Source organism: Vicia villosa, linkage group LG6 (assembly GCF_029867415.1).
Source record: "Vicia villosa cultivar HV-30 ecotype Madison, WI linkage group LG6, Vvil1.0, whole genome shotgun sequence".
Classification (NCBI taxonomy): Eukaryota; Viridiplantae; Streptophyta; class Magnoliopsida; order Fabales; family Fabaceae; genus Vicia; species Vicia villosa.
The window spans coordinates 136850577-136922665 of record NC_081185.1 but is presented as its reverse complement, the minus strand read 5'-3'; the positions used below and the strand labels follow the sequence as shown (position 1 = coordinate 136922665).

General features: G+C 34.5%; 7 protein-coding genes across 8 annotated transcripts; 1 reads left to right on the top strand and 6 right to left on the bottom strand.

The window, feature by feature from the left end:
- Positions 1-1447: 1447 nt before the first annotated feature.
- LOC131610160 (cyclin-P3-1-like) lies at positions 1448-4239 on the top strand. Its single transcript, XM_058882037.1, has 3 exons — positions 1448-1695; positions 3263-3667; positions 3745-4239. Exons 2-3 carry the CDS (start codon positions 3270-3272, stop codon positions 4001-4003), a joined length of 657 nt encoding a protein of 218 aa, XP_058738020.1. The 5' UTR covers positions 1448-1695; positions 3263-3269; the 3' UTR covers positions 4004-4239.
- Positions 4240-4310: 71 nt separating this feature from the next.
- On the bottom strand, positions 4311-8672 carry LOC131610159 (DAR GTPase 3, chloroplastic-like). The gene is made up of 9 exons (XM_058882036.1): positions 8446-8672; positions 8166-8270; positions 7961-8077; positions 7122-7265; positions 6949-7035; positions 6217-6332; positions 5002-5183; positions 4835-4892; positions 4311-4742 (listed from the first exon to the last, which is right to left on the bottom strand). Exons 1-9 carry the CDS (start codon positions 8602-8604, stop codon positions 4619-4621), a joined length of 1092 nt encoding a protein of 363 aa, XP_058738019.1. The 5' UTR covers positions 8605-8672; the 3' UTR covers positions 4311-4618.
- Positions 8673-13488: 4816 nt separating this feature from the next.
- Positions 13489-18673, bottom strand: LOC131612489 (ARM REPEAT PROTEIN INTERACTING WITH ABF2-like). 2 transcript variants are annotated; one of them, XM_058884282.1, is made up of 19 exons: positions 18340-18673; positions 18083-18231; positions 17716-17891; positions 17168-17288; positions 17018-17092; positions 16824-16918; positions 16623-16698; positions 16423-16530; positions 16208-16336; positions 16033-16101; positions 15855-15914; positions 15587-15710; positions 15361-15500; positions 15077-15140; positions 14896-14972; positions 14556-14620; positions 14353-14470; positions 14137-14261; positions 13496-14049 (listed from the first exon to the last, which is right to left on the bottom strand). In XM_058884282.1, the coding sequence occupies exons 1-19, from the start codon at positions 18551-18553 to the stop codon at positions 13965-13967; spliced, it is 2070 nt and encodes a 689-aa protein (XP_058740265.1). In that variant the 5' UTR covers positions 18554-18673; the 3' UTR covers positions 13496-13964. The 2 variants fall into 2 exon arrangements, with proteins under 2 accessions (XP_058740264.1, XP_058740265.1); XM_058884281.1 differs by having other exon boundaries at positions 13489-14049; positions 17018-17288.
- Positions 18674-26143: 7470 nt separating this feature from the next.
- LOC131614776 (uncharacterized) lies at positions 26144-26878 on the bottom strand. Its single transcript, XM_058886331.1, has one exon. It carries the CDS (start codon positions 26876-26878, stop codon positions 26144-26146), a length of 735 nt encoding a protein of 244 aa, XP_058742314.1.
- A 7490-nt stretch (positions 26879-34368) lies between these two features.
- LOC131614775 (uncharacterized) lies at positions 34369-35421 on the bottom strand. The gene has a single exon (XM_058886329.1). It carries the CDS (start codon positions 35419-35421, stop codon positions 34369-34371), a length of 1053 nt encoding a protein of 350 aa, XP_058742312.1.
- Positions 35422-61418: 25997 nt separating this feature from the next.
- On the bottom strand, positions 61419-64893 carry LOC131614774 (ARM REPEAT PROTEIN INTERACTING WITH ABF2-like). Its single transcript, XM_058886328.1, has 12 exons — positions 64678-64893; positions 64426-64574; positions 64065-64240; positions 63499-63619; positions 63201-63324; positions 62974-63113; positions 62695-62758; positions 62512-62588; positions 62206-62270; positions 61999-62116; positions 61775-61899; positions 61419-61680 (listed from the first exon to the last, which is right to left on the bottom strand). Exons 1-12 carry the CDS (start codon positions 64868-64870, stop codon positions 61596-61598), a joined length of 1437 nt encoding a protein of 478 aa, XP_058742311.1. The 5' UTR covers positions 64871-64893; the 3' UTR covers positions 61419-61595.
- Positions 64894-70113: 5220 nt separating this feature from the next.
- Positions 70114-70716, bottom strand: LOC131614773 (uncharacterized). Its single transcript, XM_058886327.1, has 2 exons — positions 70251-70716; positions 70114-70154 (listed from the first exon to the last, which is right to left on the bottom strand). The coding sequence occupies exons 1-2, from the start codon at positions 70714-70716 to the stop codon at positions 70114-70116; spliced, it is 507 nt and encodes a 168-aa protein (XP_058742310.1).
- Positions 70717-72089: the final 1373 nt, after the last annotated feature.

Genomic DNA, 72089 nt, shown 5'->3' with positions numbered 1-72089 from the left:
AAGGTATGAATCATCTCAACCATTTATTATCACTGTCACCCTATGATCCCAATGAAATAGAAAATTAAATTAAAAATTCTACTCTAAAATAATGACATATGTATATTTTTACATTTTTTTTCAATTTCTTTCGTATTAAATAGCATTAGTCTTACGTATTTATATAAATATGACTTGCACTATAAGCCACCAACTAACTTCTTTCCTCTAACTCTTATGTAACTAACTTTAATGCCGGAATTTCAAAGCTCAAACTAATTATATTTTGTACTAGAAGTAACTACAATTGATCAAAATAATTAATATAAATTATACTTTTAGTTTGCTATCTAAATTATTTGTATAACTAGTAATTCTTACTTTTATCGGAAGAATGCCAAACAAGAACTAAAAATTCTTAATGAACTACTCCCTCCGTTTTTTATTATAAGTCGTTTTGGAAAAAAAATTGTATTTAAATATAAGTCGCTTTACAATTCCAATGAATAATTAATGCTATTTTTCTTATTATATCCTTAAATATTTATTATTCTCTCTCCTTTCAATTATATAAATTTATCTTCCACATGTCACTAATGAAGGATAATTTTGTAAAATCCTTCATAATTTCTTATTTTCATACAACAATTATTATTTTTCTTAAACTGTGTGAAAAGTCTAAAACGACTTATAATAAAAAACGGAGGGAGTATGAAACAATATGTTTTTCTTAAAAAAAAAAAAAAGAAAAAAACACTAACAAATGAATGATGAATTTGGGTAGGGTTCACAATATATCATTGTCACATTTAAATCCATGGTAGTTGCACGTCTTCTCCCACATTTAGTTGTTGTGTTTTGACTCATACCCCCACATTACTCATCCACTAAAAACATCAAAATTCCATCCAATAGTAAAAGATATACTTTTAATCTAAATATACTTATGAATTATTTATATATCCTAACCTAAGATCTTCTAATTGAGCATCATCCCCTCTTCACGGCGAAAAATATTCTTGTCCGCTTTACTCAAACACTTGATTGTCTTGTACATTCCGCATTCCACCAAAGTATAAAAATAAACAAATTCATTTTTTTTACTAAATAAATTTATGAAATTTAAAGAATTTTGAATATTAATTAGTTGTTGCGGTGGCTCAACCATGGCCAACCCATATAAAGCTGGTTTTGTCATTTTATGTAACACACCATAAGCATATTCTTCAAACCTAGCCACAAACTAGTAAACAAACACCACTTTTTCTTTTTCTTTTTTATTTATTTGCCTCATGTTATTTTCTTTTATTTATTATTATTATTATTATTACTCCAAATAACTATTATCCTATATTGATTGAAAATTGGTGGGACCCCAAAAGCATGTTGATTTAGTACCAACTTTTGTTATGAAAATGGAAGGTATTTTGAAAATGTATATATGTATGGTAGCGGTGGTGTTGTGTGGAATTAATTAATTAAAGAAAGAGAGAAAGTAATAAAGAGTGAAGCTTTATTTATCTTTATGTGTGAGTAACAATAGCAATGTCCACTGTGTAGAAATAACATCATCTGAAAAAAGAAAAAACATGGTGAAGACATAGATGTGAGTTTTCTGTGTTCATAACTGAACTTGTTTCAAGCTTCAACCTTATGTAACAAAAGCTGTATTCAACATTACTCTATTATTAGAGTTGTTATCACTTGATAATTATTGTGAGTTTCTTGTCTCTTTCATTGTTCTTTCTTTTTCTGTTTTTGTTTTGTTTTGTTTTGTGTTGTGGAAGGTGGGTTCAGGATAGTTTCATAGTATATGCAGGTGAAAAAGACTAAAAATTGTTTCTTTTTTATGGAAGTTATGTTAATGTTTGCTTTCTGAGTTCTGGGGTGGTGGGGTTGAAAGTTGATCTCTTTGGGATCTGGGTGTGGTTGATTTGTAGAGACAACTGCAATGGCAAAACTGGGTGTGTAATCTTTTTGTTGGAGAGATCATTGCAGTTCTTGTTTGGAGTTTGTATATGCTAGGGAGAGAGAAATTGTTTAACTAGGGTGAACTTGTTGATGTTGGTTTGTGGTTTGGGATAAGAGACTTGAGATCTAGGTGCTTTTGGATTTTGTGTTCTAGATGCTTTATTAAGGTTTTTTTAGATCTAACCAAGTATGAAGTTACCTGTATATGTTAGAGATATAGGATTAGGAATCCTATGTTTGTGTATACACCAAATCAAATGATTTTTTATTGAATATTAATTATGTTATAGTAGACGTGATAAGATTAGAAATGACAATATTACAGTATTGGAGTAACACCTATATTAGAAAAGACGGTGGAAAATAGGGTTAGATGATTTGGACATGTAGAGTGAATATCTCTAGATTATGTTGTAAGGAGAGTAGATCAAATGGAGAGGAGTCAATAAACTAGAGGTAGAGGACGACCTAGAAAAACTATAAGAGAAACTATTAAGAAAGATCTCAAGATTAACAAGTTGGAGAGAAACACGATCTTGGATAGAACATTATACCGAGATTTAATCCATGTAGCAGACCTCACTTAGGGCCCGTTTGTTCTGGCATTTTTTAAAAATGATTTTTATAGTGTTATCAAATTTTGTGAAAAAAATTTTTACAAAGAAACTTTTTATAAAAGCTTCAAATGAAAAATTTGTTTGAATAGTTATTCTTAAAATGTGATTTTAAGTATTTCATCTATTTATGGGGAAAAAATTTGGATATCAAAATTTTAAAAAATCACTTAATTTTGAAGCTATTTCAAATAGATTTTCATAAAAATCATTTTTGAAATACAACTTTTTAAAAAAATTATGATTTTGACTAAGTTTTGGTCTTCAATTATGTATGTTTATGTTATAGGATGTCAAATTAAGTGTTTCATTTTAGAAAAAACGAATATAAAAAAACTTATAATATTTTGAAAAACGGTTTTAGAAAATCTATTTTCAAAAATACAAAGAAAAAATCCATTTTTTTAAAGCTGAAACAAACTGGCCCTTAGTGAGATAAGGCTTGGATATTGTTATTGTATTATGTTATAGATACAAGGAATCCACTTCTATGTCAGAAAACCTGTTAGAAACTATAAGAAGTAACTTTCATTGAGAATTTCAATTGACTTAAGGATATGTGTTTGTTCCAATTCCTTGTTATTCAACAGTTTATTCAATAGTTTAAGCCTTATCATGTTGATTGTTGATTGTTGAATTGATCCTGCAATATCTTTGAAAATGTGCATTTCAATTATTGACTGTCCATATCTTTGCAGCCTGTATATGGGGACTCTGGCACTCGAACCCGATGATGTAAGCTCGGATATATACCTTTCGTTGGGCCTAAAAGATATTGATAAAGGTGTCGGAGTTCCACGGGTTTTGTCACTTCTCTCTTCAGTTCTTGAAAGATCAGTTCAGAGAAATGAAATGCTGTTGGAAACAAAACATGTAGAAGATGTTGTTACAGTATTTCACGGTTTAAGAGCGCCTGCTCTGAGTGTTCGTAAGTACATTGATCGTATCTTTAAGTACTCGAGTTGCAGCCCGTCGTGTTTCGTTGTCGCGCATGTTTATGTGGATAGATTTATTCAGCACACAGAGATCAAATTGACCTCACTTAATGTGCACCGGCTTCTCATAACAAGTATTATGCTAGCAGCAAAGTTTATCGATGATGCGTAAGTGCCATTTTGACTAGCTTTAGTTGTCATTATCTGTTCAAGATGTTAACATAGCTCTCTATTTGGTGTTGCAGATTCTTTAACAATGCTTACTATGCTAAAGTTGGAGGAGTAAGTACATCAGAATTAAACAGATTGGAATTGAGCTTTTTGTTTGGTATAGATTTTAGACTTCAGGTTAGTGTAGACACATTTGGAAGATATTGTTTGCAATTGGAGAAGGAAGGTTCAGAAACACTTCAAATTGAAAGGCCAATGCAGGCTTGTAGAATTAAAGAAAGTTGGTCAAACAAAGATGAGCCTCCATGTGCCTCCACAATTGCAAGATGGTAGTGTGCAAGCAAGCACAATGTATTATTGTTGTACCACAATTCAATGAACTCAAAGAAAAAAAGATTGATGAATATACACTATTAGTAGTTAAACCATTTTTTTAAGAACACTGTTGTTTGTTCTGTTTCTATTTTTCTTTAGCTTTTTTTCTGTTTTGTTTGTATTGTACACTTGTTTGTAATTGCAAGCATGTAACCGAATAGTGGTTGTAATGAATTTTATGTCCTTACAATAAACCATTAAAGATACACAATAATTCTATTAGTATGATGCAAACCATATCATATGCCACAACAGCATTTGTATACAGATACAATACAACAACAACTAAGTCTTATTCCACTAAATGAGGTCGGTTGTTACAGACACGCAGTAGACCAAATAATAGTTACATGGTAATAACAAGCATCTATAGCTTCAAAGCCTTTGTTTAGAGTGCCTCAAGTCTTCCAAGAAAATCCATGACTTTTACTTTACATGATACCATTCACAATCCTAGTATATCATCACCATGTGAGAATGACTCGATGAGTTCTTGGGTCTGCTCCTGGAAATCTCCAGCATAATTTTCAATTCTAGCTTCAGAGTGTTGCTTCTAAAAGCAAACATTTGGCATCACCTAGGAGGCCTCTCCAGTGCAGTCCAACCAAACCTACCTTTTCTAAAATCTGACAGGATACGGTATGCAGCTTGATGAACATCTCCATTGAACAAATGAAGCGCAAGCTTCTCTACGAATCTACAATAAAGTAAATACATGATATCGAATTGAAAAGAAGTTACTTATAAATTATAAAAGAATTTTCTTTAGAAAAGAAATCAATGGCATACATTTTACCACATTCACTGTCTACGTGAAACTTGTACCGTTTACAAAGTACATCTCGACCTGCATTGAATAATGTCAGAATTTTAAATTAGAACTTTGAGATCAGGAAACCATTATTTTTATAAACTGAAATAGGATTCAAATGGCTACATGTCATGACGACACGTACCTACAGTTGGAAGCTTTGTAAGCATCTGTACAAGAATTGCAGCAACATCATCCACATCATAGGATTTCTCTCCAATGTCATCACATATAGCAAGTTTTATAGCAGCTGACTGGTCACTGATTCGCATTGGAAGTATCCCAGGAGAATCCAGCAATTCAAGATCTTTCCCAAATCGAATCCACCTTTTATATTAAGACAAGAATACAATAAATCATGTATTCAGTACGGTATGAGAGATTCACCATTGCTTCTTGCTTGAGCTCCAACTTCTAGTCAGACCAATTTAACCGTGATAAACTTTGCATGAAACTGATTTTGACCTATTAAAACTTAAACAGAATATGCCACCATTTAACTTCTTCCCGCTGTTGGGAAAATTAAAACCCCAGGAAGCTAAATTTTCAACATTTGGGATATAAATCCTTTTGATGAAAATTCAAGTGTTGCGACAGCTCTGTAGCACCGACACTTATTATTGAAGGTATGTCAAGTTTCTAACACGTGTCGGGGTCCAAGACCGACACAACACTTACAAATGTGATTGCATTTAATTTTCTCTTTTTTAACAAAATGCAAAATAATGTTCAAACTTGAACTAAATACTTACAAGTTAATAAGAAAAAGAAGTAACAACAACATCAATCAAATATTTCCAAGTCAAGAAGCAATAGAATACATCTCAGAGACATTGGCGCAAAAAGAAAAACAAAACTCTTCCTAATAACTAGAGTAAATTAAACCTAAATGCATAAAAGAAAGCAAAAACAATCCCCTTCTCCAAAATTTGGACTATACTAAAAACCAAACATTTCTTGGAATGTTAACTAGTCCCACTCATTGATTAATTGTGATTTAAGTTGGCAACAAAATCTTTTTGATATTATTACCAGTTAAAACAAAATAAACCAGCATTGACTTTTCCCTCTGTTGAGACTTGAGAGCAAGACCAACCTCAAAAGCTATATTTTTCAGCTTTGGGATGTAAATCAGGAGACATATTACGTCCATTAGGATTATTCCCTTCAATTTTTTTTATGTTTTAGTTGTGCGCTGGGTGGGAGCATTCTTGAAAACATTATGGGCATGTTTAGCATAAGAAACAGGGAAGATACAACTTAACAGTACTGATGATAGTGCCTGGTAACAAGTTGAACAAACCACAAACAAGAAATGTTAAGTTGGAAATTATTTAGGCAGATAAAATGAATAAATTACCTCAATGTTCTTGTAACTCCTGGCCTTGGAGCTGCTGAGCACACTCTTCGCTTTAACAAACGGTTGATCAGAGATGATTTTCCAACATTAGGGTATCCAACAATTCCAGCTCGAACCTATTCAACAGTAACATGCATTCTTTTATATAATAATAATGTTAAGAAGCATTAGTGTATTCCATGTGAACTGCAATGATTTTCTATCAATTAAAGGAAAAGTTCTTCGTCGTGAAGGTTCTGAAGTTCATGACTGCAAAGTTTACTTCCATAGTACATAATAATTCACATTGGTGATTAATAAAATAAATTTAATATATTTATGAAACAAAAGACATGATTCCAATATTAGCCAGGAGAACTCAATTATATGCAATATTTGTAGTCCGTACAACTAATTGACGAGCTGATCAGGCATTTTTTTTTTTTGTAAAATAAGAAATGCAAGATGGACACTAGAGCAAGATTGAAAAGAAAAAAATCAGCAAAATATCATTTTTGTTGCATCATGTAAGATGACATGATGAAACTTAGTAAAAGAAACGAGAAACTTGGTCGAAATTGAGTTGCAAATACTAGTATATCCTAATTCCTAACAGGAATACGTTATTTCTTTCTCCAATAAACGATATGTTTCCTTATTCTTTTAGATAGAAAAGTAATCCTCTTATCAGAAAATCAACATGCGAAATGGGGAAAAATCCAAAATGGTTTGCAATTGCTACAAGCAACTCACCGGACGAGGAAGTAATCCTTTGGCCCTCCGTTTAACATTTACATCAGCTGCCAATTCCTTTGCTAACCGGCCTAGCTTCAAAGTACCCTGTACATAGATCATAGGATTAGATATGTTGAACGCGAACCTTCAGAACATGGAGAGTGGGAGGAGAAAAGATCTTGTTAGGCTACCATTCCAAGTTGCCCATTGGAGAAGACAACCTTTGTTCCAAGCTTAGTAAAATATTCTGCCCAAGCATTTCGATCTGCAGTTGATATCATGTCTTCTCTATTTAAAACCAGAATTCTCTTTCTATTACCAAGCCATAGATCCATCTGCAAAAGCAAGAGTAACAACTAGATGAAAAATTTAGATGTATCGCCATGTACAAAAGGCCTAACTACAGTACTTGAATACAAATACTGTGAAAAATGACGTAATACCGATGGAGTGCTTGCAAAATTTCACCATTTCACTTTATTTTCATTTTTCACAATATGCCCATGCACTATTTTCACTTTATTTTCATAATTTCACCATAAATTTGTAATAATAGCTTATAGTCTATAGACAGCTTATGTGGGATTTCTCCTCGTCCCCTCTTCAATTGTAGAAACAAGTTATATATAAGCGCTTGTATGATAACCAGTTGTTAAATAGGTGCCGAACTAAGTTGATTGCCAAATAACCCCTTAGTCTATTCAACCACCGATTAAGGAAAATAGAGGTTTTTCCAAATTTCGATATGCTACGGTACTATAATGTCATTATTTGACAACACTTTATACTAAACTGCATATCACGAAACAATAGTGATTTGTTCAAATTCCACTACATAGTGCCACTATTCGACAATATTATACCCCTTTGATGATAAAACGAACCGATAAGGCAATGAAGCAAAAGGCAACGATAGAGAATAACATACCAAAAAGTTTCAATCAAAAACAAATTGTTTTAAGACAACAAGTGGAGCAGAGAATCAAGGTATAATATACACAGGGCATGAATATTATTGGCGTTAACTTGCCTGTGGATGAGTTGTAGACAACGGAATACGGCCGTCGCGAACCTCTATGACAACATCCATCAACTTAAGTTGTTCCTTCAGTTCCTTTTCTGCTTTTGCAATATGACCAGGAAACCACTGTCCAATTACCAGGAATAATCAGCACCCTAACTTTTGAAATGAAGCAACAACCAACACATACATACACAAAGCACATAACAAATACCTGCACAGGACGCAAAGCCTTTGTCCAGTGATAAAGATCAGTGTCAATACCAGTCCAAAGATCAGTCTCTCCTAAGTTACCATCAAATGTGTTGTTGCCAATTATCTGCAACATTCTCAATCACAAAGAAAGTATTAACAATAATCAATTTTAATTAATGAATTAAATTACGGGTTTGGGTGTATTCAAGTTCTTAAGTTGAATTTCTAAATCACCAACTACACAACAGCGAAGGGATGCAAAAACATGTCGGAAACGATGAAGGGGAAAGTTGAGTTACCTGAATGGTGGGAGATTGAGATGAGAGTGTTGGTGTGGCAGCGAGAGATGAAGTGGAGAATCTTCCACGGTTGGGAGGAGATTTTCCGGAAAATTGTGGAGAAGGAGAGTTGGGAGTCCATAAGCATGATGATAGTTGAAATTGAACACTCATCACCATGCTTATTTCTCTTCTGATTTTCTGCTTATTGTTTGTGGTTTGTTTTTGGATAATAATAATAATAATAAATTCAAAGGAACACGCTCAAAAATCAAAATATACTACAATTTTCATATATATATATATATATATATATATATATATATATATATATATATATATATATATATATATATATATATATATATATATATATATATATATATATATATTAATAAAATTTAACATCAATTGGAAATTATTTGATATGTTAAAAAGAATAATCAAAATTAACGGTTTTGTTGAAGTTTTGTAAGACGTTAATTTTTATGCATCTAGTTGACATATCAAATAATTTCCGATCGATGTTAAATTTTATAGACATTATCTATATTATAATAGCTTTCAATCAAACGGTGGATTTTGTGTGTGTGTCTATATATATATATATATATATATATATATATATATATATATATATATATATATATATATATATATATATATATATATATATATATATATATATATATATATATATATATATATATATATATATATATATATATATGGGATAGGATCAAATGACACCAAGGTGTCAAAGTTTAATTTAACACCAAATCTCAACCATTAAAATAATTGATCAAACGGTGATGGTAAATGTAATAAAATAATAATAAAAAATATTTAGCATATTTTTCTCCTAAAAAATAGGCTATTTAGTATCACCGTTTGATCAATTATTTTAACGGTTGAGATTTGGTGTCAAATTAAACTTTGACACATTGGTGTCATTTGATCCTATATCATAAAAGTGAATCGCTGTGTGTCTTCTTTATAAATTTTTGGATAATAATATATGGAGAATGCTTAGATACAATTCTTTAGGTGTGGTTTGTACTATTTCCTCTTAAGCATATACAATTTTCTCCTATTTTCACTTCTTAAATGATGTTAAAGTACACTTGTCAAATTTCTATTGGCAAATAGCATAAATCACAACTATGTAAGTAAGTTTTCTCCATATTGTCATACACATAATACCATCATGTGATGGTTTGTAGGGGCGGAGAATCCAGCTCATTCTGTATAAGATATGTCGCCAGGTCATGGACGTGAAGGACTCGCCCAACGAGCCAAAATCAGACCCAAAAGATGATCCAGACCCCCCCCCCCCTCGATATCACCTTTTCCCTATAAATAAATACTCCAACAGGATCCTCCCCTTATAAAAATTATCTTATAGTGATAAAGGTGCAATTCGCATATTGGGAAATCAAACGAGTTTTAATATACCTGAGAAGTTTGGTTGATGTCCTGTATTAGAACGCTTTTGAGAGGCTAAATTAGATCTAGATGACCTTTAGTCATTAAGAGGCTCCTTAATTGGTTTATCTGGCGAACAGGTCCAAGTGAAGGGTTATATCATTCTCAAAATGGTTTTTGAATTAAAGGAGAATGCCAAAACGATAAAGGTCATGTACCTCATTGTAGAAGCCTCGTCATCCTACAAAATCATCATTGGGAAGTCTGATTTTAACCTTCTAAAGGTTATCATGTCAACGCTTTGCTTGAGCATGAAGTGTCCATTGAAGGATGGGTGTATTGGCTTGATTAAGGGAGATCAAGATACTGCCCAAAAATCTACCAAGATAGTTTGAGAATCAGAAGAGCAACAATGGAAGTACGCATTGAACTGCATTCAAAGATTCATGGGGTGAAATTTGTGGATTTAGATTCAGGGAAAAGCTTGAAAGAGATGACTTATGTCGGCAGAAGACTTGAAGGAGGTCCAAATTAGGCCTTTGCATTTCCACATCACCAAAATGGGCACCTCCATGATAGAAGTCGAAGAAGAGGAGTTGGTCGCCTTGCTCCAGAAAAATATAAATTTGTTCGTCTTTACCCCTTTTCATATGTAAGATATTGACACGGGTTGTATGTCATTGCCTCACCATTAACTCCTCAATGAAGCAAGTAGCACAAAAATAGCTTAAGTTATGAGAGGAAAAACGCGCGACATTGATGAAGATGTCGGATAACTGAAAGAAATCGGTTTAGTATTTTAAATTAAGTACCCAACTTGGTTGATGAACTTAGTTTTTGTTCGAAGAGCGTCTGATAAATAGAGATGTGTGTGGACTTTATTGATTTGAATTTGATGTGCCCTGAAGACCCCTACCCTTTGCCAAACATTGATAGGTTGTCGGTTACAAGACTTTGACCTTCATGGATGTCTACTCTGGCTACAGCCAAATTAAGATGGATCCCTTTGATGCGCCTTAAACTGCATTCATGTCCAACAAATGCAACTATTTTATGAGGTTATGCATTTCGAACTCAAAAATGCGGGCGTCGTGTACCATAGTGTGATGGATGTCGTTTTCTCAAGGAAAATAGGATGCAACTTTGAAGTCTATATAAACGACATGGTCGTGAAGACCTCGGAGGAAGGAAATTATTGTAATGACCTAGAAGACATTTTAAAGTCAGTCAAAAAGTATAACATGCGGTTGAATCCCTCTAAATTCTCCGTCTGACTTTAGGCGAAAAAGTTTCTATGTTTCATATTAACTAGGAGAGGGATAGAGGTCAACCCCGATAAATGTCAAACTATCATTAGCATGAGAAATTCTAACACAATAAAGGAGGTTAAATAGTAAATATGATGTTTGGTTGCCCTCTCCAAATTTATTTCCTGCGTATGGGGACAAAAGGTTTTGCATTTCTTTGCCACCCTATGAAAAAATGAGAAGTTTGAGTGAACGGACAAGTGCAAAAGAGCATTCATGAGGTTGAAGGCCTTTTTGGCCACTTCACTTGTATGGACACGCACGACTGAGAGGACACCGTTATTCCTATATTTTCATGTATTAGAGAAAGAAATGGGCTTTTTGCTCGTCCAAGATCTTAGATTTAAGTATTCGACGGGTTGAGTATAAATCTGATTCTAGAATGAATTCTCTTAAGCTGCAATAGATTGTTTATTTGCTTTATTTACTTTTCCCGCATTTTACTTTTCGTAACTCAATCATGAAACTTAGAACGTGAGATAGTTGAACGGCAGTTTTCTCTACCAATCTCTGTGGACTACGATACGATATAACCTATATCACCCGGTAATAAATATACCTATTAATTTTTGTTTGCCGCTTCAGCAACAATCAATGTTACAAATAATAAATTTCCAATGAAAAAAAAAAGAATTAAACAAAGCAATATTACCTCTCCATCTCAGATATGTCTGGCGATATGATCGACGTACCCTGTCAGCATGGACAAATCAGAGGGACCCTCGAGAAACCCTTAAGCGCATCAGCATCCTCACGCAGTGGGTCAACACCCTTTGGAGGTGGCACAGGAGAAGCATCATCGACTCGAGGTAGCACAAGAGAAGCATCATCGGCTGGAGGTGATACAGACATATCCGATGAGGTTTGCAAGAGGATGGCGTCTGTAATGCACCCTCACCATCATCTTGACGCCTCCGGGATGAAGAAGTGGAAGTGGATTGGGTATGTGCACTAGGTTGCGGAGTAGGTTGTGGTGTACCCTAAATTGTGACCTCTGCTGGAACAACTAGAACAGAGGCGCCAACTCCCTCTAGCATTATTTCGCTCCGTGCACATCACACGGATGCGTGTTGTGCAACCCTCTCATGTATGAGTCGGTCCGTCCCATCGACCATAATGTCTGCAAGGTATAACAAATAAATTTGAATTAGATCCAATTAAGTTATAAAAATAAAAAAAATACATTTTTTTAACTCCGGATATGTACATGTGGAAAGATTATGTAGATACATATACGGAAGCACCTAGCATTCATAACAATTGGGTTTGTTCCGAAGTTGCATCTACGAAACTAGCCTAATGTTAATTTGTTCCGTAGATGCACCTACGAAACATTCTGCAACTCTTCAAACGCAACAATGACGTCTGTAACTCTTCAAACACTTGGAAAACATATTTTTAAGGCTCTGATCGTCTGTTTTACACAACAAACAATACCTACATTGTCTCTAAATTATATTTTTAAAACTATCTAATGATTTCTACACCTATAAGTGTATTATAATTCTTTTACGGGAAATACTCGAAAATACCTCAAAAATTCGAAAAATTTACAGATTATATTGAGCTTTGAATGAGTTGGAGTGTGTTGATCGTCACTCAAGAGAAAAGAAATAAGTTTGTTGAAAAAATGATTTTTAAGGTTGAGAGAGTGAGAAAATTTAGAAGATGAAAAGTGAAGAATGAGGGAGGAGAAGAGACTCTGGCACAAATTTATCAAAGATGGTTCCGGAGATACATAACAGAAAGTATTCTATAGATGAACATACAGAATAAATTAATTTTGAGTAAAAAAATGTGCATCCGAAGATACACCCGAAAATCAGAAAATATTTTTAAAAACACATGGTGCCTAAAAACCCTGAGGTCAGAAATTCCCAAAAATAGAGGTTAATGTTGGCATTAGTTATAACACCTAGAAAAATGAGGTGTTATTTTTATTTTTTGGGAGGGCATGGAAAGTGATGGTAAAAAAGAACTATCTCATTTGCCAAATATTAAAGAAACATGACTTTGCGGGAAGGATGGGTGTCGTGGTTTGTCGAATTAACATAATACAACATTCACTTCCTAAAAAAACATGACTCAGGCAATATAAGATCTAAGGTACTACCAAACTTTTTAGTGGTATTCAGCTCCCCGATTTGCAAAAAGTTCCCCGGATATAGACACTGTCGTTTAATGGCAGTGAATTTGAAAGGAAGTTGTGGTTGGAATGGTGCTAGAAGATCCAGCCAACAATCTCATAAAACAATACTTGAGGTTTGAGTTGAAAGTCAACATAATCATACTGAATATGAAGCCCTTATCTATATAATGAACTTGGCCAAAATTCAGGTGCATTAAACCTCAAAATTCAGAAAGATGATTAATAAGTTCTTACACTTTATTCATTTCACTGTCAATGTAGAAAGTTGCTTCTGCTTGTAATATCAATAAGAAACCCAAAAGCAACAACAAACACTATTGCCTAGTAATAACAAGTGCACTTTGGCATCAATTAATACAACTTATTAGCATTACCACCAACAATTTCAGACCAAAACCAACATTCTCCAACATAAAAAATGCCCAAATTATCTTGCTAAATATAAAAAAATCTGATTCTTCTATGGAATGTGTTTAAAAAAATAGGTGCTTCTGTGCAATTGGACAGAAGCTACACTTTGAAGAGTTTGTTAACCCTGCAGAAGCAAACATGCTCTAAGGTTTTACCAAAGAATGGCATGCAAATACATTTCTTATTATCAACAGCTTTGTACATTTTCATCCTTCTTCACGAAAAGATTAAAAATCTGAGAATCCATACTAGTCAGCTTGTTTAGGCGTGATAAGTAAGGTCCAGAAGAAGTTCCAAATGTCCGGCTTAATGCAACGCATAAAGCGACAATACCTGCATTTTAAGATTGAGAAAAATGATCAGTGCAATGTACTAAATGAGAATTACATTCCAAGTTGTAAAGAATGTAAGATAACATACCATGGTTTGGAGCTCAAGTTATCAAATTGCTCCAAGATAAAGAGTATGCATGAATATTTTAACGATGTAGCATTATATGTGTCTGACATCACATACATTAGAGAAACATTTTCCACAGAAATATCCTGCAAGAATAATTTAATATTAAACCATTAGAAGTTCAACAAAAATAAATGAAATAAAAGCAACTGTGAAAAAACTCAAGTCAAGGCCTACCTTAGAAATAACAGATTCACAAATACGCTTAAGACCGTCGAGCAGATATTGATCTGCAGCTTTAAGGAGGTCCGGGGCAACTTCCAAATCAACTTCTACTGTTCCAGTGTATATAAATCTAAAGATCCAACAGAAAATTGGTTCATATAGAGAGCCTATTATAAAAACATCAATATTTAAGAAAAGGGGCAGTACTAACATACCTCATCATCAACTCAAAGACATTCCATTTAATATTTGGAATCTCTATATCCTTGGCTTCCTTTTCCTGCATTGAACATTGTAAGACATTATGAAGGATATTTATACTTCAACTCCACATATCTATTAATCCTAATTCAACTGCAAAGTGCAAATGTGGCTTTCAAAATGCTTGTGGATCTAGATAACTAGCACCCTTTACCTATTAAAGATGCCAAGCAATGAACAGCCACCTTGATCAAGTTTCTATGTGAATACTTGCAAAAGAATAATAGTTGCTACTTACAGGTAATGAACTAAAAGAAGACTTGAAAATAAGTTGAATGATTAGTTAATACTTACCCTGTAACCCCCATCAAACATTGCACGAAATATAATAGATGAAACTAAACAAACTTTATGAGCATAAAAGATTTTGCCTGAAGAAAGGAGAATAGAGTAAATTAGTACATATTTCATAATCAATATGCATTCATGTGGGAAATTAATAGAAAACAACAAAAATCGACAGCAGTTTTTTTACCTTCAACTAAGAATGTGACATCAGAAAGTAGTGGATTGTTTACATATTGCTCACCCAAGTAAACCTACATACAACACAAACGAAAATCTCATTTTCCATTCTCATGTTCATCGTCATAATATATACAGTAGAATATGAACAAAATATCTCAATTTCAAAGGCAATAAGTTCAAACTGCAGTTGAATTATACAACTATGATAATACAGAACATATGTTTCAACACGTGCAGAGCAAAAAAACCAAAATAAATGTGATGAGCCCAATGAGACAAAATGCAAAATACCTGGGAAGTTGGTGATGTAGGCGCAAGATCAACAATAGAGGCACCTATTCCTTTGGTAGCCATTGCGTGAAGCGCTGCAGAGGCTTCACGCTTCTGCTTTTTGTTTGAAGATTCAAGATGTTCCAACAGCAATTCTAATCCTGAAGATTTAGCAGCATATTGATTGAGAATACTTTCAAAGTACATCCAGAAAAAGGGGACAAAAGTATATATTAAAGTTTGTTACCATTATTGTCAATGAAAATAGTTTTACGATCATCGGCAGAACATAAATGTGCTAGAGCAAGAGCTACACGTTTTTGAACAACCTTTTCCCCAGATCGCATAAGATGCAACATTTGCTTCAGTACCTGCAAAAGAGGAATTTATAAAACAATAAAAATCAATAATGTAAACAACAGTAACAGGAATGTTTGAATTGATTGGATTATCATCTTATGACTAAACAAATAAATCATCGGTCATAGTAACCGATAACTTGGAAGAAAACTTACTCGCCCTTCCATCTTCTCTTCCAATCTTTTTAACATCTTTGCTACACACTCTCGAGTAGGCTGCAGATCAAACAATAACCATAAAGAAACTAAATTTGTAATAAACTAGTAAGAGGTTCTTATGGTTATCTTGATAAACAAGACTAAAATATCATTTGCAAAGAGTAAACGAACATACTAGAACACTGAAATGTCCATCCTGCAGTTTTTGTAAACCATCAGCTTTAATAATAAGAGGAACATTGTCCTGTCAAACAAAGAAGTTATCAGAGGCAGCATATCACAAGCATCAATGATTAATAAAGGGCCACGGGCAATGCAGGCCAAGTAAACAACAAGGAAATTATCTTCACCTCATTATCAGCAAGAGCATAAAGAGCAAAAGCTGCATTGTGTTGGACAGAAGCGTTCTTAGTAGCAAGAAGATTAAGGAGGGGCTCTATACCTCCATTGTAAGCAATGCCAGCTTGATTGTGTGAGTCCTAACATGATTATATAAACAGTTAGAGTTGATCTCAATAAGCTAATTCCCACGTACTGCTAAATTTCAGTTGCTAGTGATAATCACCTGTGCCAACCTCCCAAGTGCAAAAGTTGACATTTCCCTAAGTTGTAAATCTGGAGACTTAAGCATTTTGATTAAAGGGTTTATAGCACCTCTTTGGGCAATGTGAATCTGCATGAACCAATTAAAGGGATTAGTAGGAGAATTTAACATGTGACCAAGCTATCGCATTGTAGGTTAGCAAAACACAAAACTTAACCAACCTTGCAATCTGAATCTGTTGTGGCAAATTGACCGATTAAAAGAGCTGCTTCTCTTTGGGTCTCCAAACAGGGGGAACTATTGATAAAAACATATATTAGTTAAAATTGAAGTAATAGCTTACTACCACAGAAGACTGCAATGTTTGGCAATTACATCACATTCTCCTTAGCTTTATGAAAATAAAAGACAAGATGTGTTACCTTAGCAGGCAAATAACTGGTTGTAAAGCCTCGGCTAGAAGAACTTCTTTCTTAATTTCAGGCGAAGAATGGACAAGATTTCCAATCACACCAACCTACAAAATTTAGTTTCATTTAGCTTGTTCTAGCAGCAAAGAAAACTGTAAAAAGCAAATTATAATGTAAAAGTTTATGCCAATTCATTTGTGTCTTACCGCCTCATAATGTATTGCAGGATCCTCTGATCCAAGCATTAGTACAAGAGTGGGCAATGCATCGCATTCAACAATCTGTAATTTTATATTCTTGTAAGCAACTATAAAAAAATAATCCACCATAGTAAGTTGTTGTGCCAAATCAACTACCTGGTCTTTATTCTCAGCATTTTGAAATGCAAGAGTTCTTAAAGCCCCTGCAGCAGCTCTCTGTACCTTTTTATCATTGGATTCAAGCAAATCAACAAGAGGAGGGATGCCACCTTCCAACCTGAACATAGCATCTATTAGTGAGCATGGACTATGATATGTTTAAGGCATTGTTGTCAATTACAGATAACAGATTGCTAACATTCCAATATGTATTAATGCTATAGCAGCTATTGGACAACATTTTGTATTAAATTGTGTATCATAGACAAAACCATCTTTGAGGGCATGCAAGGCAAACTATCACACAAGGCCCACAATTTGTCAAAGTTCATAAAATATTTTTCACAATTAAACTGTAATTAAATAGGACCTCTAATTGTTTTGTCATGGTTGAATTTAAACTTAACTACACAAGGCCTCCGAAAACTTAAGACAACTCTACTAACAACACAATGGTGATATTCAAATTCTGCTATGCTACAGTTGTATAATGCTAAAGCAGACTACTTAACATTCTAAGGTATAGGAATTTGGAGGAAAAAAACCTGACAAGGGTCTTGATGTTGATATTTTCATGGGCAAGATTGGTTATTGCATCAGCTACTCTCCCAAGAAGACGAGAAAAAAGTGCTTGAGAAACACCAGGTGCTTTAGGTCTCATCAACAATTCCACAAGACAAGGCAAAGCTCCCGCATCAACAATGAGTTGCTGATTCTCCGGCTGTTTGAACATGAAGATCAGTATAAGTAAAACAATAGTTATTATACTATAATTTTTTAAAGATAGAGACTCGGTATAAACTAAAATGTATTGACTTGTTGAATTAAGCTAAGACCTATCACAAGTGTAGTTTCACTGACACTGATATAGACACACTTTTTTCATAAGTATCGGTGCTACAGTGAAATTACCTTGACAGCAAGATGACCAAGGATAGAGACACAATCTTTTTCCACATCGTAAGTATTAGAATCTAATTCACCTCTATTAGACACCAAATGCAAAAGCTTCACCATAGTGGGAACAACGCCACAAACTACCATAAGATCCACAATGTCCTCTGCAAAAGAGAAATTGAACACAACAAATCAATAAAAAAAACGCTCAAAATCAATCAAAACAAAGAAATCGAAACGAAATGAAGAAATGGAATTGCAGGCAAACATACCATCTTTAGCGTATCCGGAAAGAAAACAGAGATCATTTTGAGCAGCACCGATATCTCGATCGGACGACAAAGAAACCGAGTTTAACCGACCGACGCGTTTAGTAATATCGTCGGCGAGACAGAGACGGCTAGAGCTTTCGTGAAGAACGTCGACGGTTGATTCATCGTCTTCAGTGAAATCAAATTTCCTCTTCAAAGTTAACTTGCCATCCATTATAGATTAGAAGTGATGGTTTTTCTGAGAATGAAAATCGGTGTTGAACTTCAATTTTGAATGGGTAAGAGATTGAAATTCGATTATGAAATGAAAATTACTCTTCTGCTTTTCAAGATTTTGAGCCAGAAAATTTTGGTATAAAAATTTATTTTCATCCATTTGGCGGAAAAAATTTTGAAGCAATTGAAATAGCGCTAACTTTTGGCGCCGAATATTTTGGAGTAAAAACATTTTTGAAGTATGTGTTTAGCGCCTTTTTTATTCCGCGTATCGGTAAAAAAAAATATATTGATAGATGTTGAATACACCATTCTATAAATAAAAAATGGATTGAAAGAATATTATGGTAATGTATGATGAAAAATTTTGCTTTTGATTTATAAAAATATGGTTAAAAATTTTGTTTCAAATCAAAATAATGTATGATTTTTTTTTTCTTCTGCAATTACTCTAGTACATATTATCGTAGAAAAATTAAATTAAAAACTATTTTAAATTTTTTTTGTTATTCTTTATTCATTTGATGAATGAAAGTAAATTTTGTATAATAATATATAATAGATAAATACAATAAAATATAGTTTAATGGCGACAACATATAATTGATAAAGTTATTAGATAAATTATTATTATTATTATTAGGCTTAATAATATTTTTGGTCATCGTGTTTTGACCAACTCACGAATTTGGTCCTTCAATTTCAAAACATAACAAAGAATGTTGTTGATTGCAATGTTGGTCTTATTTTCCATTTCTCCTCTAAAAATACTGATGTGTCCAAATTTTAGATGATGTGGCAAATGAATCCCTCCACAAGTACATGACATGTCATTAAAATCAAAATATGATATTAAATAAACACAAAGATCAAAATTTAGAATAATAAAATTAAAAAAGAAATTGGAGAAAAAATAGGAACTATACGTCCCAACCTCCCTCTAAATTTGATTCATAACAACCAACTAGCATATGTCAAATATTGAGTTTTATTTAAAATAAAATAAAAATGAGAACAAAAACACAAGAAACGTGATATATTCACAGAAGAACAAATTTCTCTCCCTCTGTATCGTCTCTTTCTTCGTACGAGAAAAACGACCATGGAAACCAGAAAAAAATCAAACACATAAACAATAACATAAAAAACCTCAACAAATATTGATTTCAAAACCGAATCTATTACCAATTTCAAAAAAAAAATCCAAAATCGCAATTCCAACAACAGCAAAATATAACATCAACCAACACATAGTGAGATTCACAGAGAAGAAATTTCAATCCCTAAGCAATTAGAGTCAAGGAGAAGTTGAATTAAACTAATACATCAACAATTCAACGGCAATCAAGTATAAACAGAAATTGAAAAATACCGATTGAAAAAAGCTCTAACAGAAATCACGTGTGTTTGATTTTTGATTGTATAGTCTCACTAACATCTAAATCTGAATATTAGGGTTTTGTTTTGATTGTTTTTTTCGAGAATTTAAAGGTTGAATTAGCAATAAGAGGGGTCAGATCTATGTGTTGGTGGAGGTTTGGAAGTGTTTAGGTTAGGTTTAGGGTGATTTTGGATCTTCAAAGGTTGCAGGTGGTTGGAGAAGATGAAGATTCATCTCCTGGTTAAATATCAATTAAATATCAATTATTTTTTTTAACTTTATTTGTTTTAATTTCTTAATTTTGATTTTTGTGTTTATTTAATATCATATTCTGATTTTAATGACATGTCAGGTATTTGTGGAGGGGTTCATTTGCCACATCACCTAAAATTTGGACACATCAGCGTTTTTGGAAGGGAAATGGGAAATAAGACCAACATTGCAACCAACAACATAGTTTAGGGACTGCTTTCTTATGTTTTAAAATTGAAGGACCAAATTCGTGAGTTGGTCAAAACACGAGGACCAAAAATGTTATTAAGTTTTATTATTATTATAAAAATTTCGAGCTTATCTATTAAAAATATAAAAGACTATTAAAATTACAAAAAATCTCTTAGCTATTAATTATATAGAAATTATCAATAAATTTTTGTACTATTTAAAAAATATAATTATTTTTCATATTATTATTCTTTTTATATATATATATATATATATATATATATATATATATATATATATATATATATATATATATATATATATATATATATATATATATATATATATATATATATATATATATATATACACCGGTTCAACCCTGATTTAACTCCGATCAAACTTTAAAACCCTGAAACCAATAAATACACTCATTCGATGTCCAACCTAATTTTAATTACTTTAATATTACTAAAATAAATTCAACAAGATGCATTAAAAAAGTGTTACTTTAGATTTTCATTAGAAATATATCAATATGCTATGACATCTATTAATACATCATTAAATATATTTTAATAAATATTAAAATAAAACTTTATAAATATTAAAATATTAATATTATTATTCCTTGAAAAAGTATAATTTAAAATAATAAAAGTATGATTAAATTATTAATATTATTTCATCGTGTTTTTGTTTCAAATTTAACATTTTCACTATTACCTACTCAAATAAATTCATGTAATTAACACATTATAATAACTAAAAGTATAAGAATTTATAATTTCAATTTACTAACCTGGGGATGTAATGGGACAGGTGGTGCTATTTAGTCTGAATTCATTCTTAATAACATAGTAAAGTAAGATCGATATTTTTTACAATCATGAAAATTTGAAGAAGGGTAAGAAATACTAGAGGAATATAAAACATGAAGAAATTAATATTACAAAATAAAGAGCGACAACTTACAAACTTGAAGAAACTGCATCTGAAAAAATAATATTACCTGCCAAAGATCGATGAGTTAGAAAATTGAAGAAATTGCATAAAAATTATAGTGGCATATCAAACATGAATCGTATATAGATATTGCAATTTGTAAGCAAAACATACAAATTTGAAAAAAATTGACATTACTAGGCAAAGGCGAAAGGTTATATAATTCCAATGAAAAAATAAGAGATAAAAAATCATACTTGTTGATAATTAATTTGATAGTGAAGAATGGAGAGTACCTTTGAATGAGAAATTGTAAATGGATAAGAAGAAATACAAATTGTAGGAATTATTTTTTTTCTTATCTATTTAATTTATTTTAGATTTTGACAAAAAGTTATAGTGGGATAACTTTTATAATTTAGTATAATTATATTCAATTTTGGAATAATGACTAATATTTGGCATCTTTTTTTTTACCAAATTATCCCTCTTATTTCTAATTTTATTATTATTATTATTATTATTATTATTATTATTATTATTATTATTATTATTATTATTATTATTATTATTATTATTATTATTATTATTATTATTATTAAATAAATGTATACTATTTTATATTGTTGTATCATTATTTTTTGACTTAAATGCAGTTTTGACCCTCAAAATTTCTCAATTGTTTGATTTTAGTCTCCCAAGTGTTCTAATTGCTCAATTTCGATCCTATAAATTTCAATTGTTTGATTTTGACCCCTATAGTTTGTCCTATTTTATATTTGATAGTCCTCTAATGATATGTAGACTAAATTTCTCTTTTTTTGTTACTTTTTCTTTTTTACTTTTCTTTTTCTTTTAATTTTCTTCTCTACAATTCTATTTTTCTTTTCTTTTTATTAGTTAAGCTTCGAACGTAATATCCCTTATAAAAAAATTAAAATTCTATGATTAGTAAAATTGCTAGACTTTGGGACTTTATGCTAAAATATGAAAGAGTTATTGGCCAAAAGAGTTTGTTATTTTAATTAGGTAGTAGTCTATTTTTTTTTTTGTCAAAATAATTTGTCATTAGGCATAAGTTAAATGAAATATTTAAATTTTTTTAAATATTACATTCAAAGTATGACGATTAAAAAGAGAGTAAAAATAGAATTGTAGTGAAGAAAATTTAAAAAAAATAAGTGAAATTTAGTCTAGATGTCAATAGGAGACTATCAAATACAAAAATGAACAAATTTAAGGGGTCCAAATCAAGCAATTAAAACTTGAGGGACAAAAATCAATCAATTAAAAATTTGAAGGATCAAAATCAAACAATTGAAATATGAGGGACCATAATAAAGCAATTGAGAAATTTGGAGGACCAAAATTGCATTTAAATCTTATTTTTTACATTATATAATATATCTAAAATCATGTTAACAATTTTTTATTAAGATATAAAAATTATAATTATTATAATAATAATAATTATTATTATTATTATTATCATTGTTATTATTTAGTTTTAATTTTTCACATATTTAAAAAATAGAAATTCTTTTAAATATATTTTATCTAGTATAAATATAGGGTTTTACTATTTTAGTTCTCATAAATTATTGTTTTTTTTAGTAATTGTCTTTTTTTCTATTTTGAGCCTGTTTTTGTTTAACTTTAAAAAAGATTGTATCTTTAAAAATATCTTTTATGAAAATCTTTTTTAAAATAGTAGAATCAGAATTTAATTTATTTTTTATAAATTAAAAGATTAATTTTGACATTCAACAACATAAATTTAAATTATTAAAAATTAAAACATAAAATCAAAATCACATAATTTTTAAAAATAATATATTTAAAAAATGATTTTTGTGAAAATCTTTTCTATATAGCTTCGAATTTAAGCAATTTTTTTTTAAATTTTGATATCCAAAAAAAAGTATATAATAAAAAAATGAATAACCTAAAATCTAATTTTATGAAAAACTATTTAAGTCAATTTTTCCATTTAAAATTTAAAAAAATAATGTAAATTTTTTTTAACAAGAATATATAACAATATAAAAATTATATTTCAAAAATACTAAAATAAACTGCTTCTTTATTTGGTTGAGTCAAGCTAAGTCATATTTATTTATTTTTAAATAGTTTAAAAAATTAAATTTATTTATCATCTTTATCATCTAGATATAAACATTAAAGTTAAACCTATCCATAAAACATCAAAGTCATGTTTATCTCGTTTAGTTGCATCATCTCAATTTTATAAACTCTTCTCTACCTTAAGGACTTTACACCATTAACACATTAAAACTAATTTTAATAAAAATTTAAAATAATATATAAGCTAAAAAAAATCCATATAGTAACATCCTTCAATCATCAACATCTTACATGAATAATCATATTTCTTTCTTAAGTTTGACTTTCAGTCATCGTGTTAAGAGCATGCATGACTCTCCCAATTCAAATTTTACGTCTACATTTATATGCATCAACACTTATATTCATATCTTTATTCCACAATGCCCTACTCTTTATTTCATTTTTTATATTAATTAGTAACAAATCTGTGTATACTTACGGATTCTAATTTGGTATGCACATTTGTCTACATATTATATTTATTTTAAATAGAAGGTTAAAAAAGAAAAAAAATGTTTAAATAAATAATAGATTTTTTCGCAATAGAATATTTATATAAATAATTTTTTTTCGTATATCATTTTTAGATCATAAATACTATTTTTTTTTGTATATAAAAATATTTAAATTAATAATAGATGTTTTTCCGTATACAAATATTATTTATGTTTAGGTATCATTTAGAAAAATATCTGAATCAATAGTAAATTTTCGTATATAAAAATATTTAAATAAATAATAGATTTTTTTCCCGTATACAATTTTTGAATCAATTTTTTTTCAATAATAGATTTTCGTATATAAAATTATTATTATTTTATTCAAAAATATTGTATCTTAAAATAAAAATTATTTCAAATTATATTTCTTCGTTATTAATATTCAATTACTAAAGTTAATTTTTAAAAATTAAATATTAATTTAAATGTAAATTAACAATCATTTAAAATGATCATAATAAACTTTTTATTAAAAAATAATTTATTAAAATATTTTGATTAATTATTTATTAGAAATAATAATAATAAAGTTATAAAATGTGAAAAGTGAAAAGTGATAAGTGAGTTGGAAAGTGAAAAATGAAAAATGAAAAATAAAAAGTGAGTTGGAATCTGAAAAGTGAGTTGGAAAAAACAAAAAAAAAAGATATTTTTTACCCCCAAATTATTAATTTAGACTAAGCTAACAAAATGGTATTTTTGGTATTTCCAGAACAATAACTTTTCTTATATTATAGATAATAATAATAAAGTAATAAAAAGTGAAAAATGAAAAATGAAAAGTAAAAAAAAAATTGAAAATTGAAAAGTGAGTTGGAAAGTGAAAAATGAGTTGGAAAAAATCAACAAAAGACATTTTTTGCCCCCAAATTATTAATTTAGACTAAAATAACAAAAGGGTATTTTTGTGATTTCCAGAACAACAACTTTTCTTATATTATAGATAGATTTTAAAAACATTCCTATTAAACTAGATGAAATTTATATTATAGTTCAAAACAAGGCACTCTGTATTATAAGCATGAGGAGTGCTAGCAACACTCTCTTTTCAACTCTCTCTAACATTCACTTTATTATTGGTTAAAACATGTATGGGTCCCTCACTTTGGAAATGGATAACCAATAAAAAAGTGAGTGTTAGAGAGAGTGTTGAATGTTTTGCAAAGTAATATATGTGGGCCCACATTTTCTCATTCAACATGTTGAATGTTTTCAACACATATTAATCCACATCACTATCAACTCTTTATTCAACACCTCATTGCACCTATTCAACTACTCCCTCCGTTCCATAATGAGTAACCCATTTGGAATAAATGGGTGTCCCAAAATAAGTGACCCTTTTCAAATTTCAATATTTTTTTCCAATTTTAACCCTACATACACTTAATGACAATCCCAAGCAAAAATAGGTTGCACTTGTTCATGATGAAAACTTTTTTTTAGAAGCACGTGAATTGCACCTTATTGTAGTTTTCTAGGTTCACATTTCTACATTTTTTTATGGCATACGTAAAACAAATAGTACTTCCATTTTTTAATTTAAGGTCATTTAACATTACACTACTTACTCCATATTTATTCACTAATCTTGCATTGGAATTAACATAACTAATGTTGCAGTAGAATTAATAACAGAAGTAAACTTTGGATTAATATCGAAATTAGCATTACATTTCATAAAATTACATTAAATATTGAAGTACATTTTGAACTAATGTTGCATCACATTTTAATTGAGTGGGAAGTTGTTCTCGTTGTTCCAAACTTTCTTTATTCAAATGTGGAATTTTGTATTTATGACAACCTCTTGTTTTCATGATTTCAATCATACACATCTGCAAAGTTAAAAAAAATTGATTTGACTTTATAGTTGAAAATGCTTCAAATGACTTTTCAACTGCTTTCACAAGTTCATCAATAGAATTAGGAGACTCCTTATGTTGTAAGGATTGAATAGCATTAAAAAATCTAAGATCTAAAACATTTAAATCTGGAGAGTTTGTTGGTTGACACATCAAGCGAATATCAAATCCATCACTTGAAGCTACTCGACAAACTCATCATCATTTATATCAATGTGTGTTCTTGCATTATCTTGTTGAATAAATATTGGAGAACCTATTTCTTCTCTTGGCCATTTTTTCTTTATGGCAGGTAAAGCCTTCTCAATCAAGTATGACTGTATGACTTATTTATTAACCGAAGTGATTGGTTTTGTTTCTAGTGTTCCCGCAACTCTATTAATACAACTCCTTTTAGCGGGCTCATGTGTGACCAAAGGAAATACATCAATTTTTCTAGCAAATAGTTCATGCCCCTCTGCATCAAATCTTGGACGAGCTATAGCAACTAGGAACATAACTTTTTCAATAAAATTTTTACTTTTACAAGTGCGTATTGGTTCTTCTTCATCTCGTAGCAAATAATAACTCTCAGAACTTTTTGTCATATAAAACCACTTCTCATCTATATGAACAATGTTATACATTGTTGAAAAAGTTGGTTCATGTGGCAAACTTGTACCATCAAGCATTGATATACAAAATTGTAATCTAGCTCTTTTGTTTTCTTCCTTCAAAAAAGGTTTTATAGCATTTGAATGCTTTCGTATATCTCCCAACTTTAAATATCTATGCAAAGTGCTCTTACTCATATTCATTGCAGAAGAAATAGATCTAATAGATGTCCTTTGACGCAAAGAAATATCATGAATTCGATTAAAACCAACTTGAATTCTCTTACGACCATAATTTTTTGTTAACTTATGGGACACATCAACATGGCTACCACTATTTTTTCCTTGCCTCCAAATGCGCTTAATTGTGCTTCTTGAAACTGAAAATTGTGATCCCACCATATCAATCACCCCTCTCATAAGTTTTCCTTCAACACTCTTACTCAATAGAACATTATATATTGCCATTCTATTTGCATTACACAATTATTTCTTTCTTGTTGGTGCTTCTAGAATTCGCGAACTTATCACGTCATTGACACTATTTCCTTCTAAAAATAATAAAACATTTATAATATGAAATTATTTCATACCAATTAATTTCTTAAAAGTAAATAACTCAATGAACATAGATGAATTAGACTAATATAATCATATTTATACATACCTAAATGTGAACTAGACACAAATAATATCTCTTCCATCTCATTGTTGAAGTTTTGAGAAAATGAATAAGATGAAGAATTGTGAGAAAATAGACCATCAACTGCTATAAAATAAATATATAAAACATGTTAGTGTAACTATAATAAAAATTTAAAAAATATAAGTGTATATATAAAAATTCATAATATAATTATACTTACAGTTATTTAAATTTGATTGTTGCAATATTTCTCCAACTTGTATATCATTTTCCATGAATGGTTCATCATTTAAGTCAAAAGATAAAGGACTTCTTGAAGAAGAAAATTGATTAGATTCAACATCTAATTCTTCTACATCAGCATTCAGATCGGGTATGCAATATTGTCGTCTTTCTTCGTTGCCTTCTTCGTTGCCTTCATTTGAGTTGATACTATTTTTATTTAAATCGATTTCTCTTATAGACATTTTCAGAATTTAGTTTGCATATGATATGTGTTCTACAGCCACTCATATTTATAGAATTATTTTAGAGGGAAGTTTAAATTGAAAATTAAAAATAATGGCGCACATTGAAAGGAAAAAATTGGCGGCTGTAGTTACAAAAGATGGCGCTAATTTTATAAATATCAAGTGCTGCTGCATATTTGGCTACGATAGAGAGAAAAAAGATTTTCATTAGTAGTGCTAGTAGTAGCTTTAATATGAAGATACGAAGATGAGTGGTTAATAATCATTGTAGTGCTAGTATATATAAAATGATGGAGTATGGTAAAGAGAAAGTTCAACTCAGCACGACACACACAGCAGTGATATTGGAATTTGAGAAACAATTGTACTCCTATAAAATTAATTATATAAAAATATTAATAAGGGTAATTTGGGAAAATTAGTAGTATCTCTCCTTCAATTATTCCTCTTTCTTAGTGTGAAATGGTGGACTGAGTCACTCATTGTGGGACGGAGGGAGTATTGAATAATTTTTTCAACACCTCCATTGTAAATGGTCTTATAAGCATTGATGTTAGCTTTCTTTACTACGCGGTGCATATAGATTCAATGATCCTGAGAATAAAAAGGCTCAATAATTATGTTTATAGACCCGTCTTTATCATGTTTTAATATCGACTTCATATGAATGTGGATTAGGAACTATTAACAAATTTAATAATTAAATTTGTTAATAGTTCACAAAATATTTTCAACTATTAAATAAAACATTTAACTAACTCTGTTAAAAAAGAAACTTTGCTTTTGTATTTGTTTTAACTTTATGTAGGAGAAAATCAAATGCAGCTTAATTGTTTACATCTTTAAATAATTTTTATAGACCACCTTGTTTGATAGAAGAATTAAAGCAGAGTGTGAAGCGCTATATGTTTTGAATTTACAATTCTACCAATTACTCAATGGAATTAAATGGATGTCTATCTAGTGAGAATTATGGGGGGTGATTACTTTATCTTTAGGTTTGCCTAATCATCTTTAAAACTTATTAGATTATGCATATATGGATGATGGTGTGGTTAAAAAATCATGGATGATGGTGTGGTTAAAAAATCATGACAATATAGTGAATCAATAAATGATATTTTTGTTAGACATATGACAAAGTAAATAAATGAATTTATGTCAAACCCTAACTCGTTTTGTTCAAACTCCATCCTGCTTTGTTCAAAACTTCAATGCTAGATTTTTTTTTTATATGTTTGATTTGATACATTTGACATATTATTGGTGTTGCATCCAACCAAATGGGCCCAAGATAATCACCAAATAAATTAGAATCATGATCGGTGTTATGACTAGATAGTGAAAATCTATGTTTGTATTTTATTTTGTTATTGTTGCCCTTTCTTTTTTGGGTAAGGATATTTGTTTAGGAACATCAATGAATGCATTTTGACTAATAGATACACTAAATATATTTTCAGGAAAGTTCATAGATATAAACGAGAGTCTAATACTTATCAAATTTATAAGTTTATAACATGTCATAAAGTTAAATTTGGACAAGAAAACTACATATTATGCTTATAACAATGGAAAAATAATATATAATATTGAAATTAAATGCAATCTACAAAATAAATGATATATTATATTTTTGTTGCTAGTGTGAGAAATTATTTTTTGTTTATTTTATCAAAAGTTAATATCAAACCCCTTACTTCTAAACTTTAGTAAATTCTTCTAATTTTTTGATTTTTACGTGTAATTTTTAGTATATATTATTTGATTACAAATTATATTTTTTGAAGTTTATCTTGTCTACTATCTAAATAAGAAAGAAATACATTATTAACGAATCTTTTTGTCATAAATAACATCGCCAATCATCTTATTTTAACAGGGGAGAAAACATTCATACTTATCCTTTTACATCAATTACGAAACATGTCTAGGGTTATAAAACACTTTCAAACAAAAGTATGTTTTTCATTTTTTTATATTATATTTAAATTAATAGGGAAAATTTGCTCACACATCAGTTAAAATTTAATGAGATATTGTTAATAAATTCTATCTACAATGTGTTTGTAAAATTGTTTGATTATATTTTGTGCTAGTAAAAGGTGTTTGTATTTTGGTTGAATCTTTTATGCCTATTTGCAATGTTGTTTTTGGATATTTTTGGCCCATTTATATTACATTGATATGTTACAATAGAATTGTAAAGTTGCAATATAAACTTATCCATTTATATGTAACTTTTTTCAGTTTTTTATTTTATTCTTAGGATTCAAGATAATGAGTTCAAGAAAGTTGATTCGAATGAGGCGTTGAAATCATGATATATGGTTATTTGGTCTATTTTAAGAGTTATCCGTTTTTAAACCATGAAATCATATAGTAGCTAGAGTACTTGAATTCAAGGTTCTTTTATCGTAATATAGGGTATAATTTTTTTAGATTGATATGCATCACGAAGTTAAAGTAAGAGGTTGAAGAGCACATGATAGAAATTCAAATTCAGTACATCTTTTAATTATTCATGTAATAATTTTTTAAGTAAGGCCATCGAAATATCTTTATTAGCTGAATTCAGTACATCTTTAATTATTCATCTAATAATTTTCTAAGTAAGGCCATCGAAATATCTTTATTAGCTTATATGTTATGATTATATTCATCTTTTATGAATTCATTTTTATTCCCCTTTTACTTTTCTTTTTCTTTTAATTTTCTTCTCTAAAATTCTATTTTTCTTTTCTTTTTATTAGTTAAGCTTTGAATGTAATATCCCTTATAAAAAAAAATTAAAATTCTTTATGATTAGGAAAATTGCTAGACTTTGGGACTTTATGCTTAAATATGAAAGAGTTATTGGCCAAAAGAGTTTGTTATTTTAATTAGGTAGTGGTCTATTTTTTTTGTTAAAATAATTTGCCATAGGCATAAGTTAAATGAAATATTTAAATTTTTTTAAATATTACATTCAAGATATAACGATTAAAAAGAGAATAAAAATATAATTGTAGAGAAGAAAATTTTTTTAAAAAATAGGTGAAATTTAGTCTAGATGTCAATATGAGACTATCATATACAAAAATGGACAAATTTAAGGGGTTCAAATCAAGCAATTAAAACCTGAGGGACCAAAATCAATCAATTAAAACACTTGGAGGATCAAAATCAAACAATTGAAATATGAGGACCAAAATAAAGCAATTGAAAAATTTGGAGGACCAAAACTGCATTTAAATCTTATTTTTTACATTATATAATTTTTTTTTGAATAAAGGATATTTTATTACCAAAACAATCAATACAAACCGATCCGAAGATCCAGGTGATGCATTATGCATCCAGAAAAACTAATCTCTCCACTTAAGGTGAGATACTCATTGTTTCTAAATTAACATGATATCTAATTCTCTTATGCAAAGTACTTCTAATACAGATATCTTGAACAATTGATTTCCAAAGGTGAGGGTCACTGGGAGTGTGATTGAAAACCATGTCATTGCGTTGCCTCCAAACTCCATACACACATTTAGCCAGTGCTATTTTCAGTAAGTCTCTTCGCCACCCCTTCCTTTTTGTCTCAGCTATAGCCCATGTCATCTCTTGGTTCCAGCCCAGGGGAGCTTGATGATAGCCAATGAAGTGTAACACTTTGCTCCAGGTCTGCCTTGTATCACAGCACTCAAAAAATAAGTGGTTTAATGTTTCCTCCTTGTTACAGAACACGCATTTTTCATCAATGTCACTGCCATGCTTCAGCAGTCTATCCTTGGTGCTTAATCTGCCCAGCAAACTCAACCACAACACGAATCTTGCTCGAGGCTTTGCAAAGTTCTTGTACAACAAAAAATTCCAGTCCACCTGTCCTCTATCTCCTCGGATCTCATCATAAAAGGATGCAGTTTTGTATCTACCTGTTTGAGTGCAGTTGCTCCATGCTTCAGTCATCTTTATTTTATCCCTGCATTTAAATACATTAGCCAAGATCCAAGAACAATTCTTGTGCTGCCAATCCAGTGCATTAGCATGTTTCAAGTAATATGTATTGACCCACTTCACCCACAATTTGTTTGCTTTAGCTTGAATATTCCAGAAAAGTTTGCCCATGGTTGCAATGTTCCATTCCTTTAATGATGTGATATTCAGGCCCCCAGCTCTACTTGGGTTACACACACTGTCCCAAGCTACTGGTGCTTTCCTTGTGGCATCAGCATTGCCTTTCTAAAGAAAGTTTCTATAGATAGCCTCTATATGCTTGAGTACTCCTTTTGGCATTGGGAAGACATTCATCCAGTAGGATGTGACTCCAAACAAAACACTTCTAATGAGTTGATATCTGCCAGCATAACTGAGCAACTTGGCAGTCCAGTGATGGATCTTGGCTAAAATTCTGTCCACAAGGGGCCTGCAGTGGTGAATGGTAAGTCTTCTACTAGAGAGTGGAACCCCTAGGTATTTGAAGGGGATGGTTCCAGCAGAGAAATCAGTGATTTGCAGGATCTTTTGTTGGTCATCCTCCTTGATGCCTCCACAGTATACCTTGCATTTGGCTTGACTTGCCCACAATCCTGTAGCCTCTGAAAACTTTTGAAATTCTTGCATCATGGTATAGACAGAAGTTGGGTCTCCTCTAGAAAACATCATTAGATCATCTGCAAAACATAGATTAGTGATGCCTAGTTTCTTACATTTCGGGTGAAAATGGAAGCTATGTGTGTGTTGCAGATTCTTTAAGCTTCTATGCAAGTACTCCATAATTAGCACAAAAAGAAGAGGAGAGATGGGACCCCCTTGTCTTAATCCACGTTTTGCTTGTATGCTAGGGCTAGGCTTACCATTAATCACATACCTATACGAGACTGTTCTGACACAGATCATAATCCAATCAACAAAAGTAGGTGGAAAACTCATTTCTCTCATAATGCTCTCCAAGGCTTGCCACTCCACAGTGTCATATGCCTTCTGGATGTCCATTTGTATGGAACATCTAGGGGAAATGTGCTTTATACTATATCCTCTTAAAAGTTCATGGGCCAACATGATGTTATCCTGAATAACTTTGCCTGGGATAAACGCAGACTGACTATCATGTACTACCTTATTAATGCATTTGCTGAGCCTTTTGGTAAGAATCTTTGAAATAATTTTATACACAGTTGTGCAGCAGGCAATAGGTCGAAGATTCTTCACAGTCTTTGCCTCAGGTGACTTAGGTATCAAGGTAACTAATGCACAGTTGAGTGCAGGATGCAATATTTTCTTCTCAAAGAAGTCTCTAATAGCTGAGCACACATCCTGTTTAATAGTATTCCATGTTGCTTTGAAAAATTTGGCAGTGTAACCATCTCCCCCAGGAGCTTTATTATCTCCAGTTCCTTGCAAAGCCTCCCAGATTTCATGATCAGTAACTGGCTTTACCAGATCCAGTCTATCCTCTTTAGCCAATTGATTTCCAGTCCTCAAGGCTACAATATCTACATGCTTCAGTCTATGGGATGCAGTGCCAGTTAAACCTTTGTAGAAGTTCAGAATTTCAAGCTCTATATCCTTGTGCTCAGTCAGGATCTGGCCAGTACTGTCCTCTAACTTTTGTATGCCAGTTTGCTTGTTTTTCCCCTTCACAATTGCATGGAAATATGAGGTATTTCCATCTCCAAGTTGCAGCCAAGTGATCTTGGATTTCTGTTTCAGCATTTGCTCTTCAAAGTCAGTCTTTTGTATCACCTCCTTGGACCAATACTGAACCTCCTACAGATAGTTTTTATTGAAAAGATCCCGTGCCAATCTATTTTCAGCTTGTTCCAGTTGTTGTCTTGCAATCTGAATGTCTTTCACACCCTCCCTCACCTTATGAATCAGCCTTTTGAGCTCAGGTTTGAGTCTCATAAGCTTATTCCATAGTTGATGTTGAGGTTGCCCTGTGCTTCTGTTAGTCCAGCTATTAATAACAATGTCACCAAATTGTGGTTGCTCAGCTATACAATTAAGGAATTTAAATTGCCTGTGGGTCACTTGTCTTATCTCTCTCCCTGTAATTTGAACTATTATAGGGGTGTGATCTGAGAGATGGGCTTGACAAAATTCAACTTCACACTTAGGATAGCTCAGAAACCAATTTGCATTACAGATAACATGGTCAATTTTTGAGTAAAATAATCCATGGCTATGCTTGTTAAACCATGTAAATTTACTACCTGTGCTGTCATGTTCAAACAGAACACTGGTGGACATCATATCTTCCAAGTCATTAAATTCATGACTCTGCACAGGGTGCCCTCCAACTCTATCTCCAGCTCGCATCACATTGTTAAAATCTCCAAGGATTATCCAAGGTTCTTGAGGATTATAACTTTGAAGCTTATTCCATAGGATCTTTCTTTGGGCCAACTGATTATGAGCATATATAAGAGTAAGCCAATACTGGAAATTCCCTAGAGAATCAAGCACTTTACAATGTATATGCTGAGTAGAATCTTCAATAGGCTCTACAGCCATTGCAGCAGGGTCCCAGCCAAACCAAATCCTCCCATTGGTGTGTTCCTTATAATTATCAATCCACTGCCAATTAGTAGAAAACGTTTTCCTAATTTTATTAGCATTGGCCTCTTTGACTCTAGTTTCCAACAGGCCAGCACAAGACACCTTATACTTCCGGAGATGGGCTTCAATCTCCACATGTCTTGCCCTCTTATTCAAGCCCCTCACATTCCAAACTATCATAAGGACACTCGATCTGAATCTCCTAGGCCATGTCCACAACCTAGGATATCAAATCCATTATGACAATCCACATTAGAGCTACCAGTGACTATCTTTTTTCCCTTGCCTTTGTTTGAGGATTTAACCTATATCCATTCCTTAGGGTCTTCATTTGCATTTACTGCTGCTATTGCTTGCTCAGTGCTACTTTTCTCAATTGGCTGTTGTATTGGCTTTGGTTCCCATCTCTGTTCCCCCTTAACAGGCTCTTTGGTAGTGTTTTCTTTGCATTCATGCCCGACCTTGTTGCATTTAGTACAGAATTGTGGCCTCCACTCATATTCCACATCCTGTCTAAGGAGTTCCCCAGATGGCCCTCGAATGTTGATGTATTGCTGCAATTCCTTTGTTACATCTATCTCAATAAGCACCCTGGCATACGAGACTCTCAGTTTCTTGGCAGTACACTCATCAGTCATAAGAGGCTTTCCCAGTGCACTAGATATCTTCCCTATGCTCTTTTCACCCCAATACATCAATGCTAACTGTGGAAACATAGCCCATAGGGGTAAGGTTCTAATCATGTCATCCTGCATCTTGAAATCAGGTTTCCATTCATGAAGGAACATAGGTTTCCTATGAATGGTATATGGTCCCCTCACTAAAACCATATCCCTATCACTCTTCGAGTTGAAACGAATGATAAAATAACCTTCATTGTTGTAGTATAGCTCTGGCAGGGAGATGAAATTCCACATATTAAGCATAAATTTCCTAACAGCATTCATGGAAAGATCTTCCCCTATAACATACATCACGAGAGAATTTTCCCAATATTGAAGTTCAGAAGCAATGTCCTGAGTTTCAATACTAACTTCGATTTCCCCATTCACTACATTAGGAGCTGTGTAAGATATTTCTATACCATTGGAAGGAACACGGTTACCTTTGATTATCTCCACCCATGGTAGAGGCTTCTCTGGTATCTCTGCATCCTTCTTCAGATCTGGAACAATAGGTACACTTTCCTCACCAATTGCTACAAGACTTGGTCTCTCTTCAGTCACCTTCAATGTCGTGTCCAACTTCCTGTGCGTGTTGCTACTGCTGCCTGTAAGTGATGAAGACGATGGTGTGAATACATGAACCACCGCCGGTGGTGTGCGTGCCGCCGTTTTGCGTGGCCGGCCACGTCCCATTCGCCCTAATCGTCAGAGCGTTCTCTGTTTCAATTTTTTTATATAATATATTTAAAATCATTGTCATACCCCAATTTTTGCCCTACAAATTTTATTCATTCTTGGTCATGTCGCATCTGTATATCTTTTAATTCAGTTGTCGCATTTTTTGCATATTTTTGAAAAAAATTGGCTTTTTATTAAAGTCAACAAAAACAACATGCATTTCGCATTTTTACACATTTTTATTCAAATTACCATTTTTTTAATTTTTAATTTTTAGACAATTTATAGATGTTTTATTTTTATCATTTTAAAAAAATATGTATTTTATTTTTAGTTTAATTTCATTAATAAAATGCTTAGTTTTAAATATATAGTTTTATGTTAATTAGGATAGATATTTTTGTTTAGTTTAGTATTTTTATTATGATGTACAAAAAGGAAAAAATATTTGATTCTTAAGCCCATTGATCATTTTGGTTGGAGCCCATTTAATCATTTTTGTTATTACACCACACAAGTCAAGAAATGTGAAGAAAAAAAAGCAACGAAACAGCACCCTATGCTGCTGCCCAACCCTGTGTTCTCTGCTCCAAAACTACAAACACAAGGGTCCAAATACTCTGCACTTTGCTGCATACACAGTCCAAGACCTGCTTATAAGATGCCAAAAATTTCATTAAAATGGTAAAGCAAAGCCTACATCAAAAAAACAATACAACAGCTTATCACAAATGTTCAAAAGACTCTTCAATTCCCCCCCCCCCCCAATTTCAATTCAAAACCCTAATCTCAGCCTATATAAAAAGAGACACAACACAGAAGAGGGAGGAGGAGGAAAAAACGGAAAAAAGACTCTGCAAAAATAAAACTCATGGATTCCTCCAATATTCTGAAAACCACCTTCAAGCTCAACTCACCATAACAAAAACTCTATCCAATCTCACCATCATTGTCGAACAACCCGACACCACTCAGTTTTTACGCCATAACTCACTTCACAGCAACAACCTTCATTCATCTCAGTAAACAACAACTTCCCTATAGCCTCACCAACAACATCATTATACAAACCTCTACAAAAAAACTAAACAACCAAATACATCAAACATCTCACTCCACGATTCAATTGTCAACACCTTCAACTCAACATTCAACTTTGACGCATCAGGGACGACAATAAAACGTTTTAGCCATAAACACAACACACCGAGGCGACATCACGATTCCTCGTCCAACTTCATGACACTTAACTCAACTCAACATGCGACAACAGCAAATCTGTGAGCCAACACATCTACAAGGTACAAATCGTTCACACTTCGGATTCACGCAATAACAACCAAGGAATTTCGTGCGAGTTGAGACGAGGAGATTCAAAGCGGAAAGTGAAATTATACTCGATAAGCATCGCCAACGAACCTAGGGATTCACCTCCGAGAACATTCGGAGTCGGTAATTTTTTGATTCATTATACTTAACATCTATATCTTGGATGATGAGCTTTTGCTGATTGTTGCTCTGCCATGTTTGACTGGGTATCTTATCTCATTTGAGTATTGATTGCTTTGTTGATTGTTAGTTGTTGTTCTCGCGATTAGATTTGAAATAAGTTATTGGTTGTTGTTGTTTAGAGAGAGACAGAAGCGAACTGAGAGAAAAATCGAGCGCGAGAGAAAAGTGATCGGGAGAGAAACCGAATGAGAGCATGCGAGATCGAGTTCTGTGAGAGAGAGGATAAGTTTTGTTGTTTTTTATGAGAAACAGAGATGAGAGCAAGAGAGAATGCAGAGAGAAACGAGTGAGTGAGGGAGAGGGAGCCGCTGGCTTTTTCTTTTCTAGTTTAGGTTTCTTCAAACAAATTCACTTGGGTGTTTAATGGTCGGATCCGGGTTCCATCTGACCCGGCCCGGTCCGGCCCAACTAATTTTTTTTTCTTTCTTTCTTCTTACTGATAGTTTTTTTATTATTCAATTTCTTTGCGCCTTTAACCAACAAGCCCACACGATTTCCCTTCAGCACACCCCTATTTTGCCTTTTTTTTAAGCTCATTCTTATTGTTGTTTGTTTTAATTGTTTTATTATTGTTATGATTATAATTTAGTTAGTTTAATTTAAAATCCAATATATATATATATATATATATATATATATATATATATATTAATATTGTATAGTTTAATTTTATTTTTATGATATGTTCTGGACTGGGCCAAGGGCAGGCCCAACTTAGTTTCGGTCCAATAGACCTCACAGGCCCAAGCTCCTTGGTGGCTCACCTCTGGGTCTAAAAGCACCCATCTTAGATGTTCTCGGCAAGACCATCTTCGCGGACCAAGGAGCTCCCGGTCGGACTGGACCCCGAGTCAGTCAACCCTCGGCATCACGCCCCCGCGAGCTGGCTTGTGCCCGGCACATGCGCTCCCCGCGAGCACCTTCATCGCCGAGGACCCTGCTCCTCGCAGGGCTCCTTCATATCCAACCCTCCGAATAGTACGGAGCCAACGTGGCCCCTAAAAGACCGCGTCTCCCTTAAACTTCGGAGCGGTTAACCAGGACAGAGGGCACTCACGCACCTCCGATATTTCCGCTCAGGAAACCTGACAGTCTCCTAGTTGGGCTTGGAGGTCCAACCCAGTAGCGAGATCATGGCCCAGCGCTGGGGGCTATAAATACCCTCTTTCACTAGAGGGTCAGGTATTCACTTCTTTCTAACCTTTAGCTCGTACTTGCACTCCTTTGCTCGTCTACTCACTTTGGCATCGGAGTACCTTGCAGGTACACCCCCCTCCTCCTTCCTAGAAGATCTAGTCCGAGCAGCCAGCGACGATTCTTCTGATCAGGTACGATCAGTGGCGCCGTCTGTGGGAAACTTGCTTCCCCATCTTTAACAAACAAAGATCAAAGCTAATCCTTTCACGATAGTCATGGCTGACAACAACAACGTCCCAAGCGCTGATCCCTTCCTCCTGCAACAGCTAATCGAGGAGTCCACCCGCGAGGGGGCGAATTGCCGTAGGCAGGAAGGAAGTCGGCATACTCCCGCCGGGCAGAGAAGGCCCGAGTTTGAGACCTCGCAACCTAGGAGGCAGCAGATCCAGAGCATCCAGCAGCTGCAGGGCCTCCAACAGGTTCAGAACGTCGAACAAGTTCCTCCCGAGGGACACCTTCAGAACGGAGAAGACGAGCAGGCCCGAACCCACAATGGGCCAGAACATCCCCAAAACGAGAATGAGATTGACGCCAGGGACGGGCATGCTGCCTCCTCGTTCACCCACACCTCCGACAAGCGAAGATTCCGTCACGAAGAAGAGGAAGAGCAAATCAACATCCCCGAGGATGCCGACCCCACCACTGTCCTCCTGCTCAAAGAACTGCAGAAGACAAACAACCTCCTCTGAATCCAGGACGACCGTATCCACGAGTTGGAAAGGAAGCGACGACACCGCTCCCCTCCGCGGAGGCGCTATCGGTCGCGTTCCTATTCCTCATCACGCTCACCACCGAGGAGACACCATCGGCGTTCCCCATCTTCTTCACGCTCTCCACCTAGGAGATACCATCGCCGGAGATCATACTCCTGCTCTCCACCTCGAAAGAGCAGGAGAAATCAGAGACCGGAAGCCACTGAAGAAAGAAGCCTCTCCCCTGAACGGGAACACCGAGGCCCTTCCAAAGCTGTGCTGAAACCCCGCGAACGTCCCCTTCCCCGGGACAACCGCGCTAGCCTAGACAATGTCCAGAGAAAGCCCCGACGAGGCAGACCCTCAACCTCCCCGGGACCAAGTGACGAAGAGGACTTCCGCAGCCCTCTGTCCGAAAATATTCGGAGAGCCCGCCTCCCCCGGGGGATGGAGAAACCACCGGTGTTGGACCAATACGAAGGAACCACTGACCCCGACGACCATATTTGGAGAATCGAAGTTGTCATGGACTATCACGTCATCAAGGGCTCTATCAAATTCCGCATCTTCCCGACCACCCTCAGGAAAGGAGCAATGACTTGGTACAGAAACCTCCGTCCCAACTCCATCCACTCCTGGACCGAGCTCAAGGAACTCTTCTTGAGCCACTTCACAGCCTCCCGTCGGCAACCAAAATCGGAAGCCAATCTCGAGGCCGTGATACAAGGACCCAACGAACCCCTTCGGGATTACCTCGACAGGTTCAACAAGGAAGCCGTCCAAGTACAGACGGCCGACTACATGAAGAGATACCTCTTAGAACGAGGACTTCTCCCCGGCAGTGACTTCAAGAAGGCCATTAAATCGAGAAGGTGCACACTATGAACACCCTCCTCCGCAAAGCAAAAGCATTCATCAATTTCGAGGAAGGCGAGGCAGCCGCGATCAAAGCTTCGAGGGGCAACGATGCTGCTCGTAGCTCGAACCTCGACGACTCAGGCTCGCGTCGAGGACATGATAAGAGGAGGGACGATAGGACCCGTGACGCCAAAGAGCGTCGAGGACCGGCAGGTCGGTTTAACGAATACACTCCCTTGAACGTCTCGCGCGAAAAAATCCTGGCCGACTGCCAAAACACCGAGTTCAAGAACTCCAGCATCAGGCCCCCGAAGCCGAATCCCACCAGACCGGGGACTGAAAAATCCAAATACTGCAAGTACCACAAGAGTCACGAGCATCTGACCGACGAATGCATACATCTCAAAGATGCCATAGAGACCCTGATTAAAGGGGGCCGCTTGTCGAAGTACACAAGGAAGGGAGAACCTCCCCGAAGAGAAGCCCCTCGGAACTCTGACGAGGGCAATTCACCAGACAACCGACCGCTTCAAGTCGCGCTGTCCATAACTCGACCGGAAGACTTCATCCCTTCGGTCGGCGTGACGATTGCCTACAGCACCTGGGAACACTTCCCGACCGCAATGGTCATCTCCAACGGGGGTGACCCCGACTCTCTCACCATCAGCTCAGTAAAAAGAAAATTCGATGAGCTGATCAGCGCCAATTCGGATCTCGCCCTTACTCTGCGGAAGTTCAAAGGAAAATCAGATCCGATCACATTCTACTTGGAAGAGCTGCCCGGCGGAGCTCCGAACGCCACGATCCCCTTGCTCGTCCGAGCCAGAATGGCTAACTTCGACGTCCGTCGAGTCCTGGTCGACGAAGGCAGCTCGGTCGACATCATGTACTCTCACCTCTTCCAGACACTTCAGCTAGACGACTCACACCTCACTCCTTATGTGGGTTCTGATCTCCAAGGCTTCAACGGGGCTACCACCAAACCGTGGGGTTACGTCGAACTGATCGTCACCTTCGGGGAAGGGGAAGCATCCAGGCAGGTCAAGACGAGATTCTTGGTTATCGACTGCAAGACTCTCTACAACTGTATCATCGGACGCCCTACTCTGGCCGAGCTCACTGCCGTCCCTTCGACCGTGCACCTGAAGATGAAATTCTACACAAAGCGGGGACGAGTGGCCACTATCAACGCAGACATCGAAGCCGCTAGAAGGATCTTCGATGCCTCCGTAAAGGGGTTGCAGCTGATCGCCCCTCCATTAGAATCCAACAAGAAGCCGAGGGCAGAAGACAAACATCATCCGGAAGATCAACACCCGCCAACAAACGTCAGCTCAGTGGACCTGGATGCTCGATTCACAGATGAAGTGCTGAAGAATGGCGAAGAGACAAGCCCAAAGGTGACTCACCCTGTCCGGCCCGTCCCAGACGGGGACTTCGACCTCATCCCGCTAGGCGACAACCCCGACAAAGCGGTAAAAATCGGCAAGGACATCCCAGATCTACCGAGGAAGCAACTCGTAGCATGTCTCCAAGCCAACGCCGACTTGTTCGCCTGGAGCGCAGCGGAAATGCCCGGACTCGACCCTGAGGTAGCCTGTCACCACCTCTCCATTGATTCAGTCGTGAAGGCAGTAGTTCAACGTAGGCGCCGACAGTCTCCCGAGAAAGCGGAGGCTGCCGAGAAAGCTGTAAAAGACCTCTTAGAGGCAAATTTTATTTCCGAGGCCAAGTATTCAACTTGGCTCTCAAACGTTGTACTTGTCAAAAAATCTAATGGAAAATGGAGAATGTGTGTTGATTATACCGATGTTAACCGGGCATGTCCCAAAGATGCTTATCCATTGCCTAATATTGATAGGCTGGTCGACAACTCGGCCGGCTATAAACTGTTATCATTTATGGATGCTTATTCAGGTTACAATCAAATCCCCATGGCGAGGTGCGACAAGCAGTGCACGGCATTCATGACCGAGTCGGGTAACTATTACTACAACGTAATGCCCTTCGGACTCAAGAACGCCGGGGCCACATACCAGCGGATGATGAACAAGGTTTTCGAGGAGAGATCGGCGACACCCTCGAGGTATATATGGACGACATGATCGTCAAATCTCGAGAAGACTCCGATCACACAGCACATCTTGAACGGGTGTTCGAGCAGGCCAGATCCTGCAAGATGCGTTTCAACCCAGAGAAGTGCACCTTCGGAGTACGGGCGGGCAAGTTCCTCGGTTTCTACCTAACCGAGCGAGGAATAGAAGCCAACCCCGATAAATGCCGAGCATTCTCAGAACTCCCTACCCCTAACAATAAAAAATCTATCCAAGTATTAAATGGAATGCTCACGGCACTATCCCGCTTCGTCGCAAAATCCGCCCAGCATGCCCTCCCATTTTTCAAGTTGCTCCAAAAAGAAGCGACCTTTGAATGGTCCGAGGAGTGCGAGCAAGCACTATCCCATCTCAAACAAGTGCTCTCCAAACCACCCTTCCTCTCCCGACCAGATAGCAACGAGATTCTATATCTCTACCTGGCCGTCTCAAACGAGGCGGCCAGCGCCGCCTTAATCCGAGAAGCGGAAGACGGACAGAAGCCAGTATACTTCATGAGCAAAGCCCTACAAGGGCCCGAGGTGCGATATCAACAGATAGAGAAAGTCGCACTGGCCCTAATAATAGCTGCCAGGAGGCTGAGGTACTACTTCCTCGCCCACACCATTGTCGTCCGGACAGACCAACCCATCAAACAACTTCTCAGCCGACCAGACATGGCCGGGAGAATGCTAAGATGGTCCCTCGAGCTATCCGAGTTCAACATACAGTACGAGGGTAGGAAAGCACTGAAATCTCAGGCGCTCGCCGATTTCGTGGCCGAGATGACCTCAATTTCCAACTGCCCAACTCCCACCGAAAATAAATAGACCATCTATGTAGATGGCGCATCGAGCAACTCGGGAAGCGGAGCCGACATTATCCTAGAAAACGACGAGGGGCTCATCATCGAAGTATCCTTGGTCTTGTCTTTCACCAAGTCGAACAACCAGGCCGAATACGAGGCTCTCCTAGCAGGCCTGCGTCTCGCCGAAGACGTGGGGTGCTCGGGAGGTCATGATCTACACCGACTCCCAGCTCGTCGCATCCCAAGTCAGCGGCGATTACCAAGCCAAAAACGACACACTAGCCGAGTATCTCACGCTCGTCAAAGAAAAAATGAAAAGATTCTCAAAGGCAGACGTCGCACATATACCCCGAGAGCATAACTCACGAGCCGACATATTGTCCAAACTTGCGAGCACAAGAAAGAAGGGAGGAAACAAGTCAGTAATCCAGGAAATCCTGCCCAGGCCGAGCATAAGCAATAACGCGCAAGCTCTACAAGTATACGCTATCGGGGACGACCATTGCTGGATGACCCCGGTATATAACTTCCTCACAAAAGACGAGCTTCCCACTGACGCGAAGGAAGCCTCAGCTATTAAGAGGCGAGCCTGCTCGTACACTATCATCGAAAACAAACTATACCGACGAGGCTTCTCCATTCCTCTCCTTAAATGCGTCGACGCCTCGCAAGCACTTGAGATACTCCAAGAACTTCACGAAGGGATCAACGGCCAACATCTCGGCGGCCGGTCACTAGCGAGGAAAGCTCTTAGAGCCGGGTACTATTGACCGACCATGCAGCAAGACGCCAAAGAACACGTCCGTAAATGCGACAAGTGTCAGCGTCACGCCGACATGCACTTGGCTCCCCCGAACGAACTTAAATCGCTCTCATCGCCTTGGCCCTTCTCCACCTGGGGAATGGACCTCCTCGGACCTTTCCCGGTTGGCTCGTATCAGAATAAATACCTAGTGGTCGCTGTGGATTACTTCACGACGAACGGGCAAGTCGAGGCAGCCAACCGAGTCATCCTCCGGGGACTGAGGAGGAGACTCGGCGAGGCCAAAAAGGCTTGGGTCGAAGAATTACATAGTGTACTTTGGGCTTATAGGACAACCCCCCATTCGAGCACGGGTGAGACTCCGTTCAGACTAACCTCCGGCACCGAAGCCGTGATCCCCGTGGAAATCCGAGAACCTTCTCGGCGCACCGAATCACCCCTCAAAGAAGAGCTCAATGACGAGGCTATGAGGGAAGAGCTCGATATGGTTGAAGAGATCCGAGCAGAATCCTCCCTCCGAGAAGCAAAATTAAAACAACAGATAGCCCTCTGCCACAACGCCAAAGTTATCAAGCGCGAATTCGAAGTCGGCGCCCTAGTGCTCCGCAGAAACATGAAAGACTCGCGCGAGGGCAAACTAGCCCCAAACTGGGAAGGCCCATACCGAGTTTACGATAAAACCGAGAATGACGCCTATTACCTTGAGAATCTCCTCGGAGAAAAACTTGCTCGACCTTGGAACGCCGAAAAACTCAGACGTTATTACAGTTAAACACAACCTAACGCCCCCGGACACCTGTATCGAACACAGGTGGTAATCGGGCATGGACCCGCGTCACCGGTACGAACGCGAGTGCTCCACGACAGCAACGGTCGGAACCAGCCACCGAATGGAAGGACCGACCACACGGCGGATTCTACACCTAGACCCTCCGTGGAAGTACCTATAAGGCAGAACCCCAGCTCGCGATGGGATCGTTCATGCTGCGAGCACTTGGCCGCAACCGCGGTCTCATGCTCGCTATCAGCGCACACCTGCTCTGCGCACCCGGCCCGTACACAACACGCCCGGGCAATCAACCTAGGCCGAGCATAACCAATAATTATCAATAATATTCTAAGTGTTGGGATCACTCCCCGGAATATACGAGCAACAATAAACAATAAAATTTCAAGCACACAAGAGGATCATCAAACGAAAAGGACAAATTAGCAAAAGCCGACCAAATTGGCCGGTGATGTTCAAATATTACAACAAAAATGTCGGGCGCGCAGGCCCCCTAATATCCCGGGCACGAGCCCCATAAATCCAAAAATCAAAAAGCGGCACGCAGGCCAGGAAAACAGAGGCACGCAGGCCCTAAACAAAGCTCAATCTTCAGGTGTACCGGGCACCAGATGGCCGTCCACAATCCTGCTCGAAATCCCGATGTTATCCGTCTTCAGGCCCGGATTCAGAAGCTTCAACTACTGGACAACACATTTAAACCCCTCCTCGGCCATGTCAGCAAGCTCGATTTTCAAGTCGTCGATCTTCTCGACAAACTCGGCCCTCGACTTTAGCACCGCCACGTCCGAAGACTCCTCCGCCGTCGGCTCCCAAGCTTGTTCAAGTTCAGCGACCTTCTTTTTCTCCTCCTCTACCTCCTCATCTTTTTGCTTCACAAGGTCCTCCATCTTTTTCTTCATCTTCTCCCGAAGAGTTCTAAGCCGGGCGACCTCCTCCTCGGCGACCCTCTTGTCGTCTTCCGCCTTCTTCAGGGCCTCGGCAGATGCGACACCCCCCTGAGCGAACATTTGCGCCATTCTAACGACCCTCATTACAGCAGCACTGTCGCTGGCCAGCTGCTTTAGGCGGGCCGAAGAGGACATCTCCTCAGCACGGCGAGCCTCATCTGGAGAGACGGACAGGGGAAACTTCTCGAAAAACTGGCCCTCTTTGAAGCAAGGAGGGAGTACAAACCCGCGCTCAGCTCCCGTGACCGGTGGATCTTCTCGGGACATCTCCGACCGACGCTGCCTCTTCGGCGTCCCCCCTTCCGGAATCACCAAAGGAGAGCCCGCAGAGCCGGAATGTTCACCTGAAGCCACCCCCCGATTCTTATTTTTTAACGCCCGGATTCTCCTTCCATCCTGGGCCGCCTTCAGGACCTTGTCCTCCTTCGCTGGCATAGCATATGAAACACAAAACAAACAGTCAGTAATGAGCATTAACTGAAAAAGCAGGATAAAACGACAAAAAATCCACCTAACAACGCCTTGGTTTCCGCCGAAGTCCGGCACGTCAGGAGAGCCTTAGTGTTTATGGCCCGAGCTTCAGTCTTCGGCACACCCTCTTTGTCATAGATGGGCTCCCCCGTCCTCGTCACCCACGGGCTGAGACTGAAGCTGTCCACCCATTGACAAAGACGAAGATACGACGCCGAGTCCTGCTCATCCAGATCCCCGTCTTCCCGAGCATAGTACTTAGGAGGGAAGTTAAAATGGCCTCTCCACCAAACAAAGGGAAACACGCTACAGAGCTTGGTCCTGACTTTTCCCTCCTCGTCCCATTCCGGGATGCCATTCTCGCCGCACACGGTCACCATCTTTGACAGCGAGGTGTACGCCGCCCGGCTATGCAGTCGGATAACATAATAACGGTCTTTAAAATCCTTGACCGAATCAACGTACATTTTGAAGAGCTTCCGATCGGCATTCCTGAAGGAAACCCAGCTAAAGCGCCAGTCAGCCATCTTCCGTTGAACTCTGAAGCAGCGACAAAACAAGTCGGTCGTAGCTCCAATGCCCAAATAGTCATAGACGATCTCGAATGCCCGCATGAAAGCAAAGGCATTCGGATGCAACTGAGACGGAGCCAACGCGAGACGCGCCAATAGTGAGACTTGGAAGCTGGTGAAAGGCAGGCGGAACCCGAGCTCCCGGAAGACATACTCGTACATAGCAAAACTGTCCCCACGGATGTGGGAACAGATGCGTTCCCCGGTCGTCGGGCTGACCACCTGGAAATTCAATTCGTCACTCGGCCCTCGAACCTCGACCTCACGGAAAGCCCCGACCAGTGAGTCAGTATACCGAGACACTTCGAGTTGAGGCTCTTCGGCCACCCAGCCTAAGTCTACCTCGAAGTCATATTCAAAGAGCGGAGTTAGAGGAGCCTCCTCGTCAGATTCCGAAGGCACATCCTCCTCGTCGCCTTCCTCTATCACTGAAAGATGCGAGCTCTCAACCTCCACTTCCTCCACTTCAGAACTACTCGCACTCGTGCTCCGCGAACCGTCCCACGAGCTGGAACTGGAACTAGACTCCGAGCTAGACCCCGAGCCTGACTCACCTGCATGCAGAAGGGAAAAATGAATTCGACCGATCATCAAATCCACCCTTCCACCGCGATGCAAGTGAAAGGGTGGAACGGCGAGCAATAGTGCCACCGACCAAACCCCTTCGAAAAATAAGTCAGATCTATGGCCAAAGCCATCCGCCGAGAGAAGGTTAACAACATAAAAAACACGAAGATACTCAGGTCCAACTCCAACACTCCGACGGAAAACTTGAATACGCCGGGTATGACCGTGAATAAGCCGACGGTTGACTTAAAGACGCCGGCCGTTCTATGAATTTGGCGGGCAAAAACTCGAGGAAGCCGAGCAGATGCGAGAAAAATTTAACATCTACATTGACCTTTCCGGGGCATCGCATGAATAACCCGGGGAGAAGGCCCAGTTTCATGCCTATTTGCAGATTTAGATGACAAAAAACGGAGAATTGCCTCATAAAACCCGTCATAACTCTAAAGAAAAGCGTGTAAAATCAAAGGGAATCCCAGACATACCTGATTCAGACATGATTTCGTTGAACTTGATTGATGAAAGAACACTGCAAAAAGCAAGGCCTGGGATTTGATCTGAAACGCCGAGCACGCAAGCGGGGAGCAGAAAGTTCCTAAGTGAGGAGTTTCGTCCCTTCTTATAAGGGGTTTGCCCGGAATACGAAACGACGCCTCGGCTGACACAGATTCCCTAGGCGCCGCCACCTACCCCTAGGCAATCATTACCTATGCCACGTCAGCGCGTGTCGCCCACGCGCGACCTTTCGTTCCAGCCCACAGAGCGTGCCTTCCGAGCACGCATACCTTCCGAGCACAACCACTAGACGAGGATTCACCTTGCCGAGCATTACCAAGGTCTTGAAGTCCTGACATTGTCAAAGTCACAGCTCCTTGACCAGAAAGCTCCGACTTGGGGGGCTCCTGTTCTGGACTGGGCCAAGGGCAGGCCCAACTTAGTTTCGGCCCAATAGACCTCACAGGCCCAAGCTCCTCGGTGGCTCACCTCTGGGTCTAAAAGCACCCATCTTAGATGTTCTCGGCAAGACCATCTTCGCGGACCAAGGAGCTCCCGGTCGGACTGGACCCCGAGTCAGTCAACCCTCGGCATCACGCCCCCGCGAGCTGGCTTGTGCCCGGCACATGCGCTCCCCGCGAGCACCTTCATCGCCGAGGACCCTGCTCCTCGCAGGGCTCCTTCATATCCAACCCTCCGAATAGTACGGAGCGAACGTGGCCCCTAAAAGACCGCGTCTCCCTTAAACTTCGGAGCGGTTAACCAGGACAGAGGGCACTCACGCACCTCCGATATTTCCGCTCAGGGAACCTGGCAGTCTCCTAGTTGGGCTTGGAGGTCCAACCCAGTAGCGAGATCATGGCCCAGCGCTGGGGGCTATAAATACCCTCTTTCACTAGAGGGTCAGGTATTCACTTCTTTCTAACCTTTAGCTCGTACTTGCACTCCTTTGCTCATCTACTCACTTTGACATCGGAGTACCTTGCAGGTACACCCCCCTCCTCCTTCCTAGAAGATCCAGTCCGAGCAGCCAGCGACGATTCTTCTGATCAGGTACGATCACGATATAACAAAACACAAAAAAATATTTTTATTATGTAGGTTTGTTAGATTTTACCTCTTATATTAAAAAACCAAAAAAATATTATATTAATTTCAATCCAAAATCAATAAACCTTGGTCCAATGCCAAGTCGTCGCAAATGATTCCTCGATCCAACGTCGAGTTTCTTCTTTACAAAATTCTTTTCTTTAAACCATCCCGAAAGATCGAGTGACAAGGGGTGTACACCTCTTGAATACCTTGATCTTTTGAATCAAAACACATTAATCAAACTAAGAGATTAAGTGACAAGGGGTGAACACCTCTTGAATACCTTGATCTTTTGAATCAAAACACATTAATCAAACCAAGATATTAAGTGACAAGGGGTAAACACCTCTTGAATACCTTGATCTTTTGAACTAAAACACTTTAATCAAACCAAGAGGTTAAGTGACAAGGGGTGAACACCTATTGAATACCTTGATCTTTTGAATTAAAACACTTTAATCAAACCAAGAGGTTAAGTGACAAGGGGTGAACACCTCTTGAATACCTTGATCTTTTGAATTAAAACAAATTAATTAACAAGGACAACAAGTGACAACGGGGCTCGCTCCTGTTGAATACCTTGGGTAAAGACGCGCTAGGTGAAAACCTATGCTCAATCCTTTACTAAAAGTCCGTCAATATCCCCTTTTAATCAACGAATGCGAACATACTTCCACATGTGAAGATCGAATATCTTCCACTTGAATGCGATGATGGCCAAAATCTCATCTTACTCTTGATTTAGTCATTCATTCTTGTAGTGATCTAATATCCATGTGTGCGTAGTATTTCCATTTGAAAGCGATCGAGTACCTCTCGCTAAAATCAACCAATAAACTTCCGTGGTTCTTTAGCCCGAACTACGATTGCTCTGACTTTTCCATTGCACTAGGTAATACGTAGGCACAAGATACAAACGCCTTGGCGAGCATAATAATAAAAAATATTTTCTTTTCTTCACAATAATAAAAAACCTAAAAATCATTTCTTTCATCTTTTCTCGATTAATAAGCTAAAGAACACAAACATCACGCTAACACTCAAACACGAAGCTAACTAAATGGGTCCCATCGAGTACGATGGAGGTGAGGGGTGCTAATACCTTCCCCTTGCTTAACCGACTCCCGAACCCTAATTTGGTTGCGATGACCATCTTATCCTTTTCTTTTCTCTTCGTGGGTTTTATCGATATTTTCCCTTTCCTTCTTGGAATAAATAAATTTCGGTGGCGACTCTGTTGTACTTCGAGCGCGCGAAAACGCTCGAGTCACATTTTTACCGCTACAATCATGTAAACAATTTTTTATCAAGATATAAAAATTATATTATTATTATTATCATTATTATCATTGTCATTCTTTAGTTTTAATTTTTCAAATCTTTAAAAAATAGAAATTCTTTTAAATATATTTCATCTAGTATAAATATAGGGTTTTACTATTTTAATTTTCATAAATTATTGTTTTTTTGGTAATTATCTTTTTTTTTTCTATTTTGGGCCTGCTTTTGTTTAACTTTAAAAAAGATTGTATCTTTAAAAATATCTTTTATGAAAATCTTTTTTAAAATAGTAGAATCAGAATTTAATTTATTTTTTATAAATTAAAAGACTAATTTTGACATTAAACAACATAAATCTACATTATTAAAAATTAAATCATAAAATCAAAATCACATAATTTTTAAAAATAATATATTTAAAAAATGATTTTTGTGAAAATATTTTCTGTATAGCTTCGAATTTAAGCAATTTTTTTTAAAATTTTGATATCAAAAAAAGTATATAATAAAAAAAATGAAAAACCTAAAATCCAATTTTATGAAAAACTATTTAAGTCAATTTTTCCATTTAAAATTTTAAATAAAATGTAAATTTTTTAACAAGAATATTTGGTTGAGTCAAGCTAAGTCATATTTATTTATTTTTAAATAGTTTAAAAAAATAAATTTATTTATCATCTTTATCATCTAGAACTGAACATTAAACCTATCCATAAAACATCAAAGTCGTGTATATCTCGTTTAGTTGCATCATCTCATTTTTATAAACTCTTCTCTACCTTAAGGATTTTACACCATTAACACATTAAAACTAATTTTAATAAAAATTTAAAATAATATATAAGCTAAAAAAAATCCATATAGTGACATCCTTCAATCATCAACATCTTGCATGAATAATCAGATTTCTTCTTAAGTTTGACTTTCAGTCATCGTGTTAAGAGCATGCATGACTCTCCCAACTCAAATTTTACGTCTACATTTATATGCATCTACACTTATATTCATATCTTTATTCCACAATGCCCTACTCTTTATTTCATTTTTTATATTAACTAGTAACAAATCCGTGCATACTTACGGATTTTGATTTGGTATGCACATTTGTCTACATATTATATTTATTTTAAATAGAAGGTTAAAAAAGAAAAAAAATTAAATAAATAATAGATTTTTTCGCAATAGAATATTTAAATAAATAACTTTTTTCCGTATATCATTTTTCGATCAAAAATACTATCTTTTGTATATAAAAATATTTAAATTAATAATAGATGTTTTTGAGTATACAAATATTATTTATGTTTAGGTATCATTTAGAAAAATATTTGAATCAATAGTAAATTTTCGTATATAAAAATATTTAAATCAATAATAGATTTTTTTCCCGTATACAATTTTTGAATCAATTTTTTTTCATTAATAAATTTTTGTATATAAAATTATTATTATTTTCTTCAAAAATATTGTATCTTAAAATAAAAATTATTTCAAATTATATTTCTTCGTTATTAATATTCAATTACTAAAGTTAATTTTTAAAAATTAAATATTATTTTAAATATAAATTAACAATCATTTAAAATGATCATAATAATTTTTTTATTAAAAAATAATTTATTAAAATATTTTGATTAATTATTTATTAGAAATAATAATAATAAAGTTATAAAATGTGAAAAGTGAAAAGTGATAAGTGAGTTGGAAAGTGAAAAGTGAAAAATAAAAAGTGAGTTGGAAAAAAAAATAGTTTTTGCCCTCAAATTATTAATTTAGACTAAGCTAACAAAAGGGTATTTTTGGTATTTCTAGAACAACAATTTTTCTTATATTATATATAATAATAATAATAAAGTAATAAAAAGTGAAAAGTAAAAAAAAATTAAAAATTGAAAAGTGAGTTGGAAAGTGAAAAGTGAGTACGAAAAAATCAACAAAAGACATTTTTTGCCCCCAAATTATTAATTTAGACTAAAATAACAAAAGGGTATTTTTGTGATTTTCAGAACAACAACTTTTCTTATATTATAGATTTTAAAAACATTTCTATTAAACTAGATGAAATTTATATTATAGTTCAAAACAAGGCACTCCGTATTATAAGCATGAGGAGTGCTAGCAACACTCTCTTTTCAATACTCTCTCTAACACTCACTTTATTATTGGTTAAAACATGTGTGAGTCTCTCACTTTGGAAATGAATCTCATATAAAGTAGTATGACCCACACATGTTTCAACCAATAAAAAAGTGAATGTTAGAGAGAATGTTGCTAACATTTCTCTTATAAGCTTAGCTTTCTTTACTACGTGATGCATATAGATTTAATGATCCCGAGAATAAAAAGGCTCAATAATTATGTTTATAGACTCGTCTTTATCATGTTTTAATATCGACTTCATATGAATGAGGATTAGGAACTATTAACAAATTTAATAATTAAATTTGTTAATAGTTCACAAAATATTTAGCTTAGTATTATATGATGATATGTTTTATTTTCAACTGTTAAATAAAACATATAACTAGCCCTTTTAAAAAAGAAACTTTGCTTTTGTATTTGTTTTAACTTTATGTAGGAGAAAATCAAATGCAGCTTGATTATTTACATCTTTAAATGATTTTTATAGACCACCTTGATTGATAGAAGAATTAAAGCAGAGTGTGAAGCGCTATATGTCTTGAATTTACAATTCTAACAATAGCTCAATAATTGTTAGTTGGTTTAGTGGTGATTGACACTGAATTTAGTAGGGAGAACAACGGTTCGATCCCCGCAACTGCGATCGAGGTGAAGAGCTATATGTTAGACATATGAATCAATAAATGATTTTTTTGTTAGACATATGACAAAGTAAATGATAACTAAATGAATTTATGTCAAACCCTAACTCGTTTTGTTCAAACTCCATCATACTTTGTTTAAAACTTCAATGCTAGATTTTTTTCTTTGTTATCTCAAATATTTTATATGCTTGACTTGATAAATTTTAATTTTATTGGTGTTGCATCCAACCAAATGGGCCGGCCCAACATAATCACCAAATAAATTAGAATCATGGTTGGTGTTATGAGAAAATTTTACTTTGTACCCCTACAACTATGCTCATACCCCTACATGAAAAAAATTTGGACCGAAATACCCTTGTATAAATAATACATATTTTAAAAATATTCATTTTTTCCTCACATTTCAGAAAAAAATTTGAAACACCCAAAAATATATAAACCGGAACACTTTTCCAAAGTCTTTCGGTTTAGAAAAAAACATACCGGAACACTTAGAAAAAGAGTTCCGGTAGTTTTCAAGTTGCATACCGGAACACTTATTTAAAGTGTTCCGGTGGTTTTTTTTTATAAATAATTCTAGACTTTACGCAACGGTTTAAAACCGTTGCCTAAAATGAATGGAAAATAAGTAAAACCGTTGCCTAAAGTATAGTTTTTAAAAAGTGTAGAGTCAGGATTTAAAAATCACTTTAGGCAACATTTTCTCTCTGTTGGCAAATAGCTTTAGGCAACACTTTATAACCGTGGTCTAAAGACCAGAATTTTTTTTAAAAAAATTAAACCACCGAAACACTTTAAATAAGTGTTCCGGAATGTAGCTACAACCACCATTTTAAACAACTACCGGAACTCTTTTTCTAAGTGTTCTGGTATGTTTTTTTTTAAACCGGAAGACTTTGAAAAAGTGTTCCGGTTTATATATTTTTGGATGTTTTGAATTTTTTTTTAAATGTAAGAAAAAAGTGAAATTTTTTAAAATATGTATTATTTATAAGAGGGTATTTTGGTCCAAATTTTTTTCGTGTAGGGGTATTGGTATAATTATAGGGGTATAAAGTAAAATTTTCGTGTTATGACTAGACAGTGAAAATCTATGTTTTTATTTATTTTTGTTATTGTTGCCCTTTCTTTTTTGGGTAGGGATATTTGTTTAGGAACATCAATGAATGCATTTTGACTAATAGATACACTAAATATATTTTCAGGAAAGTTCATAGATATAAACGAGAGTCTAATACTTATCAAATTTATAAGTTTATAACATGTCATAAAGTTAAATTTGAACAATAAAACTACATATTATGCTTATAACAATGGAAAAATAATATATAATGTTGAAATTAAATGCAATCTACAAAACAAATGATATATTACATAATTGTTGCTAGTTTGAGAAATTATTTTTTGTTTATTTTATCTGAAGTTAATATCAAAGTCCTTACTTCTAAACTTCTAGTAAATTCTTCTATTTTTTTTTACGTGTAGTCTTTAGTATATACTACTCTCTCCGTTTCTTTTTAAGTGTTGTTTTAGCAAAAAGCTCTTCAACCAAGATAGTGGATTATTAGAGTTACTTTTTCTATTATACCCTTATTTATTTTTCTCTTTTCAAATAAATTCAATCATACAAACTCTTTTTCCAATAACTAATTGAAAAATTTGAGGTGGAGTTATTGAAAAAATAATGGTATAAATGACAAATTATAACATTAAATTATAAAACGACACTTAAATAGAAACAAAAAAATTCTTCTAAAACGACACTTAAAAAGGAACGGAGGGAGTATTTGATTACAAATTATATTTTTTGAAGTTTATCTTATCTACTATCTAAATAAGAAAGAAATACATTATTAACGAATCTCTTTGTCATAAATAACATTGCCAATCATCTTATTTTAACAAGGGAGAAAACATTCATACTTATCCTTTTACATCAATTATGAAACATGTCTAGGGTTATAAAACACTAATCAAACAAAAGTATGTTTTTCATTTTCTTTATATTATATTTAAATTGATAGGGAAAATTTGCTCACACATAGTTAAAATTTAATGAGATATTGTTAATAAATTATATCCACAATGTGTTTGTAAAATTGTTTGATTATATTTTGTGCTAGTAAAAGGTGTTTGTATTTTGGTTGAATCTTTTATGCCTATTTGCAATGTTGTTTTTGGATATTTTTGGCCCATTTATATTACATTGATATGTTACAATAGAATTGTAAAGTTGCAATATAAACTTATCCATTTATATGTAACTTTTTCAGTTTTTTATTATATTTTTAAGATTCAAGATAATGAGTTCAAGAAAGTTGATTTGAATGAGGCGTTGGAATCATGATATGTGGTTATTTGGTCTATTTTAAGAGTTATCCGTTTTGAAATCATAGAGTAGCTAGAGTACTTGAATTCAAGGTTCTTTTATCGTAATATAGGGTATAATTTTTTTAGATTGATATGCATCACGAAGTTAAAGTAAGAGGTTGAAGAGCACATGATAGAAATTCAAATTCAGTACATCTTTTAATTATTCATGTAATAATTTTTTAAGTAAGGCCATCGAAATATCTTTATTAGCTGAATTCAGTACATCTTTAATTATTCATCTAATAATTTTCTAAGTAAGGCCATCGAAATGTCTTTATTAGCTTATATATTATGATTATATTTCTCTTTTATGAAATCATTTTTATTCCCCTTTTAACTGTGAATTGAATGGTGTTTGATTAATTGTAAATTGAATTATGTTTGATTAATTGTGAAGTGAAGTGAATGGATAATGATGTGTATGTGTGACTAAATACATGAAGGATGAGGGGACACACACACACACACACACACATATATATATATATATATATATATATATATATATATATATATATATATATATATATATATATATATATATATATATATATATATATATATATATATATATATATATATGATAGTTGATAATTGTGTCCAACTACCATATTTATCCCTTATGTCTTTTATAATAATTATGAAATACTCACCCTTTCTGTTTGAATGTTGCCTACACGTGGGTAACGTGCAGGAAATCAAGAATAATTCGTTCAAGATTAGAGGATAACTTCATGGAGTCCTTTAGCATTTTATTTTGAGTAAAGGGAGTCTTGCTCTGATACGTAACATCGGAGTTGGGAACGTTGAATTTGAACTATATGTTCTTTGTTAGCATGTTGTATTCCGATGCTTTGCTTTGTTTTGAGATATTCTAAGCATGGCTTATGCGTTATGAAGTGTGATGGCACTTTATTTGAAGTATTAAATAAAGATGTTTTTGAGACTGTAATTTATGTTGTGACGTTTGAAGTTATTTATGATATTTTCAATGAGATAAAGGTTTCAATTTTTTAGGACCCGTGTTACGGAGCATGATTAATTGTTATGTGAAGTTCTATGGCGATGTGACACCCTTATTGGTGATTCTTATTTGATTTTAATTCGTATTATATTGTGAATATTCCTTGTGGGTTAGAAATGTGTTACATTAGTGGTATCTGAGTAGGTCGGCCCGTCCGACTAAGTTGTCTAATGTTGTTTGTTCCTTGGTACACGACATGTGTGAGAAACACTGTCGATGCTTGTTAATTTTTCTAACTGTTTGTTTTCAAGACTTGATTTGAACTAAGTGGGGGGAGAGGCATTTGTTTATCTGAGATATTTCTATGGTGGAGTGTTGGTCCGGTGTGCCGTTGATGGCAAGAATGCAAGCGTTGTTGAACCGATGTTGTTTCCGAATCCGAAGAGAGTACATATTTGTGATTCTTGTCTGTTAATCAAATTAGGATTAGGGGTGTTCAAAACCAAACTGGCCCAACAGAAAATCGCAAAAAACCGCATTTGGTTTGGATTTGTTTGGTCTGTTTTATAACGAAACCGCACGGTTCAGTTTGGTTTGCGGTTTGTATTTTACAAACCGAACCAAACCGAACTAAACCGCATTATGTTACAACTCAAACTTCACTTATCCCACATCCAAATCAAACTCAAATCTATTATGTCTTAGCCTTCGAAATTACAAATTATTTTCTCTTCCTTGCACTTAAGGTTTCAATTTAAGTCTTCTTAAATCTCTCTTATCGGTATCGCGCCTTCTACTCATCTTCTTTTCCATGTACATCTCACATATTCTTCTATAGTCTCTCATATCTTCTGTTCTTTATTTTTCATTTTCTTATTTTTATTCAACTGTTTTCTCTTCCAATTACGTTTTTAATGCACCTCTTCCTCTCTGATCTCTCTTCTCTTCTGCTCTTTCTTTTTCTTCTTCTCTAATCTCCTCTATTTTTCTGTTTCATTATAATGTTTTTGATATTGTTTTATGCTACTATATTTTGTTTTTTATTCCACTTTTCTCCAATCTTATTTTTGTATATTAAATGAAAAGTTTTTGTCCAAATATGATGAATTTTGTTGTTATTTGATAAGCATAAATGACTAAAGACAAAGCTATATTGTCATCTATATGTATATGTATGGCTCAATAATTTTTTTTGTAAGAAACCAAACCAACCAAAGCAATCCAAACCGCATTTGTTTGGTTTGGTTTGGTTTAGTTCGGTTTTATTTCCAAAAGCCAACCGAACCAAACCGAACCGCACACTTTTTTCTCTTGTGGTTCGGACGATTTTTTAAGTCAAAACCGCCCAAACCGCACCGCGAACACCCCTAGTTGGGATGTATTTGAGGGAGGACGATCATGTATTGTTGATGTTTGATTCTTGAAGGATAGAGAGCAAAGTAATTTCTAGTGATTTGCCAGTGATATGTATTCCCTGATGTTTTTTCCTGAAGATATTTGTGGCTTACCTCGAGAGAGTGGATTTGAGTTTTGTGACAGTGGAGGACTAATGTTTTTATCGGCTAAGGAAGCAGATGAATTTGTGACTGACGGAGTGATGGTGTTGCTTAGTTGGATGCTAAGAGTAAAGGAGTAGTTAGTGAGTTGCATGGTGTATGTGAATTTCTAAGATGTGCTTACAGATGACATACATGATGTACCTCTAGAGCGTGAGGTAGAGTTGTCATAAAGTTAGTTCTAGGTATGAAACTGATGTCGATGGCTCCTTATAAGACGTCAGCATCGATATTGGTTGAGTAAGGAAACAAGTGAAAGGATTGCTGGAGAAGAAGTTTGTTTGACCGAGTGTTTCTCTGTAGGGTGCTCTTGTATTGTCGTTAAGAAGAAAAATGGATGTATGAGACTATGTGTGGACTCCAGGCAGTTGGATGAGGCGACTATTGAGATTGAGTATCTACTTCGAGGGATTGATGATTTGACGGACCAACTAGTTGACGAGTATGTCTTCAGTGTAATTAAATTGAGGTTAGGCTACTTTCAGAGTCGGGTGAAAAGTCAAGATAGTTAAGTGGAAGTTTGAAGAAAGAGGTGTAGGCATTACAAATACTTGGGATAGTTTGTTGCAGTGTTTATTGAGAATATTATGAATGATTTAAATCAGAATATAGACGTGTTAGACTTGGAGATTTGAATTACGGTGTCGAAAGGGAGGAAACCTTAAGATGATTTGTCAGAGTGTAAATTATGATTTGAGGAGGTGAGTTTGCTCGAGCATGCTATTTTGAGTGATGGTATCTGTGAATCCACCTAAGGTAGATGCTTTGAAATTGATTACGAAGACTAGAAGATTTTTGGGCTTAATTGGTTATTATCGCAGTTTGTTTAAGACGATGTCAAATGTGATATGTTGTTAACGAATGAGTTGGAGAAATGAGATATTTAGTATTATGAGGAATGTGAAGATATTGGAGGAAGCGCATGGAGATGCAACTTACATCGGTTAATAATGATTAGAGTGGTGATAGCTTTTGAGGAAAAGAGAGGTAATGGGAAGATAAAAATAAACTCAAAGATGAGTGGAATCATGTTTCTAGCGACAAAGTATTAACAAGTGTCAGGGAGAACTTGGGGAGAATTAAAGACTGAAGAATTATGAATGTTATGAAAGTCCTCTGCATGTATAGCAACTTCAATTGGAGCGAAATATTAATAACGTAATTAGTATATTATCATTTGTTGAGTTAGGAGGAACTTAACATTTGCACGATGCTGGATGAGTCTGAAGTAGAACATATGATGTGTTTAGGCGATGGTGTTTCATCGACAAGATCGAATGAGAAGAAATTGTGGAAGCATTTGTAAACCTCGAACGAAAATTTATTAGACCATGGTGCTTTAGGTGACTTGGAGTGCAAGTTCTAAGGAACGCTATTGTAGTTTAGTAAGGATGGTTTATACCCCATCAGATTATCGTCTACCTATTGACAAATTGAGGAACTGATCACCTTTGATCTCTTGTTGATAGTAGACGGGACTGTGTTGGATGTAATAAATTGTCTTGCCAGTTTGAAAGTGCGTGAGGTGAATTGACTTTTTATCGAGAGGATATTTGTTCACCATTTTGTGTGAACTTATTGAGAAAGTGGCTATGAGATAACTGAGACTTATTGAACAGTTCAGAGACTTAAGTTTGTATGCAAGCTAGCGCCGCAGTGTAAAAGGATGAGTATACCATGGGTGAACAATGAGGGTCTGGTGGATGTTGAAGATAATTAGAAGCTAAATGTGAAAATTGTAGATTTGATAGTTGATGGGAATCAAAAGGAGGACCATGAATTGTGATAGATGGTTAGAGTGGTGCAACTGAAGAGTGATGTGACATAGTTCATTAGGTAATGCGATTTGTTAAATATTGGAAGTCTGCGGACTGATGCAAGCCATTAGACATTCTAGAGTGGAAGTGATGAGTGAGAGGTTTATGTATTGTTTGTGTTACTGCCACGTCAAGATATGTATTAATCTACATGTTCGATTGACGGATTGTTGATGTCATGATATTATGTTATTATGAGTTTGTGTGGTATGATATCCAACTTTAAAAGTGTTCGTTGTGAATTGTTGTAATTGCATAAAATATGTTGGTAATGAATTGATGCTATGTGACGTTATGATGATTTGATTGTCGTTGTTGTGATGTCGTTGCTGTTTTGTGATGATAGACATATATAAATACGAGAGTACCACTGTGTATGTGTTTTGTTGTTGATGATATTGTGATGATGTATATATGATGTTGCATGTCTAGCTATAACCATGCTATGTTGATAAAGAATATATTATTAAGAACACCCTCGACTAACTGAGTTCGAATCTAAGTGTGTAGACATTGTAGTTGTTGCCTGCTGAGAGTAGGATGCGAGGGCGTTATCTAGAGTTGTTTACATCAGGTAAATTTTTTGGGACGAAAATATTATAAGTGGGGGAGAGTTGTAACACCCAAAATTTAGAATTTGTATTGTTTTGATGAATTATGGCGAGTAATTGTGAATTTAAATGTTTTGATGATGTTTGTTGAGAGTTAGAGGTATATGTCCTTGGGTTAAGAGAGTAGTACCTTGGATTAAATGGTATGTTGAGTTGATTAATTAAATAGAGTTTAATTAGTAATATTATTGTTGGGTTAGATAATTATTTAGCTATTTTTACTAATTAATGGAGTATTCTATTATTAGGGAATAATAATAATAATAATAATAATAATAATAATAATAATAATAATAATAATAATAATAATAATAATAATAGTGTGACTTGGAGTTATTGTAATTCTTATAATCGACCTTAGGTTTAGATAATTGTAGGTTGGGTTTGTGTTTGGAATTTTATGATGAATTTTATGATATTGATGAACTACCATAATGGATTGTTTAGTTTATATGATTGATGTGATGTATGATATTGTTTATTGTTGTATTGGTGAATGATAACATGAATTAGGGTCAAATCCACCGTGTTTATGGGTTTGAATGTCTAGGGTTTGATGAAGATTGTTGGGAATATGATGAACATTTGTATTTTTGTGTCTAAAATAATTAATTTATGTTAGAACTAAGTTAATAGACCTTAAATCACAGAAAAATAATGATTAAAATCAGTTTTTAGGCAAATAACTATTAACCTAAAATTTTATTCACAAAATGTTTAAAATATAGAACGAGCTCGTAATTATTATTAGACCAATTTAAAACACACATTACCAAAACCAAATTTAAAAAAGGCAAGTGACTAAAGAATGAATTAGCTACCTTTTAGTGTATTTAAAAGATAGATGAATAAATAAAATATGTTAGGGAGCACTGGAAGTGTCAATGAGTTAAACATTCAAAATGTAAGAGACTTTAACACTACATATTGATCAAAAATTGTAAGGTAATGGGTGTGTGAGTCATTTCTCTTGTATACCCGACATTTCTTTCATTTCTAATCAATGTGAGACTTAACCAATCATACTTGAATTCAACAATCTCCTCCACAAATATAAGTCACTCACATCACTAATATTGATCTATACTAAGATCTCACTTTCACTCTCCCCACTGACCCTAACTTTACTTTAATATCACTTGTTCTTACATCAACGAGCATAGAGGATTTTAACGATAAACAAAAGTAAAAAAATAATGAACATGATTGATCTATACTAAGATCTCACTTTCACTCTCCCCACTGACCCTAACTTTACTTTAATATCACTTGTTCTTACATCAACGAGCATAGAGGATTTTAACGATAAACAAAAGTAAAAAAATAATGAACATGATTGATCTCTTTGTTAACGCATTCCATTCAATAGTATATACTTAAGTATACTATTAAGTCATTTGTATAATATATTTAACTTAGGTTTTATTTAGCCATTTTGGTCTAGTTTGCCATAAGTTGTTGCAATCGATTCATGCCAAATGCAGAAAGTTGTTTCTTAACTTACAAGTAACATAGTAGCAAGTAGCAACTTGTTATAAATAAGGAACCCAAAAGCAACAACACTATTGTCAAGAAACGAAAATGCTGCAAATAAATTAAATGAAAATGCTGCAAATAAATTTTACATAAATTATTATAACTTATAAGCATAACCACCAACAATTTCATACCAAAACCAGTATTCACCAGCTTAAAAAAAGGCCAAATTATCTTGCTAAATGTATAAAATATGATTCTTTCACTGTGAAATGTGTCACGAAAAATACAAAATCAGGGTGCTTCTGTGCAATTGGATAGAAGCTAAACTTTGAAGAGTTTGTTAACCCTGTAGAAGCAAACATGCTCTAAGGTTGTTTCCAAAAAATGGCATGCAAATATATTTATTAACAACTTTGTACATTTTCATTCTTCTCGAAAAGATTAAAAATCTGAGAATCAGCACTAGCTAGCGTGTTTAGGCATGGTAAGTAAAGTCGAGAAGAAGTTCTGAATGTCCGGCTTAATGCAACGGATAAAGCGAGAATACCTGCATATTAAGATTGAGAAAGAAAATATGATCAGTGCAATATACTATAAGAGAACTACATTTCAAGTTGTAAAGAGAATGTAAGATAACATACCACGGTTTGGCGCTCACATTATCAAAATGCTTCAAGATAAAGAGTATGCATGAATATTTTAACGATGTAGCATTATAGGTGTCTGACATCACATACATTACTGAAACATTTTCCACAGAAATGTCCTGCAAGAATTATTTAACAATATTAAATTAAACCATTAAAAATTCAAAAAAAAAAAAAGAAGAAATAAAAGCAACTGTGAAACTCAAGTCATTGCCTACCTCATAAATAACAGATTCACAAATACGCTTAAGGCCGTCGAGAAGATATTGATCTGCAGCTTTAAGGAGGTCCAGGGCAATATCTAAATCAACAGCTACTGTTCCGGTGTATATAAATCTAAATTTCCAACATAAAATTAGTTCATAAATAGAGCCTATTATAAAAACATCAATATATAAGAAAAGGGGCAGTCAGTATCAACCTACCTCATCATCAACTCAAAGACATTCCATTTGATATTGGGAATCTCTATTTCCTTGGATTCCTTTTCCTGCATTGAACATTGTAAAACATTATGGAGGTTATTTACACTCCAGCTCCGCATATCCATTAATCATAATTCAATTGCAAAGTGATTATGGAACTAGATAACTAGCACCCTTAACCTATTAAAGATACCTCGTAATTTCTATTTGAATATTTGCAAAAGAATAATAGTTGCTACTTACAGGTAATGAATTAAAAGAAGACTTGAAAGTTGAAACTAAGTTGAATGATTAGTTAATGCTTACCTTGTAACCACCATCAAACATTGCGCGAAATATATCAGATGAAAGTAAACAAGCTCTATGAGCATGAAAGCGTTTGCCTGAAGAAAGGAGAATTTAGTAAATTAGTTCATACATCATATTCAATATGCATACAAGCAGAAAATTAATAGGAAAAAGCAGCAAAAATTGGAGCAGCATTTAGACCTTCAACTATGAATGTGACATCAGAAAGTACTGGATTGTTAACATATTGCTCACCCATGTAAACCTACAATACATACAAGAGAAAAACAATATCTCATTTTCCATTCTCATGATCATCACCATAATATATACAGTAGAATATGAATCAAACAACTAAGTTGCAAAGGCAATAAGTTCAAATTGCAGTTGAATTATGCAACTATGATAATACAGAACATGTGCAGAGCAAAAAACCAAAATAAATGTGATGAATCCAATGAGACATAAAATGAAAAATACCAGTGGAGTTGGGGATGCAGGCGCAAGATCAACAATAGAGACACTCATTCCTTTGGTAGCCATTGTGTGAAGCGCTTCAGCGGCTTCACGCTTCTCCTTTTTGGTTGTAGATCCAAGAAGATTCAACAACAATTCTAATCCTGAAGATTTAACAGCATATTGATTGAAAAATACTTTCCAAGTACAGCCAGAGAAAGGGGACAAAAGTATATATTAAAGTTTGTTACCATTATTGTCTATGAAAATAGCTTTACGGTCATCGGCGGAACATAGATGTGCAAGAGCAAGAGCTACACGTTTCTGAACAACCTTTTCCCCGAAGCGCATAAGATATAACATTTGCTCCAGCACCTGCAAAAGAGGAATTAATGAAACATTCAAAATCAATAATGTAAACAACATTAAAAGGAATGTTGTGCCAAAAGTGGGCAACGCATCGCACTCAACAATATGCAATTTTATATTCTTGTAAGCAACTATAACAAAAGAATCCACCATAGTAAGTTGTTGTGCCAAATCAACTACCTGGTCTTTATTCTCAGCATTTTGAAATGCAAGAGTTCTTAAAGCCTCTGTAGCAGCTCTATGTACCTCTGTATCATCGGATTCAAGCAAATCAACAAGAGGAGGGATGCCACCTTCCAACCTGATCATGGAATCTATTAGAGAGCATGGACTATGATATATTCAAGGCATTGTTGTCAATTGCAGATAACAGACTGTTAACATTCCAATATGTATTAATGCTATAACAGATACTGGACAACATTTTGTATTAAATTGTGTATCACAAAGAGAGTCATCATTGAGGGCGTGCAAGGCACACTACCGCACAAGACCCACAGTTTATCACAGTTAAATTGTATCTAAATAGGGTCTCATAAAATATTTTTCACAATTAAATTATAGTGAAATGGGACTTTTAATTATTTTGTCATGGTTGAATTAATGCTTAACTAAGGGCCTCCAAAAACATAAGACAACTTTGATCATAGAACAATGGTGGTATCCAAATCCAGCTATGCTATAGTTGTTAAAGCAGACTATTTAACAACATTCTAAAATATTGGAATTTGGACAATAACAAATACCTGACAAGGGTCTTGATGCTGTTATTATCATGAGCAAGATCGGTTATTACATCGGCTACTCTCCCAAGAAGATGAGAAAAATGTATTTGAGAAATATCAGGGGCCTTAGGTCTCATCAACAAGTCTACAAGACAGGGCAAGGCTCCAGCATCAACAATAAGTTGTTGATACTCAGGCTGTTTGAACATGAAGATCAGCACAAGTAAAACAAGAGTTATTATATATGAAACACAAACTCTCCAAACACGACATTGCCACTAACATAGTGACACGAGTAATAATTTGAAAAAATGAATGAATTAAACATAAACACAAAAACATTACCATCTTCTGATTATATTAAAGAGTACATTGAAATTACCTTGACAACAATAAGACCGAGGATAAAGACACAGTCTCTATTAATATCGTAAGTATCAACATCGAATTCACCCCCATTAGACACCATATGCAAAACCTTCACCAGAGATGGAATGACATCACAAATTACCAAAAGATTCACAGTATCCTCTGCGAAAGAGAAATTGAACACAACAAATCAAACATAAAACGTTCCAAATCAATAATAACAAAAAAATTAAATCAAAGCAAAGAAATGGAATTGACAACAGACCATCATTGGCGAGGTCGGAAAGAAAACATAGAGCATCTTGAGCATGACCAATATCCGGATCATACGACGAAGAGACTGAGTTTAACAGATCGATGTGTTGAACAATATCTTCGATAAGATATAGACGGCGAGAGTTTTCACGAAGAACATCTTCTTCGGTAATTTTCCTCTTCAAATTTTGCTTGCGGTCCATTATAGATTAGAAGTGATGGTTTTTCTGAGAATGAAAATCGCTTATGGTTATATTGCTTTTGCAGATTTTAAGCCAAAAAAAATTAGTATAAAAGAACATTACTTACACCGTTTGGCGAAAAAGTTTGAAGCAATTGAAATAGTGGTAACGTTTGGCGCGAATATTTTGGAGAAAAAATATTTTTGAATATGTGGTTAGCACGTTTCGCTCTTGTTTTTTTATACATTTTATTTCATAATTATATTGTTTAAATAAATTATTTCATTAACGTTCTTATTATTTAAATATTATAGTAAGACATTTTAGATTACTAAATATTAAGATTTCGAACAATTGCCATCATATCTTGTAGTTAATATATAAAACTAATAACAATAAATGGGTACATAAAATAACTAAATGATAAACATTATTTATAAATAGTAGTTTTGTAAGATTTTGAAATTTGATATTGCTAGAGTAATATTTATAAATGCTTTAAGTTAAAATATTATGAGAAAGTAAGGATAATATATTTTATGTTTAATTTTCTTTCTAGTGAACTTTTAAGAAAATTTAAATTGTTTTAAACTTAAAATATCATTATCTATTATCTTTAAAAATAGGATATCATTAAAAAAGTATTGATAGGTGTTGAATACATTAATCTATAAATATAAAATGAGTTGAAAGAAGGTGTTCAAAACTGAACCTTAACCGGATCAAAATAAATTGAAAATCACCAAAATTTAAGTTGCTATATATTTATAAAATATATATTGTTAACCAATCCAATATTTAAATTTACATATTAATAAAATATTTTTTATTATTTATTTATAAATATTATCATTTTTATTTGAAATTAAATTGCTATATATTTATTTTTTTTATTTTTAAGTTGTTAATGTTGATAAGGATAAGATTAAAATTTTAATTTATACTACTTTTATATCTTTATATATAAAATATTAATTGTATTATAAGTTTATTTAAAAATACAATTTCATACATAATTTACATTTACATTTATGCATCAAATTATAAATTTATTTTGAAAATTATAAAATTATTTTATGGCAATGTATGAATGACTAAACATAAAATTATGGTAGCCTTTAAATATGTAGGTATGGCTTAATCATTTTTAAAAAAAAAACTTAATCAACCGAACCAACTCATACCGCATGTTTAGTTTGGTTTGATTTTATTTCTAGAAGTCAACCGAATCAAACTGAACTGTGCGTTTTTTCTCTTGTGATTCGAATAATTTTTAGTTTTAAAGCCGTCCAAAACACACTTCAAACACTCCTTGAAAGAATCGACTGTATTATCAAAATTTATCATCCCAACATTACTTACATCTTTAAATATTAAAATAAAAATGTATAAATATTAAAATATTAATATCATTATTCCTTTAAAAAGTGAAATTTAAAATAATAAAAGTATATAAATAAAATTTTTAATAAAAATGTATAATAATATAAAAATTATTTTTCAAATATACTGAAACAAATCAGTTTTTTATTTGGTTGAGTCAAGTTAAATCATATTTAATTTTAAAAAAAAAGTTAAATCTGCTCACTATTTTTGCATCTAAATCTAGACATTAATCATACCCATTAAATGTTAAAGTAAAGAATATCTCATTTAGTTGTCTTATCTCATTCTCAGAAGAAAAATGTTATATTTACACTTAAAACATACATTACACCGTAATTACTGTTCAATAAACGAATGATGTTTTATTAAAAGAAATTATGAATTAAGGAGTACCGATATAAAATTGCGTGATTAATCAATTTCATTATTTTATTAACAAATATTTTATATTTTATTGACCAACTTTATTTTATTACTAAAACTTATTTTTAATATTTGGGCGTTTATTAACCAACTTAATTATTACATTAACCAATATTTTACACTTCATTAACCAAATTTTTATTACTAAAGTTTATTTTTAATATCTGGGCGTTTATAAACCAACTTTACCATTTTATTAACTAATATTTTAGACCTCATTATCCAATTTTCTTTTACTACTAAAAATTATTTTTAATATTTAGACGTTTATTAACAAAACTATACACTATATCAACCAATTTTTTATATTCAATTAACCAATTTTGTGCTACTAGTGTTTATGTTACTATTCACAGACAACGTTCACGATTCGCGATTACTGTTCACTATTTATGTCACTGTTCACAGTATTAATGAATAGTGACTAGGGTGTAAGTGTAAGCTTTAGTGTTCTCATAAACTCTTCTCTACCTAAATGACTCTATACTATTGTTTACTCGTATTTTTGATAAACAGTTGCTAGTCGTTAAAAATATTATTTGCATGATCAACTAGTAAATCTTACGACATATTGAGCGTAAATTCTTAGAAAAGTATTTAATTGTTGTTGTAAAAGTAGAAATCGACTCTAACTTTATAAGGAACAAAGACTATAAGTTGTAAAGAAAAAACAAGGAATTTCAACTGTGTCGAGCTCCTTATAAAATGCAGTGTAAAGAGAAAAATGAATTGATGGAAAAGACAAGTGAAAAGTAAACGAAAAGTCTTTGCTTAAATATGTAAAGACTAGTGTGTTGGATTATACTACTCCTCCCTGATTTATAAGTAAAAAAAAAAAGACAATTTTCACGCTTTTTAAGTGCATTTAATTTTCTTAATTTCATGTAAAAGAGATAATACAATTACTAATATACTCTTAATTAAATTGTCATTCACTAACACTATTACATAATTAATACATGGATAATTTTGAAATAAAAGCATTAAATGCACCTAAATTTGTTGACTTTTGCTTCTATTTAAGGTCAAAATAAATAAGACCGAAGAGAGTACATGTTTGCTCACTGACTTGTTTCTCACTTTTGTTTGGGTACTTTGATTTTTTTTTGTTGTAGTTTTTGTAATGATATTGTCACCTTGAATCTTAACACTAGAATCCATATATATACTAATATATAAATAATTGACTGCAACAACTCTATTCCCAGCAATTGACACGTATCTTACTGCATGGTCTTCCTTTCTCTAAATTGCTTCCACATGTCTTCAATGCATGTATAAGGCCAACAACAATTATTCAATCTAATCTCGTCATTTTTGCTCCAACTGATGTTGTTGACCATCAATCTTGTCGAATCCCCGATAATATTATCTTTCATAGTTTGAGAGAATATGCTAAGTCCCTAGTCTCAGGTTTAACATAGCATTTTTGATGCCCCAGGTCTAAAATCATTCACGTTGAAATATTATCAAACATTATTATTTCATTAAGTATTTTCTTAACTCATTTCTATTGTGTCGAGTTCATTATTTCATTAATGACAACATTCTTTGTAACAAAAAAAAATAGAAAATTGTTGGTACTAGAATTCGAACTCTATCACTCAATGTACATTTAACTACAATTGCTTATCAAAACCGTAATGAAACGTCTTTTGCTAAACATAAAATAGCAAGTGTAACACCCCGTACATATACGTCTAGAATAATATGCAGCGATGCTATAAATGGTACATAAAAACATACAAAAGTTGGAAAAGACAAGAAATTAAAATCGTATACAAATCAACTCCTGTTCAAAATGTATACAATACACTTGTCCATAACACTGCATAGCGGAAAGACATCGTCTAATGAGGTCATCCCTCCGTTTGCTCGTCCACCGTTTTCAATAAGGATCATCTAGCAATTCTTCTACTTTTAACCTGTTCTTGAAAAATAAGAGGATTTAGATGAGATTACTAAATCTCAGTGAGTTTCCATAAACACGTCCAGAAATATGGTATTACCACGTTCGACTAGACGATCGTTATAATATAGTGTTACCAGAGGTATATTTTGTTATAGTAATTATCAAGTATTTTGGTATCATGTTACAGTGCTATAGTTCAAAGTGAAAAAAATTTAGCATCAAATGAGGAGTTTTTTTAAAAACTTTATATTTGTATTTTTTTTTCTTTTAATAGTTGCATTATGAAAAGAATGCTAGTTTTTCTTGTAAGATATTTCTATTAAACTATGTGAAGTGTATACCATAGTTCAAAACAAGGCACTCCATATTATATTATATTATATGAATTGGTGTTAGTTTGTTTTAATTATGTGGTGCTTATACACCCAATGATCTAAGAAGAAAAAGGCTCAATATTGACTTCATATAAATGTAGGTCATGAGCTATTAATAAATTTAATTGCGGAAAAATTGATTATCTTAGTATTGGACGATCTTATAGATATCTTTGTTAAAAAGGAAATTTTGTTTTTGTTTTTGTTTTAACTGTATGTATGAGAAAGCCAAATGCTCCTTGATTATCTACATCTTTGAATAAATTTTATACCGCATTTTGATTGGTAAAAGAATTAGAGAAGAGTGTACAGTGCTATATGTTTTGAATTTACAATTCTACCAATTGCTCAATGAAATCGAATGGATATCTAGTCAGGAAAAATTATGGAGGATTATTTACTTTATCTCTAGATTTTCCTAATTATATTTAAAGCTTATTTGATTATGTTCCGTATATAGACGAACTAGGGTTTAATTGAAAAATCCTAGTATGGCGAATTAATAAATGATTTTTTTATCATACATCTCGTAAAGTAAATGATAACTAAATGAGCTTCAATCAAATCCAATCTCATTTTGTTCAAACTTCATCTTGCTTTATTCAAAACTTCAATGATAGATTTTCTTCTTCATTATCTCCAATATTTTGTATGTTAGACTTGATAGTTTTTAATGTTATTAGTGTCATATCTAATCAAATGGACTCAACATAATCTTCAAATGAATTAGAATTATAGTTGGTGGTATAATTAGACAAGGAAATTTATGTTTGTATTTATTTTTGTTTTTGTTACCCTTTCTTTTTGGGGAGGATAATTGTTTAGAAACCTTGATGAATGTAATTTGACTAATAGTTACACTAAATTTTAGTATTTCCTAGTTAGTGTGATTAAGGTTAGGCAAATTCCTAGATATAAATTGGAATCTACTCATGGCCAAGTTTATAAGTTTATAAATACAATTTGGACAAGGAAAACTGCATATTTTGCTGGTCTCTGACGTTAAACTTTCCCTCTAGCTCATTGCTTTCTTGCCTTTCTACTAAATTTTGATGTCATAATGTTGAGTGTTGTCAATATACACATGGAACGACACCACAACATCATTTCCTCTGCACGAGATGTATAGGCAAGCACATGTGTAATCCTCAGTATACAAAGGGTCACTCCTAAACCTGTGAATGCAATGATAGTGGGCAATGATTCATCCCTAAAAACGAATAAAAAAATAGTAACAAGAGTGAAAAAAAGTTGTTTTTAACTTAATAATGGGATTTGGAAATTACCGTAAGCAGGGTGCATGAACCTGTCATTTGTTGTGTCATCCAACAGGAACCTTCGTTCAGCTTGGAGTACAAGTATACCAAGCATGCGGCTTCATAGTTCCAATTGTGAATGAACTCCAAGTCGATGAAATACTTATGGTAAGTCACATCCACGTAGATTGCAATTTTGCCCACAAACATAGACATGCCAACCAAGAATAGGAAGAAGCACACCAGTGCACACTCCTTGTGGTAGCCAACCCAAAGATCACTGACATCCGGGTTTTCGACTATCTCTAAGTTGTTATACAACTTTGCCAACCAAGAAAACTTGGCATGTGCACCCCTTGTGTTCTTGCAATACTGAAAGGCTTCCTCAAGGCCAGCTCTCAAATAAACCACCATCATCTCCACTACATCAGCCTTGGTAATCTTAGAATGATCAAGCAACCTTCCTATGATGGGAATGTGTAAGAGGCAAGCTACATCATCTAATATAATCATCATCTCGTTGATGGGCAAGTGGAAAGATGATATTTTGCTATGCCATCTCTCAGCAAATGCAACCTACATGCCATAGGTGATGGTGTTGTACCCGAAAGCACAAAGACCTGCAACACCGGAGTTCTGGAGTACACTTTGGAACCACTTATCCTGTGGCTGAAAAAGACTGTGAATCTTTCTAGCATGGTTTACAGATTTCAGACACTCACATTCCTGTTGAAAATAAAATATAACAGTCTATGTCTAGTTGAATTTCGTTAAAATATTAAAAAATAGGATTGTTAAAAAATATATCTCTCCGTCCCAGATATGCGAAGCCACACGATCTCCAAATTATATTAGTAATAAAGTGTTTATGGGCCCTTCTCAGCAACTAGGACATGTTGTGCAATTGGGGCATCCTCATCATGGTGCACACGACTCTGGGATCTCAATCCCCATGATAGTTAACTCCTAGAGGTCGACTCCTCTCTGTCGTGAGGCATAGGGATGGGTCTAGACTGGTCATGCTGATAAACCCCCTCGTGGTGAGCAAATGCGGTTAGTGGGGGCGGCCAAGTCTCCTCCTTGCGTTGTTTTCAGTAATTTTCCTTGACAAAGACATAAGAAAAGATAATAGTGCATCAGGAAGGAAAGAGTTCAGAGATGTATCTCCAAACACCTGAAATAACACACTTCAGAGATACATCTCCAGAAAAAGCTTCGTTTTTTAGCTTCCATGGCAGAAACATTTATGTCACTGTCCTAGCCTTCCAAAAGTCATCCAAATTCACCCAAATCATAGAAACAGATCCTACACATAATCTATTTCAAATGTTAATGCTATCTAATGCATTAAAAATAACATATTTGAGCTAATACATTTATTAAAACTCAAAATAAGCTAAATGAGAAACTTACTCAAAAATGTGTTGAGGAGCGTGTAAAGTATTTAATACAGTAGTTAGAGGGAGTTGGGAATGGCAAGATACAAGCAAATGATCCAATGTTGCTTCAAATCTTGAGATTGAGTATGAACTGGAAAATGGGTAGAGGGAGGGAGATAGCAATTGTTTTCTGAAAAATGAATAAGGAAAAGAGGGAGAGTGTGGCGTGGGCTTTAAATAGGTTTGCCTAGTTCTGAGATGCATCTTCGATTTTTTTTTTAATTTTAAAAAAAAGGTTAATTCAAAGATGTATCTCAGAACATACCCTACAATTCCCTTTGCAAAAACATCTCTGAATTTACCTTTACCTAAAATGAAGAATTGGTGCATTTAGAAATATATATCTCTGAAAAAAGGAGAAGTTTTAGAAATTTTGGACATGGTCTAGAAAAATTTATTAAGGTGCGGTGAGAAATTGGCTAATAATTTTTATAATAAATCATACTCAAC

What these genes read in the sequence shown, in the direction of transcription:
- LOC131614774 (XM_058886328.1), bottom strand. Translation starts at nt 64,870, where the DNA reads ATGGACCGCAAGCAAAATTTGAAGAGGAAAATTACCGAAGAAGATGTT. An exon ending in AGCATCAAGACCCTTGTCAG is followed by an intron (nt 63,620 to 64,064) that starts GTATTTGTTATT and finishes TTCCATGATCAG; the next exon opens with GTTGGAAGGTGGCATCCCTC. An exon ending in TGTTTGATGGTGGTTACAAG is followed by an intron (nt 62,271 to 62,511) that starts GTAAGCATTAAC and finishes TGTTCAATGCAG; the next exon opens with GAAAAGGAATCCAAGGAAAT.
- LOC131610160 (XM_058882037.1), top strand. Translation starts at nt 3,270, where the DNA reads ATGGGGACTCTGGCACTCGAACCCGATGATGTAAGCTCGGATATATAC. An exon ending in GCAAAGTTTATCGATGATGC is followed by an intron (nt 3,668 to 3,744) that starts GTAAGTGCCATT and finishes TTGGTGTTGCAG; the next exon opens with ATTCTTTAACAATGCTTACT.
- LOC131612489 (XM_058884281.1), bottom strand. Translation starts at nt 18,553, where the DNA reads ATGGATGGCAAGTTAACTTTGAAGAGGAAATTTGATTTCACTGAAGAC. An exon ending in AACATCAAGACCCTTGTCAG is followed by an intron (nt 17,289 to 17,715) that starts GTTTTTTTCCTC and finishes TGCTATGTTCAG; the next exon opens with GTTGGAAGGTGGCATCCCTC. An exon ending in GTCTTTGAGTTGATGATGAG is followed by an intron (nt 14,471 to 14,555) that starts GTATGTTAGTAC and finishes TTGGATCTTTAG; the next exon opens with ATTTATATACACTGGAACAG.
- LOC131610159 (XM_058882036.1), bottom strand. Translation starts at nt 8,604, where the DNA reads ATGGTGATGAGTGTTCAATTTCAACTATCATCATGCTTATGGACTCCC. An exon ending in AAGGATTACTTCCTCGTCCG is followed by an intron (nt 6,333 to 6,948) that starts GTGAGTTGCTTG and finishes ACTGTTGAATAG; the next exon opens with GTTCGAGCTGGAATTGTTGG. An exon ending in GGAGTTACAAGAACATTGAG is followed by an intron (nt 5,184 to 6,216) that starts GTAATTTATTCA and finishes TTAATATAAAAG; the next exon opens with GTGGATTCGATTTGGGAAAG.
- LOC131614775 (XM_058886329.1), bottom strand. Translation starts at nt 35,421, where the DNA reads ATGGGACGTGGCCGGCCACGCAAAACGGCGGCACGCACACCACCGGCG.
- LOC131614776 (XM_058886331.1), bottom strand. Translation starts at nt 26,878, where the DNA reads ATGGCAATATATAATGTTCTATTGAGTAAGAGTGTTGAAGGAAAACTT.
- LOC131614773 (XM_058886327.1), bottom strand. Translation starts at nt 70,716, where the DNA reads ATGATGATTATATTAGATGATGTAGCTTGCCTCTTACACATTCCCATC. An exon ending in GATGACACAACAAATGACAG is followed by an intron (nt 70,155 to 70,250) that starts GTTCATGCACCC and finishes ATTCGTTTTTAG; the next exon opens with GGATGAATCATTGCCCACTA.